This window comes from Martes martes, assembly GCF_963455335.1.
Source record: "Martes martes genome assembly, chromosome: 2".
Lineage (NCBI taxonomy): Eukaryota > Metazoa > Chordata > Mammalia > Carnivora > Mustelidae > Martes > Martes martes.
Window position 1 is genome coordinate 198146897 of NC_137889.1, and position 72089 is coordinate 198218985.

General features: G+C 39.4%; 1 protein-coding gene across 1 annotated transcript; it reads left to right on the forward strand.

Moving 5' to 3' along the window:
- The first annotated feature begins 17859 nt into the window (after positions 1-17859).
- Positions 17860-27907, forward strand: AREG (amphiregulin). Its single transcript, XM_080796846.1, has 6 exons — positions 17860-18137; positions 19168-19416; positions 22012-22213; positions 22924-23079; positions 25598-25709; positions 27654-27907. Exons 1-5 carry the CDS (start codon positions 18077-18079, stop codon positions 25689-25691), a joined length of 762 nt encoding a protein of 253 aa, XP_080652972.1. The 5' UTR covers positions 17860-18076; the 3' UTR covers positions 25692-25709; positions 27654-27907.
- The last annotated feature ends 44182 nt before the right edge of the window (positions 27908-72089 follow it).

Below are 72089 nucleotides of genomic sequence, written 5' to 3' on the forward strand. Positions count from 1 at the left end.
CAACATATCCATGTAACTACCACCTAAAACCAGATGCGAAATGTTCTTATCACCCTAGAAAGTCCCTTAGTCCCCTTTCCAATCAGTTTATCTCTTCCCCTGCTCCTACAGCATCTACTTTCTGAATCATGACCCTCTAGGTTAATTTTGCCTGCTCTTGGACCTCATCTAATTGAAACCTTATAGTATTTAAACTTTTGTGTATGACTGCTTTTACTTAAAATGCTTTAGAGGTTCTGCCATGATATTGTATGTACCCTTCTATCATACAAATACACCACAAATTGTTTATCTCTTCTTCTGTGGATGGACGTTAGTCTGTTTCCAGTGTAGGACCTCCATGAAGATGGCTGCTATGAACAGAGCAGTGGAATTGCTAGGGTGTAAGTTAGATGTGTGTTTACCCCTATTAGAAAGTGCCCAACAGTTCTCCGTAGTAGCTGCACCATTTTACAACTGCATCCCACAGCAGTACAGGAGAGATCTAGTTGGTGTACATTATTGCCAGCACATCGTGTTGTCAGTGTTTTCAATTTTAGCCGTTCTCATGAGCATGAAATGGTATCTCATTGTGGTTTGTGGTTTTAATTTCCATTTCTCTGACAACTAATGGTATTGAAACCTTTTCACTCATTATTGCTCATTCATATATTCTTTGTGCAATGCCTTTTCAATAGTCATTATTTTCTGAGTTGCTCATTTTTGTATTGTTGGTTTGATTGAATTTTTAAATGAATTTTGATACCAATTCTTTGTCAAATATATGTGTCGTAAATATATTATTCTAGTCTGTGGTTTGTCTGTTCATTTTCTCAGTGGTGACTTTTGAGACTCAGAAATTTTGAAAAGGTTGAAAGTTGTTTTTTTTTTTTTCTTTTATGGTTTGGTGTTTTTGTATCCTATCCAAAAAATCCTTGCCTGTGCCAAGGTCTTAGAGATATTTTCACATGTTTTCTTTTAGAACTCTCTTAGATATTGAACTTTCTATCATTGCAGCACTATTCAATACAGTAGACTCTAGGCATTAAACCTATTAAGCACTATTAAGCACTTTAAATGTGCCTAGATGGTTACAGGAGAAAGGAGGTCGGAAGATGGGCAAAATGGGTGAAGGGGAGTGGGAGATCCAGACTTCCAGTTATGGAATGAATAAGTCATGGGAATAAAATACAGCATAGCAAATATAGTCAATGGGATTGTAATAGCATTGTATGGGGACAGATGGTAGATACCTTTGTGGTGAGCACAGGCATAACATATAAACTTGTCAAATCACTATGTTGTATACCTGAAATTAATGAACATCGGGTATCTGCTTTAGCTAAAAAGAGAGAAAGAGAGAGAGGGACACAAAATGTGCCTAGTCTAACTGAGGAAATGATTTTTGGATTTTTAAAAAATTTAAAAAAATTTAAATAGACATAAATATATGTTATATCATATGTCTATACTAGACAGAGCAATTCAAAAAGTTTTCAGATCCTGCATTTTATATTTTATTATATAATAAATTATATATAAATATATAATAAAATATATTTTATTTTAGATCTAGATCTTAATCTTCATGTGTGAAGTAAAAAAGAATCATAGTTCATTTTTATTTCCATATGGATATCTAGTTATTGGAACAAGATTTGTCAAAAAGACTTTTCTTGCCCCCTCAGATTAATTTGGCACCTTGGTGAAAAAAATCAATTGACTATATAAGTGTGGATGAAAAAATTCTTAATAAACTGAATGAAATTTTTTTTAGCACTGTTATGCTCTAGGCTGTGTTCTAAGCCCTATGAAAATAAGGAGTCCTCTATTTAAGTATCAATCAAGATGCTATTACCCCATTCTCATTAAGATCTCAGTGCAATCAGGAATAAATGACAGTCACAGAAATCTGCAATATGGTGGTACATGGTAGGTGAAATACAATTGGCCTGAGATACATGTAGAAAGTTCATACAATCTGGCCAAGGGGGCAAAGTTATGGGAGGTTTCCTTAGAGGAATGAGTGTCTAATTGAAGACTGAAAAAATGTATAGTCAAAGAGTAAGAAAATATGTATTAAGTAAAAGAAGAATAAAGCATCTAAGAAAAAAAATAATGTTTGAGTGCTTACAAGTGGTCTTTGCTTTATTTTAGTTAACTTTCACAATAATCTATTGAGGAACACTAACACCACCATTTTGCAGACAAGTAAATTGAAGCAGTCAAAGGTTAAATAACCTTCCAAGTTTTATTATGTAGTAAGTAAAAATACCAAGATTCTAAAACAGGCTGCCACTCCAGAAGCCAGGCTCTTAACCCCCACTCAATAAGCCTCCTATTATTTGATATTGATTTCTTTATTCTGTAATATTTTATTTTATTTTATTTTTAAAGCCATACTTTGCATTAGATCTCCAGACCATATTCATCTTATAAATGAAAGCTTGTACCCTTTGACCAACGTTTCCCCATTTCCCCCATTCCCTCCAAACTTCAGCAACTACCATTCTACTCTATTTCTGAGTTCAGCTTTTTTAGATTCCACAAATAAATGAAATCATACAGCTTTTGTCTCTTTCTGTCTGACTTATTCTACTTAGCATAATGTACTTCAAGGTCCATCCATGTTGTCATTTGCAAAATGGCAGGATTTTCCTCTTTCTTATGGCTGAATAATATTCCATTGCATGTGTATGTAATATATACGTACACACGGATACATATTACATACTTTCTTTATCCATTTATCTTTCAGTGGACCTTAGGTTGTTTCCATGTCTTGACTATTGTGCCATAGGGAATGCGTGTGGGGGAGATACATCTTTAAAAGAGTGATTTCATTTCTTTTGGATATGTATCTAAGAGTGGGATTGTTGGATCATAAAGTAGCTCTATTTTAGTTTTACGGGAGACCTCCATACCATTTTCAATAGTGACTGCACCAGTTTATACTCCCACCAATGGTGCACAAGGGATCCCTTTTCTCCACATCCTTGCCAACACCTGCCACCTGTTGTGTTTTTGATAATTATCATTCTAATAGGTATGAGATGATATCCCATTGAGGTTTAGATTTGCATTTCCCTGATGATTAGTAATATTCTATATTATTTGAATAAATGTATATATTAAAGAATAATAAAAAATATAAGCCTCCCCCTTTTATTTTAGTAGGCCCCATGCCCAACATGGAACCCAACGTGGGGCTTGAATTCATGACCCTGAGATCAAGACCTGAGCTGAGATCAAAAATTGGATGCTTAACCAACTGAGCTACTTAGGCATTCTGAAACATAATCCCTTCTAATCATTAGATCCTTCTGTCAAGAATCAAGTTACCTTTATTTTTCTTGACTAAAAATGATCTCTGTCACCACTTTAGCCAAAAGTTTAAGCTTCATCTCTAATAATATTAAAGAATTGTAAGTTAGAAGGTTCTACAGAGTTCAGACAATTCTGTGCCCACTGAAGATTGGTCAAGTCTTTTAATCTTGTGGTAAGTAAGTATCATACCTACCGGCTGAATTTGGTCTTTTCTCATTCCCCTTATTCTCACTTAGATATTGTGATAAAAGTTCTGGTTTTGAAGAGTCCTGATGCTCCATCACACAGGCTACTGTAGGGAAGAGAAACCGGTTCACAGAGTACATAATGAGTCCCTGAGTTATCAAGAGCTGGTTGTAATAAACTAAGAATAGCATGTAACTCACTTCCAAGTCGTTGGTGTTAGCTCTACAGTGCTGACAACAGGGAAAGTAAACAGTCAACACAGGGCTGTGACTCAGACACAGTGCACCGTATGTTTATAGAAAGCCAAGTCTGGTTTCTTTGTATCCCACATAGTTCCTCCTTATGCTGAGTTCCTTTTGAAGTCAATTAAAGCTCTGTGATGGAAATTCATTAAGAAACATGTAGAAGAAGACAATTAATGTGACAATAAGTGGTTTAAATAACACTCATTTGGGGGAAAAAATCATTATGCCTAATGAGGAATCTAGCTCAGATAATTTTCTAACATCATGCAAGTGACAATTAGACTAAAGCTAGAGAATGGATACTCAGGTGTTCTCTCTTTTTTAACACGTTCTTTATATAATTACATACAGGTCATAAATACGCTTTTGTTTGATATTTGATAATAAAATTTGAAAATAAAATGGAAATATTTGAAAATAAAAATGGAAAAAATGTATCACACCACAGTTCCCATTTAAAGATACAGCGATACATTTTAATTTTGCCCATTTGCATTTCATTGTCTGCATTATTAAGCTTTCTTATCTATTGCACTAAAATATCGCTTAAAATTAATTACAGCTGGCAAACAAATTCACTTACACTTGAAAATGTGAAAAATTTGTATGAAAATAGAAAGTTGATCTTTTATTTGATTTAAAAACAACATCTAAAACTCATAACTATATGCCATATGAAAAAATCCTAAAAGCTCTCACAGAGATAAATGAAAGGCAGAGAGAAGAGTCATCCTGATGACGCTGGACTTCTCAGCAGTAACACTGAGCGTTAGAAGACAATGAGGCAGTGACTACAATGTTCTGAGTAGAATCATCTGAAACTAGTCTTTGATACACAGCCAACCATCAACCAAATGTAAAAGAAAGTACATTTTAAGGTGTAAGAGAACCCGGACGACTAATAGCTCACATACCCTATGTCAAAAAAGTTTTATGAGGAGATACTCCAGGAACAGAAAACAAAACAAAACAAAAACAACCCAATAAGTGAAGGAACATGAAAGCAAATGACAGGTGGCACAAGAGAGAGTGGCGGGAAATATAACCAGTAAGACTCGGAAGGAAATTCAGTTGAGGGACACTTTGAGATAGACTGTGGGACAGAGATGCCCAGAAGATTCTTCTCTCAGCAGCAGAATTTAAATGATCTCTTTCTCCACAGATGCGATATATTGCTTGATTCTATAATGCTGCAAATGCTACGTGTGATTGTCACTTTTTAAATCATCTATATAAAAGGCCAAGCGATGTTGGAGTTACAAAATGGAGTAAGATTAATGTAAAAAATAACCATTGGAAAGAAACTAGGAAGTGAAAAGTAAAGAAGTGAAGAGGGTAAAGTGAACTTATTTCTATGTGTTTTTTGGAGGGAGTCAGTATTTTCTATGTGAGGTTGATAAATCCAAAGCAGTGTTTCAAATATCTTGTTTAAAGTTGTAAAGGCAAGTGAATGAGAAAAATACAATTGTAACTTGTCAAAGCTTGGGAACCAAGTAAAACTGAGAGGCAGTGTTAATTATATTTCTCCTCCTACACTGGTAAACTAAACCATGTGTAAAACAGATTAAGTCAAGAATAGAGCTACCACAAAGTACCGTCAGAAGAACCAAAAACCAGTGGACACCAGGGATTGCATCTGAGAAACGGCACGGTGGGAAGTGGTAGGCAAGACAGACGGCCCTTCCAGATTCTTTTGTGCACACTTCTACTCTTTATTGATTCAATCATGTCTAATGATTACTTCAAAAATTTAAGAATAAAATAAGTAAAACACCTTGCTTAAAATTCTGTCGTTTAGCCCATAAATTTTATTCATTGACACTCCAAAAAAGAATTTAAGGAGGCTCATCCCAATGAGTGTGGGATTTTATATTCATTAAAGATTTTTTTCTTTCATCAGAAAAGCATTTTGACTCCCCCGCCCCCAAGATAGGCTTTGGACATCTCAAGTATATAAGAAGTTGAAGGGGAAACATCCTTAAAACAAATACCTGGTTATTGTGAGGCGGCTATAAGGTACCAGGTTCATGATTTAGGGGCTGTCAGAGAATGACCCCCTAATTGTCCCACCCCACCGGCAGCCGACCCTCATTGAGGAGAAGGCAGACCCATGTGGGGTGACACACACCAAAGCCTTCCTATGCAGGATATACCAACATCCTTACTATTGTGGACCACTCCCAGTATTATTCTCTACTAACATGAGCCCTTTTCATGTTGAAATCCTGAAGAATGTTCTCTTCAGCTCACACTGTAAAAGTCATTTCTTGATTCCTTCTACAAAACGTTACGGGATAATATTAGAGGCTTCCAACTGTAGGCTCCAAATCCCTGTACCATGCGTCATATGTAAACAGTGCCCAAATTGAGAACTTCTGAATGCACTAAGAGTGCTAGCTACGGGAAGGCCTGTGGAATGACTCATGTGTAATAGCACCACCACAGCAACAGTTCTGGGTAGGGGACAGCCTTTCTCGAAACATGAGGAAGCAAAGCAAGATAATGTCATCAAGGATCACGGGCAGAGGTACACAGCCAAAAGTCTAGGCTTTGGCTTCCTGTCTGTTTCTGTGGCTCGTAACAAAGAAAAAAGGAAACAGAAGAAGAGTATTTGTTGCTCTAAAAATGAGGCATCATGTGTGTCTGAAGAGTTAGATCTATTTCACTGAAACTTGAAAACTGCTGACAGTGGCCCAGCCAGCTCACAGATGGGGCTCTGTTGACAGCTAGTCCCCAGCTCCTGATTAGATGAAGGCCTTCGCAGATGCTGTTCCCCTTGTTGGAACATGACCATTCTCCTCACCCTCACCCCCGCTCCCATGATAAACTTACATACACCATCACCTACTTATCACCTAACCAGTCCAACCCATCCATCCCAGATGTCATTTCTCCCAGGATCTCCTGAATCTGTGCTACATTCCTACATGATGTCAGTCTTTTTTTTTTTTTTTATTTGACAGAGATCACAAGTAGGCAGAGAGGCAGACAGAGAGGGGGAAGTAGGCTCCCCGCCGAGCAGAGAGCCCAATGCGGGGCTCGATCCCAGGACCCTGGGATCATGACCTGAGCCGAAAGCAGAGGCTTTAACCCACTGAGCCACCCAGGTGCCCCCATGATGTCAGTCTTAAGGTACCATGTCATTCCCTTAGTCATTTCCTTAGGCCACCTATTACAGGGCATTGTCATTATCTGCTTCTCATCTGTATCTGTTTCAGTACTCTAAGCTGTTTAAAGGATTGTCTTGTTCATTTTTGGATCCACAGAGCCTATCACAGTGCCTGGGATATAGTAGATAACATATAATAATATGCAATACATAGTAACACTTAGTAGGTGATAGATGTGCAATGGGTGAATGAATAATTTGTAGGTTTAGGACACCATCATGGACATTCTTGAAGGGCAACTTGACTTTCAGAGGTAGTCTGACCAAACTTGCCCAGTGGGGTAGAAATCCAGATGTCAGTTTAGTAATTTACACAAAGAATGGTGGTTGCTGAGGTTCCTGTTTGCAGGACTTTTTCCAGCCTGCAGTGACTTTGGACAACTTAGAAAGGACAATAAATTCTAATCAGGAAGTTGCAAGAGCATTAAGGTGAGATGAGATGAGTGAGATTAATAGATTTATATTTTCACCATTAATGTGCCAGCAACCAGAATAAAAGAGATAGACTCTTTGAGCCCAAGAAGATCTTTTCTGGGAATGTGTTTGGATGGACAGAGCCAACTTCAGCCTTCTTAGATCTCCCTTCTGATTGGCACATTTGTCCTTTGATTTTATGAAAATAGTCATGTCTATGAGCCATTTTGATCTTTTAGACTTATTTCACATATATCTCTGTTCCCTTCACATCGTATATCTGCTCTACTAGTTATTACAAACTCAGAGGTCAATTTATTCCTAGGTTCTTTTACCTTTTGGTACCATCAGCATATGAGTTTATCAAGGAGTCAGTTTCCATTTTAAGAGTGTTTGATAAGTACCTTCTGTATACCCACTGCTGTGCCAGCCATTATATGTAATAGTGATTAAATGCATGGGCTTTGGGTCAAAGCCCATCCTAGGTTTGGATGCCACCTCTATGAAAGAAAGGTGTGACCTCAAGCAAGTTATTTGAACCCTCGATTTCCTCATCTGTTACATGGGGATGATAACATCTGTTTGAAGGATTTTATGAAGGTCAAATGAGGTGAAATCTGTGAAGTGCTTAGAGCACAAACTCTCAATAAATGTTATCTAAATTATATGATCATATAATGATATATAATCGCATATGAAATGTATATGATTAAAGGTACTCATTTCAGTCAGAGGCACCTCTTACTGTAAAGGAAAGGGAAACCCAAATTAAAAGTTTCAGAATTAGTAATAAATTATGAGGTTTTTTTCTTTTTAAGTGTAGAAAAAATTTAATGGATTTCTGTTCTTATCTCAGGTACTCTATACAATACTAAATAATACTGTTTACTGAAAACACCCAACATATATAAAATTGTGTTAGCAATTAAGAGTGATGAACAGCTGAAGAGCATACATCCCTTCCCCTATTCTTGCAAATTGTCCGTGTTGGATATAGTTAATTCTTACTCGAGGTAGAATTTCAAGTAACTATTTCACTTAATTTTGGTAATCATATTAAATTAATCACTACACAGTTTTCTTATGTGAAAAAATCATTTTAAAAGGATACAAGTTCATTCAAATGTTACCTTGGCAACTGTGAAATAAAAGTAGTAACTGGATGTTCTTGATTTGTTTATTAAGCACCTTTCGTTCATTCATTTAACTAACACCAATTGAGCCCTTAGCCTTCTCCAAGCACAGTTCCAGCTGAGAAAGAGAAAAGCAGACCTTGACATCCAGAAGCTGGTCTAGGACTATCACCTTTGACTTGATGTTCTCCTGCTGAACATAAAAAATGTCAGAGAACATCAACATTAGACAAGGCCACTCTGTGGCCACATGGATTATGGTAAAAGCAAGACCATTCCATAATTATTTTTGAGCACAGACAAAATACAAACATTGCCCAAGCCACAGCAGTGACCAAATCTCTTAACTAATATGGGTGACTGCTGATTCACTAATAATTATAGCTTTAGCCTCTCTACTTCTACAAGAGATCGACTAACATACTCAGTTGTAAAATTATGCCCATATCCTCTCAGTATCCAATCTGCCACAAAATGTTGTTCCTTCAACTTTCCCCCAAATTACCTAACAGAAGCCCAAATCCTGTATGTCCTTTTTCACACTTAATCTACAATATCTTCTACTGAGAAACCCACAGCTCCCCATGATGTACATTCTTCCTCACTGCAATTTGTTTAGCTGTGGTCCTGGTGGTCTTTGGCTGGAGGGCGTCGACATAAAAGGGAATATCATAACAAATACAAAAGAGTTTAATGATTTATGAATCATTTAGTATTGGACTCAGCTGTGTATATCAGAAAACCTGAAACAACAGTGGCTTAAAAAAGACAGGAGATTTCTCCCTTACATAAAAGAAATTTGAAGGTAAGAAATACAGGGCGGATGTCAGGGATTTGGACTCTTTCTTTCTCTTCCACAATTCTAGCACATTCCGTCCAGAGTCAGGGTTGGTTCATGGTCCACTATGACTCCTGGAGATGCAGCCAAGGGTCCATAGTCCAGGAAAGCAGTAAAGGGAGAGGGATGATGGGAGTGGTTCCCAACTTCATCAGTTCCCTTCAAGAAGCCTTCCAAGAAAGCCAACACATCACTTCTGCTTGCAGCTCACCAGACCTCACCAGTAGAACTGAGTCACATGGCCAGCATTATCTTCAAGGAAACCTGGGAAATGCTATGTTTTCACTGGGCCCATTGTCAGTCTGAATAATACTACCGGGGTTCCACTAAGGAAAAAGATGAAAACGGATATTAACTAGAGTTTATGATGAAATTATTGGCGTAGTAATTTGGATTGAAAAAATAGCTATCTCTTTTCCTTTGGTGTCATTTGGGTTAGTTTATGGTGAAAAAGAAATTTCATTACAAGCCATGTATTTACACCATAAGTGGCCTGATTCTGGAGGAAATTATGGTGTGACAACATTAGACAGTAGGACATTATCAGACAGCTAATAAAGGAAAAGAAAATAAAAGTGAGGTAAGGATCATTTCACGTAGATTTTAGATATTTAAGAGCAAGAAATGTTTGGTGGGCCTGGATGGCACAGTTGGTTAAGTGTCCAGCTCTTGGTTTCAGCTCAGGTCACGATCTCAGGGTTGTGAGATCGAGCCCCATGTCAGAGTCTGCTTGAGATTTCTCTCCCCCTCTGCCCCTCCCGCTTATCTTTACTTTTCTCTCTCTAAAATAAATAAGTAAATCTTTTAAAAAAACAATAAATGCTCTAGAAATGTCATATTTCTGGAATCAGCAGTGTAAGCTATTTGAAATAAGGCCTTAAAATAACAGAGCTCACTCTTGCTGCCTCATTGTTCCAAATTTTTGAATTTTTTTTTAAAGATTTTATTTATTTATTTGACAGAGAGAGAGATCACAAGTAGACAGAGAGGCAGGCAGAGAGAGAGAGAGGGAAGCAGGCTCCCTGCCGAGCAGAGAGCCTGATGCGGGACTCGAACCCAGGACCCTGAGATCATGACCTGAGCCGAAGGCAGCGGCTTAACCCACTGAGCCACCCAGGCACCCCGCAAATTTTTGAATTCTTAAAGACTTATCAGCCACAGTAAGCAGAAGCTCTCAAGTTATGAAATCAATACTTTAATAAATATCAAATTAAGTCAAATCAATATAATAATTTACTTTTTAAATCTCTGTCCACAAATATGCACTGGAAAACTTTTCACTGTGATCCCTCATACTTTCTTCATTGGTCTCAATATGAATAATAATAATAATAATAATAATCCATACGGTATTTTGAATAGCCATGAAAGGTCAGGTACTGTTCCAAGTGCTTTACACGCATCATTTAAACCTCACAAGAACCCTATGACTTAGTTACTGTTACTATCATCATCTTTATTTTTAGAGATGAGAAACTAGAGCCATAAAGTATTTAATTTATCCTACTTGGTAAGGGGAAGAACTGTACTAAAATCCAGTCATCTCAACCTCACATGCTAAAGCCTTAACCACCTCACTCTACCTTCTCCCACCGCTGGGCGAAGGACAGCACAGACTCGAGGCAATTTACCTGGGTATGAAAGGGGGAGAGGCTGGGAAGCACAGGGTCATGTGATCATTTTCTTTCGAAAGTGACATTCTCTTTGGAAAAACTGATGTAATTGATTACAGAAATCATGTGAAATCAATTTTCTTGGGAAATCATCTTGCCTAGATTGAGGTATTTAACTTAAAAAAAAATAGAAGAAATACCCAATCTTTGTACACAAATTAGGACTCCAGGTAAGCAACTATTTCTTCAACCAAAGACATAAACATTGTTAACACTTTTAATATATTCTCTCAGAATGTTTCTATGCATGTATGTCTTTATATACACATTCATATGTAATATATGCCTAAATAGTTATAGATATATTATTAAGAGTACATACTGTTTTGTTAATGTAATGTTAATGTCTTACCTTAGCATACATTTTAACTGTTAATAATGTATGTTTATAAAACTTTCTTTTCTTTTCTTGTTTTACTCTTAAAAATAAAGGAGTCTTTGGGGTGCCTGGGTGGCTCAGTGGGTTGAGCCTCTGCCTTCAGTTCCGGTCGTGATCCCGGGGTCCTAGGATTGAGCCCCACATCCGCTCTCTGCTCCGCGGGAGGCCTGCTTCCCCTTTTCTCTCTCCTTGCCTCTCTGCCTACTTGTGATTTCTGTCTGTCAAATAAATAAATAAATAAATGCAATCTTTAAAAAAAAATAATGGAGTCTTTAAAAACATAGACTTGCTCTTATATGGTTCTTTTTCCTCATGTAGGCGTGTGCTTATGTGTGTGTAACACTTCAGAAATCTATAAATGTGAAAATAAAGTTAGACATTCAGGTTTTCCCAGGAAAATGCCATTGAGAGTAAGCATTTTGTGCAGATTGAAATACTGTTATAAGGAAAATAAAAATGAAGCATATTTCATAAATTGTTATAGACATATTCTCAAATATCCAAATCAGGCAAATGTGTAAACACAACAATTTGTAAAAGTTCTTATATCCTTCACTTTCAGATGGTTAAAATAACTTTTTAAAGTGCAAGCTGCATGACTTTTCCCAAAGATATAATTTTAGGCAAAATATATCTTTGAAGTTTTTATTTTTTTCTATTTCAATAAATGTAAAAATTTTTGTAAATGCCATTTTTGAGATAGGAACATTTGACCACATTTATATTTCTTTAAAAAATTCTTTAAGAATGTTTTCTATGGTAGTAGTAGCACTCCCTCACCATTACATCGGGATTAGCTCAGGCCAGTTGTACTGTCAAAAAGCCAAGTGTTTCCATATAGTTCCACCTTAGGGTGATGTTTGAGAATCCTGTAGTCACCTAGCAGTTTGATATTAAAAGTATGTTATTGGAATGTCTCAAGACTGTCATCTTGAGACATGACCAAAACTAATGATTTTTTGAATTCCTATGGGAAGAAACAAAGCTAGGAGTGAAATTACCTCTTCATATGGCAAAATTATTTGGGGGTACATAAATATAGGTTTAAGACAAAAAATATTGATTTCAGGGACTCCTGGCTGGCTTAGTTGGAGAGCAGTCTTGATGTTGGGGTTGTGAGTTTGAGCCTCATGTGGGGTAGAGAGATTACTTAAGTAAATAAAACTAAAAATATATAAATATTGATTCCAGGAGGAATACTGAGGGACACTCTTTATGTTTATAAAATTTATAACTGTATTTTAAATTCATCTTTTTCTATGAGTTCTACACGTGTCTGTTCTTTTCCATATGAACTTACAATTTTCTGTTTTTTAATGCTGGCCGTGTAATTTCAGCTCACACATGCAGAGAGCTCTGGGAAGCATGGCTTCCGAAGATCAGTTTCTCTGTGGCTTAACCTATCCCTACCTAGGGCAGACGGTACAGGAGTGGTTTATTCAACTAATTAGTAATTCCTTCATCTATGAAATTTAAAAGTGGCTATTTTTATTGACTTGATACAAAAGCTTATTGTGTTCAAGGGAAAATAGGACAAAATCTATACATACCATAGCCCAGCTTTGCTAAAAATATAGGAATATTTAAAGAGACTATTTAAATTCATAACAAGAATACATTAACTGTGGATCATTGATAATAGGGTCATGTAATTCTTAGAGGTATTCATATGTTGTCAATTCTTAAGTAACAATAGGGCAATTAGGAATATTCAGCAGCTATGAAAAATATTGAATGTACAATAACTCAGAGGATAAATTATAAAATAAAATATAAGAAAATTAAAAAAAGAAAACATTAATAAATATTAAGCACATATAAAACATTTTTAGAAATAGCTAAAAAAATCAAGGATATAATTATTTAATGACTATAATTGGTAGTCCATAAAAATATTTCATAGTACTCTACTTCAACCATCTGACTTCGATTTATTAATTTCTGAAATAAAAAGTGCCAAATATTAATCTGAAATCCCAAATTCATAAAGAATTAATAGAATACTAAAATTTCGCATGCTTCCTAATTCAGTGTATGATGGTTGTTGACATCCTGTTTTCTGATCTTACTACATTCAGACTGGAGGTAGTGAGATTCTACAAATAATTTGTTATAGATTGATTCCATTTATGTGACAAATTGGTTTCTGAAAATAATATTCAAAGTGGATTTTTTCTTTTTCATATATTCAGATGTATTTTTATCACACTAGTTTCATATTTAAAGGAATTGTATTTGAATCACTTTGTAACATGAGTTCCTCAGAGATAAATGTCTTCATTACACTTAGTCATATGCTTCCTGTTGAAATTCATTTCTCCGTCCTTCACATTTTCAGCAAAATTTCCATATACATGAGCATGCAGTCCCACCGGTTTACAATCTCTCTGAATGTAACCTTGGCTTTTTTCACTTATGTATCTCCTAGTGGAGTAGTTCTTTTTTTTTTTTTTTAAGATTTTATTTATTTATTTGAGAGAAGGAGGGAGTGAGAGAGAGCATGGCAGGGAGGGGCAGAGGGAGAGGGAGAAGCAGGCTTCCCGCTGAGGGTCTCCATCACAGGACCCTGAGATCAAAACTTGAGCTGAAGGCAGATGCTTAACTGACTGAGCCACCCAGGCGCCTCTAGAGTAGTTCATAATCAGAGGTGCACATCAGAATTTTCTTGAAAGTTCTCTTAAATTATGCAGGCCTGGACCCCACACCAAACGTACTGAATCAAGAGAGGAGGATGGAGTATACCTTTAGAAAAAGTTCTCAGGTGATTCTAGAGAGCTAGAGAGCTCTGGTCAGCAGGGCTTTGGGGAGGGGGTGGGGGGTCTGAGAAATGACTAGTGGAATGAATTCTTGTGCAATGTCCTGAAGTCCTCGTATTTTTGAGGGTCCATTCAAGCCTCCCTCTTTCTCCTGGTCTATGCCAATATCTATCCTTCGTTTCTATCTATGCATATCTCTGCTTTCCAGAGTTATTATTATGCAAAAAAGATAGCCCTCTACATTTTATCCTGCCCTCTGTTTCCTCTAGATAGAACACGTGAAGTACTTAAGTATAAGAGCTACCTTGAATTTCCTTTTATTGTCTTCCTCTACCACCAACAAGTCCTCTAGATGGCATATTTTATTTCCTTTCTAGCACTTCACTACCTACAATTATTTTATGTATAGTACCCTTGTTTATTATATGTTTCCCCTAAATAGAATGCAAGGTCCTTAAAAGCAAGGACATTATGACTTATTCAAAGTTTTATCCCCAGTGCCTAGAAGAACATCTAGTTCTCAAAATATATTTGATGAGTAAATGAACAACCTAGAGGATTCATTTTTCACGTGTATAAATGCAGTTAGTTGCACGAGACATTGACTTAGTTTCTATTGTGTCAAATTATCTACTGCCTTCATTCCGGTCTGCTACTCTGCACTCTGCTACTACTGCACTCTGCAAAAACCATCATGTTAAGGTTTTAAAAGGCAAGTAATTTTACTAGTGTGTCAAGGGATCCAACAATCAAATTCATGTAAGGCCTGTTTTTGAAGAAAGTAGAAATTACATATCCTTTAGCATGGATAAATTCTAAGGTGAAAAGTAGAAAATGACACCTAAATGGAGCTAGTGTATTTGTTAATATAGGGAATGTAATTTTAGGGTTTTAAGGTCCTAAGTTTAGGGTTTCATGTGTTGACTCATTAAAATGACCATGAAGTAATATTTACTCAGACCTGCCCTCTCTATAAAAACTCAAGATCAATTATGTGAACAAACACATAGTTATTCTTTGGTTCTAGAGCACACCTTCTAGCAGAGTCAAAGTGAATTTGTTTTCACTGTACGTATAAAATATTATCAGGATCCAGATATAAGGCATCAAAGTGAATGGCTGGCCAGGAGCATTTGCCCACAGGGCTGCCCTTAACCCATTAGAAGGTGTGGGAACCTCAATATTTCAAGATAAAGAAGAATAGCTTCTCTACTTGAATTTCTTGAAATTGTTCCTCCTTGTCTCAGCTAAGCATGCAGAATGTAAGGTATCCTACATGGCATGGAGTTGGTTTCCTTCTCATGCACATATTCCAGAATGCTGTGAGTGAGTCATCAAGGGGTGCTGCATTGTGATGTAATTATGGTGACGCCCCATGGTACCCTATGATGAACCATAAAATCTTCAAAATGCTTAGTGTTCATGTGAAGGAGGTACAAAGTCCATGGGCTTGAAAATACTGAGGGGGATTATTTCACTTGCTCTGTGAGTAGCTCCGTTTATAAGAGTCACTTGGTTTTTCGATGTGATTAATACAGTTTAACTATCATAACGCCAAGATTAATAATATGAGTTACCTTTTATTGAGCACTCCACATACGTTAGGATTTGTGTTACTTGTTTATGTATCTTATTTCATTTGATCTGCTTAACAGAGGGTAGGTATCTATTTCTATTTTCAGATGAGGAACCTGAGTCTTTCAAATATTAAGTGATTAAGTACATGGTGGAATTTGTATATGAAAACCCAACTGGTCTGAATTGAAAGCTCATATTATAATGCTGTGTTACATCACACACTGACATAAATTGTCACCCTCTCCGTTTCCAATCGGAAAAAGACTAAGCCATTTCGGTGTCAAGAGGTCCCTTTCACTTCACACAAAGTGAACCATTTCTGATGGCAGATGTGCATGACTTGCCTTCATCTCAATGAAGAAGAAAGAAAAAGGAAAAGGAAAAAACTAGAACAAAAGCGAAGCCTGAGAGGAGAACCATGCAACAGCCTGAACTCTAAACAAAATCTCCGCCATCTTTTGAAATCTGCGTGTGAGCAAGGCTCTGATTCTGTCTGAATCACAATCTTCTCATCCAGCAAAAAAGATGATGATGCAGGTCTCTGCTTCACCCTGGGATGGGCACTGCCATCTTCCTAGTCCTATTGTCCATTCTTGGGCATACTTGGCCAGCAGGTATTCTTTCCATTTAAACTTTCTGCTGGAAAGGACATGGGGGAGGGCAAAATTATACCGCACCCTTATTTTCCATGGAGCACTGAATCCTCCTTAACATCTGATATAACGGAATTACTTTTCTATGTATCTGACCTATGCCGCATGCAGCTCTTGGAGAGAAGGAAGCGGTCATCATTTAATTTCTCTCTTTACCTGTCCCCCACATAAAAAATAAAAGAAGTGGATCTCACAAATATACTCTCGACAAACACTGAATGGGAGAGAAGGCATGAGTCATGATTTATTTCATCCTACTAAACGTACGGTATTATTTAGCCTGCTCACTTTGATATGTCATTAAGAAGTAAGGAGTTTTTAAAAAGTTTCCCAGAATTAGGATAGATGCACTGTGATCCACATTCCTAAAAAGGCTGTTTTACTGGAAGAATTCAGGAAGAGATATGTATCTTCAGGACAAGGAACCAGTTAGAGAAAGAGAACAATGCTTTTTTTTTCTCTTCAAGTCAAGAAAAATCCAGTTCTGGAGTTGTGTCTACATCAAAGTGAGTTGAATTGAGCAGCTCCCTCACTCTTCATTTTAGCTTCTTTGTCTGAATGAATTGCCCTACCAGATTCGAACTGGGCCCACAAAGCTAGACGTTTTATCTTGGGATTTGAGTTGCACAGGCTTGGGTACCAACTCCATTTAAATGCCAATACCCTCCTTAGGATCAAGTATTGTTCTCCCAGAAGCTCTCTTTTCAGAGATCCCTGTAGTCTAAATTCCTTAACAGAGTGGAGAGAGGGTTTAGAGTCAGAAGCACTTGAATTTAAATCGTCTGCCTCCTGCCTTGACCAGCTATGTCAAGTCTTCCTTGGAACATAGTGAAATGATACTTAACCAGCAAGGCTGCTGAGTGAGACGGTGCAGGTAATATTTTAGTGTATAGTTTGGCAATAATACATGGTCAGTAAATCCAAATTTTGATGAGGGCGCTGGGACACAAATAAATGGAGGGGAGGGGATTTGAAATTCTGGCCACTTGCCAGTAGTGGGTAGAAAAGCGCTCGTGGTTGAGATAAGGCCCCATCATAAATAACCCAGTTCCTCATTAGGAGGCGCTCTCTCTTGTCATTTAATGAACTACACTATCCTGGTTAAAGACGTCGGGTTCTCATTCATCGTTAAGTCACTCTTGGTCTTAACGGACTTTTGCATCTTGATATGGAACTTTTCTATGAAGCCCCGTAGTTGGTAGTTTTCAGATCAACCAAGGTATACACGGAGGGCTTTCAGATGGTTGGAAAGAGCGGGACTTGCGGCGGCCAGGGACGAGCCCTCGGCCCGAACGTCCACCGCGGGTCACGGAGCGGCCGTGTTCTCAGCCGGCAGCCAGGGTTTAACTTCCATTTCCTCCCGACGGCTCTCCGCGCTCGGGGGAGGTGGCGCTGCCCTCCGCGCGCGGTTTTGGGGTAGCGACCTCTCCCCGGGCGGCCTCCCGCCTCCACCCACAGCGGCGGCCGTGACGTCACGGACCCGGCTGGGTCCCCGCCCGGCCTATAAAGCGGCAGGTGCGCGCCGCGCCTCCGGAATGTTCGCACACCTTGTGCCTGCGCCCGAGTCGGAGCCGAGAGACCCCGAGGCGAGCGCTAGGGGCTCCTCCAAGCTCCTGAGCCCGGCCGGGCGGCGAGCACCGCCGCGCTCTCCCGCTCGTCCCCTCTCTCTCCCACCACCTCCTTTTCCAGCTGCAGCTCCCGGCCGAGTTGCCCCAGAGACCGCGACGCCGCCGCGCCCAGGGACCAATGAGAGCCCCGCTGCTGCCGCCGGCGCCCGTGGTGCTGTCGCTCCTGCTCCTCGGCTCAGGTAAGGACGTCCCGGCTCGGAGTCTCCCGCCGGCGCTTCTCCCACGGCGGGCACAGCCCTTCCCGAGAGAGGCGTCCGAGGAGCTCCGTCCCGGAGCTTACTACCGGGGAGGAGGAGAGCGCGCAGGTGTCTCCGACGTTCCAGGCCGGGAAGAGGGTGCGGGACAGTCTCCGAAGTTTTGCTTGAGTCCAGCAGCAGGAGACCGCAAAGATCCTGGGATCCAGATCCTTACTTGTGCAGATAGAGAAACCGAGTTCGGGCAGGTGAAGTGACTTCCGCAGATCTTAAGAGTCGTGAAGTCCTGGACCCAGAGCGCTTGCCTCCTGCCTAAATTCTCCATCTCCTCCGTCTAGGGATTCTATCTTGACCTTCCTAGAGGGCCTCACGCACGACGTTCCAGGGAGAAGCCATAGCTCCACGCTGATGCTGTTTTAGTGAGACCTACAAGACAAAGCAGGGGCTTGCAGCTTGAGGCCCCAAATCTCACCTAGGCCCCAGTTTCTTCCCTGTGTAGGAACAAGGATAATGAAATAGTGACAATGAGAGTCATTATTATCAAATATCATTTATATGGTTTTACATTCATATACGTGATCCTTTAAAAAATGTGAACCCATGTTGAGAAAGTCTGATATTTCTCTCCAGAACCTGTCCATCCCAATGGGACATTCTGGCAAACACGAATGCCCCTGGCATGTGAGGTGATGGGAATATCCAGACAATATAAGTTACCTGTTAAGTAATTAGAGTAACGTGCCTATCTGGCAGTGTTATTTGATGTGAAAAGTAGCGTAGATCATCTGTGGAAAAGAAAACCTTGATGAATGCAGCTCTGTAAATTGGAACAGCTGAGTTTGCTTGTTGGCAAAATGTGAAGATGCTTTCATAAGTGACTCAATCCCAAACAATAGCACATGTGCAATAACTGCTTTGATATCAGAAGACAAACATTTCTCCTGAACACAGCTGCCTGGTGAGAAGGCCGCTCGGCTTTACCTTTTCTTTTCTTCCGTTGTTCTTTCTCCCACAGCCCATTATGCTGCTGGATTGGATGTCAATGACACCTACTCTGGGAAAGGGGAACCATTTTCTGGGGACCACAGCGCTGACGGTTTGGAGGTTACCCCGAGAAGTGGGATGTCCTCGGGAAGTGAGATTTCCCCTGTGAGTGAAACGCCTTCTAGCAGGGAGCTGTCCTCGGGGATCGACTATGACTATGCAGAAGAGTATGATAACGAACCGCAAATATCTAGCTATATCGTAGATGATTCAGTCCGAGGTGAGTGGAGGAGAAGGTCAAAACACAGCCTCTAAGATATGTGTTTGCACGAGCAAAGCCAGTCCCTGCATCTTTGGGTGGTTTTCTTGTGTGTATGTCTGTTGCATACCCCGTGGGTAAGCTACAACCTGAGACCAAAGAGCTTTGTGTGGGCACATCTGATATGTCCAGAGCGCTAACAAATGTTTTATGTCTATTAAGTCTACTTCACAAGTGGGGATTGTTATCATTTTACAGATGTGATAACTGAAGTGCAAGGTTGTTTTGCCCCAGGTTCCACAGCCAGCAAGCAGTTGAGCCAGAATGAGAACTCCACTGTTGGACTCCGCATCCTCTGCTCTTTCCCACGGGACCACATGACCCCCACACTGAGCGACAGGCCGGGTGTAGACATCCGCCAGTCCTCAGCTCTTATATCCATTCCCCACCACCATGCTTCTTGAAACACCCGCATTTTAAAACAAATAAGGGAACAGAAAGTAATGGGAAAAGGAGCAGTTGGACTTTAGCCTTTAAGTACCAGGTGCTGAGAAACTGGTGATTCTAAAACAGCAATAACAGAAGCGGCAGCAGCAGAAGCAGCAATAATAGTACAGCCTTCTGGAAATATTAAAGAAAGACAAATATGCATGGATTTCAAATGGCTAAAATCATAATTTAACCCCAAATCCCATGTGTTAGTTAAATAATAGTGACCCATAGTTTTGTACTCTCGTGCTATTAAAGCTTTAAAAAAAAAAAAAAAAAGCTTAAATTTGCTTAAGGTAAAGAGGACCAAAGTAAGATGTAAGTATTGTTCATTACCCTCCTATTACTTTGAAGCTTCAGGGATGATCAGGTCATCAGTAAATCGGCTCTAAATATCCTAGGAACATTCATTATGGAGGCAGGACGTAATGCCCCTTCTCTCCTGACCTAGTTTCCCTGACTTCTCCCCCTCTGGCTCCCAGACCTGAAGAAGGAACGGAAGGTGATAGCACAGGGACAGTGACAGGGTTGAGCAGCAGGTGGGAAAAGCTTCAGGGAGCGTGCTACCTCATACTCTTTGATTAGTAACTTGTGCTTTTATGTAAGGTGGGGAAGAGATCCGCTTATACTTCTTATTTTTGGAGAAAAGATTAGAAACTGTTCTCTCGAAGAGATTTCAAGTTGTTGACATTTGAAAAGGCCAAATCAGTTGTTAGCTGTGAAACTGACTAGTGCATTGTGAAGTAGTGAAACTAGTGGTTGAACTCCTTGGAAAGGCTTCGGAGCCCAGGGGGTTGATGGGTGTTACAGCTCTTCAGCATAGTGACGATTTGTCTGTGTCTGCAATTTGTAATATATCTGATAATGTGCAGTAATATGCATTTAAAATGTTTCTATTGGGGAACTGACTCTAACTCACGGTATTTTTTACCATCAAAGTTTCAATAGAAAAATTGTGTAACTGGTTAAACATTGCTCCTAATTTGACTATTATTAATGTTATAATAACCTGCTGAAATACTCATAATATTTATTTGTTGCTTCCTTAATCACAGGGTTCTATCTTTGATACCCTTCCCTATGTTTCTAATATTTTCTAATTAATGGACCATTATGTAGGACCATTATGACTAATGGTATTATGATACTGTGGTATTTTCCTCTTTGCCCTGGACTCTGTTTACTAAATACTTGCTTAAAGAAGGCTGTTCAGGTATTAGTATAACAAAATGCACAACTCCAATGTAAAAACTCCTTCCTATATTTAGCCTGTGGGTATACTATACCCTGCATAGTTATAACACGGAACCAATGCTTCTGTAGATCTGGAGTTAAGACGAGTGAGTCTCTGAAGCATCACGTACAAATATTTCCAATTCTTATTTTTCAAACAGATTGACCACAAAAAATAGCCCCATGGAACCAATTATAACCCACTGTCATCTGGGAGTTGGAGAAATTGATTAATTCTAATGTGTAATTCTCAGATTTTTCCCACTCTCAAGTAATACACAGTAATGCCCAATTATGGTAGTGATCACAAGACTGAAATGAGTAAGTAAAATCAACAAATATACTATAGTCTCGGTTTAATCTGTGGCATTGACCTATCCAAGAGAAAATACAGCGTGGGAATGACAGGCTTTGAAACCCCAGCACTATCATATTCTAGCCACGTGTCCTTGGACATGTTACTTGTCTTCACTCAACTCCAGTGTCTTCCATATCAGTTGTATAGCAAAACATTCAACTGTGACCTGGCTTTAATCAGATTAATGCTCATTACCAAGAATTTAGCATGTATAAGAAATTCAGGAAATGTGTAAGATATTTCATGGATTTTTTTAGTCAGGTAATAGTATTATCAATAATAATAAGAGTGGTACAAAATTCAAAATACATTTCTAAGCTAATAAAATAACAAGGAGGCTCAGATGGTTAAGTGCCACACCATACAGATATTCTCTTTATCCAATTATTATATATGAATTGTGTTGAATAATCAGAAAAGTATGGTCATTGTCCCCATGAGCTCTCACTGCTAAGACTTCTTTCTCTTATGTCTCCAAAACAATTTTCAAGATGAAGAGAGATTGTTGTCAATAAATCTTCTTTTTTTTTTTTCAGTTGAACAGGTAGTTAAGCCCATGAAAAACAAAACAGAAAGTGAAAAGACTTCAGATAAACCCAAAAGAAAGAAAAAAGGAGGCAAAAGTGGAAAAAATAGAAGAAACAGAAAGAAGAAAAATCCGTGTGATGCAGAATTCCAAAATTTCTGTATTCATGGAGAATGTAAATACATAGAGCACCTGGAAGCTGTAACATGCAAGTAAGTCTTCCTAAATTATATGGAAATCTGTATTTATAACACCATGTCTGAAACTCCTTGATGCAGAAAGTCATTTATTTTTCCCACATATAAACCAAGTGTCTGTAAAATTTTTCTTAAAGGACCAGCTGGAAAATACTTTAGGTTCCTTGATCAGGATTATGTATGTACTTACAGAACCAATTAAAATGTAACCATTTAAAAATGTAAAAATCGTTGGCTTGCACACTGTAAAAAACCTGGCAAATGACCAAATTGACCTATGGGCTATAGTTTGCTGATCCCTGGTATAAATATATTCATGATAACATATTTACAAACCGTTTAAAAAAGAAAGGTCTAAATGTACTCTTCACATAATCCTCCTTCCCCCCCAAAGCCACTAACACATTAAATGATAGTGGAATGTATTAGCTGCATAACAAGTCACTGAACTCATCAGTTGGTCATAAAAGGAGCACAAAGAATGAAAAGGTGTGTCTTCTTGGAATATCACACCCAAACTAATCTCAACTTGTTCTTATACTAATAGATCTTTGGCTTGAGTGCATTGTTTCTCATGATTTTGAAATACAAATAGATGGCATGACTTTTTTTTTTTTTTTTTGAGTGTTACAACTAAATGCCTATTGATGACCTGCAAAGTAAACTTAAAATATATGGAGCGTTTTCAGTTATTACTGTAGTTTTTGAATGTGGGCTGTTTACAGATGCCATCAGGATTACTTTGGCGAACGGTGTGGGGAAAAGTCCATGAAGACTCACAGCATGGTTGACGGTGATTTATCAAAAATCGCTTTAGCCTCCATAGCTGCCTTTGTGTCTGCGGTGAGCTTCACGGCCATTGCTGTTGTCATCACAATCCAGTAAGTACTGCATAACCTACACATTCACGCTAAAATAATGCCAGGTTGACTTCTTTTTTTTTTCAATATTCCTATCCCAATGTCCTATATCCTATTTTAGATGACTTATTCTATCAGTGGCATGTGATCTTTGGTCATATCTTTATACTTCATTGACAAAGATACAGATTCTGGTCAAAAATCATATTACTTTGGCCACCACGGAAACTTAATATGTAAGGCTGTTTTTCAGACACCCTATAGACATTTTTTGAACTTAAAAATCGATGGCTTTCTTTCATGTCGTATCTCCACTCATGGCTACCTGCAAATCCGAGTGTGTTGGTACCGACTCTGAACATCTTTAAGCTTAAGGAAGCCTCCCAGAGGAGGCTAATTAAGGCCTGGTTCACAGCAGGTTGTTAGAGAGTCTGCTTTGGCACTAAATAAATAAGTAAATAAATCACAAAGAGCTTCAAACTAGCAGCCAAGAAAAGCTCTATCCTCTGCTTCTAGTAAAATGCAAAATTCTGAGTTAGATATCACAGCATGGTACTGATTTACCTAGAGCTTATGCCAATTTTATAATTGTCAAAGGTGATATGGGAACTCAATTACTAAAACAAAACAAAACAAAACAAAACAAAATTTTCTTCCATATGGCATGGCGTAGGAAGCAGGGACAATTCCATTACTGTTCTACTCCTGCAATATCTGCCCTGTCCTCACAATAACAGATCACCACACTTCACTTCATGACCAATGAATGTTAGAAGTAGACTGTTCCTGGTAGTAGGCACTGGTGGGTATGTCAAAATGGCATTGTCTGTCAAACAGAAGTCAGTGAATTAAGGAAGTTGGGGGAGGGTGTGAATGGCTCTGTAATGACTCATGTGCTACTCGAGCTTGGGAAAAGCAATAGACTCATTATTCTAATTTTAGGTCTTGGTAAATTACTTTAACAACTGGATTGTGTGCATGATCTACCACTCCTGCCATTCAGGAAACAAGGGGTTATCTTCTGCCATTGTTTACTATTATTTTAAATGCAGACCAGATAATGATAAAAAGGAACATTTAAAAAAAAACTGTTTTATGATGCACATAGAGTTTGATGTGTGGTTTAAATTTGTTTTGCACACTCTGGAAATTATTTTGATCTGTTAATACCTCAAGCCAGATATGCAAATACCTCAAGCCAGACGAATCATGATTGTTCGACATAGAAGGATAGAAGGAAAAAAATAGCCAGTTACGGAAGATGTTTTGAAATAATTATTCAAACTTGGGATCATTCAGGGTGAAATATTTAATTATCCTTCAGAAAGGCATGGAAAAACTTTTTGTCATGTTGGCACTCTTAAAACTAAGCAGTGACTTTTCTCCTTTTCTATCATATTCTTGTGTTTGACACATAAAGTAAACAGCAGTCAAAGCTGCATTTTGCTGTCTTTTTCATAATTGATTTTTTTTCCCTCAAGCATCATGACAAAGATCTTATCATTTTAGGAGTAATGTTTGATAGATAGATTAAAGACCTATTAAAAATATAATTTCTTGTATGACACCAAGACATTTTTAAATGATTGAATTTTACTAGAGAGTAACAATGAATAAAACTAAAAGGACATATTTATTATATATAGAAATAAAGAAAACCCAGCTTGTTTTATAAGCTTGTGTGAAAAAATTCTGATCATTTAAATTAGTTGATACAAATGTAAAGTCCTTTGTGATAAAACTATACCTCTTCTTCCTCCAACTGTACAGGCACCTGGGCTAAGGGTTGAGGAAAAAAGGAAAGAATGAGGTTTTGCCATTTGCAACAACATGAATGAACCTAGAGGGTATTATGCTAAGGGAAATTAGTCAGACAAAGAAATAAACATACCATATGATTTCACTTATATGTGGAATCTGAAAAACAAAACAAATGCATAAATAAACAAACAAAAAGCAGAAATAGACCCATAAATACACAGAGCAAAATGATGTTTGTCAGAGGGGAGAGGGTGGGAGGAGGGGCAAAAAGGGTGAAGGGGAGTGGGAGATACAGGCTTCCAGTTATGGAATGGGCAAGTCATGGGAATAAAAAGCACAGTATAGGGAATATAGTAATGATATTGTAATGGTGTTGTATGGTGACAGATGGTAGCTATGCTTGTGGTGAGTATAGTATAATGTATAGATTTATTGAATCACTATAATATACACCTGAAACTAATGTAACATTGAGTGTGAACTATAAAAACCCACACGTATAAATGTGTTCCTTGCCTTCTGAAAGTTTGTGTCTCAAAGGGTATCTATTTAAATCTCAGTAATCTGGGAATATGTTTATATAAAGTCACCATGAACATCCCTTTAAAAAGAATGGTAGTAATATTTTATAGCAAGCTGTAAGTTTTGATTTGGAATAGAATACAGTGTAATAGCCTATCAGGACTCACAAAAAGGAATTCCCTGTACTCATGAAAACCCCAGTCAGTATATAGATGAATAGAACTTTGATGACCGTGGAATATCTTGTTGTCTGAAGGCTTCGAAAACGATACTTCAGGGAATATGAAGGAGAAGTTGAAGAACGAAAGAAACTTCGACAAGAAAATGGAAATGTGCATGCCATAGCGTAACTGAAGATAATATTACAGGTTTGAGTTTTAAAAGATAACTATAGATGATATCTTATAATTTTAAAAAATATAACATCTGTTATCTCATGTGAAGAAAGTAATAGTTCTTAATTATGAATACACTATGAACATTGGCTACATTGAAGTCTTAATCTTTGAGCATGAGATGGAGTTCAATAGAGAGAAAGGACTACTACAAAGGATGTAAAGATGAGCAGACACAGACCGTCTTCTCAAAGACATTAGCATTTGGTAGACAGAAAATAGTATAAGGAATCAGAATGCTAGGGCAAGTAAAAAATATGTGTCATATAAAAGGAATATGAGGAGTTTTCAGTGAAGGAGAGGAAGTCCTGTGGATCATGTGCAGGGAGCTGGAAAGGATGTCATATATAGGGTGGCATTGGAAGTGAGCCTCCAAGGACTGATGAGATTGGGAACAAGCAGTTATGAAGGAAGAGGAAGATTAATACTGTAAAATGGGCTGGGTCTCTTTAGAAACTTCAGACAAATGGCCTAGTTCAAATGGGTGTTGAGGAGAGAAAGTTGGAATAAAGGTTGAGCTCACATGGTGGGGAGCCAAGTCAGGTGCGTGACTACAACTCTGAGGAAGTGGAGGGAGCACGTTGAACATCCTTTTAAAGAAAGGAAGGGGGTGGGCACCTGGATTACTCAGTTGGTTAAGCATCTGACTCTCGATTTCCATCCACTCACGTGATGATCTCAGGGTTGTGAGATTGAGCCCCTTGTTGGACTCCACACTGGGCATGGAGCCTGCTTTAAATTCTCTCTCTGCACCTTCCCCACCTCCAAAAAAAAGCAAAGTAGGAAGGGAGAAGGGGTAAAAATTTGAGAGATAGTTTGGGTAAGGGATATATTGTAGGTCTTATTTTTAATGTTTTGTTTTTTGTTTTTTGGGGTTTTTTTGTTTTTTGTTTTTTGTTTTTTTGTAAAGAGGCAGAGCTGAGCATATTGTAGGGAAAAGTAAGGAGCTATGGAGAGGAATATTTTATTAATAACTAAAATGGACAGCTAATGAAGCAAACTTCCAGAGGAAAAGGAGAGAACAAGATCAAGGACACATTTAAAGTTGGTCGGAAGAAGGGTCCATTTCCTTAGACGTTCAGGAAGGATGTCCCATCCTTAAGTCATTGATTCACTACCTTCACTGGGTTTAAGAATTGCTTGAGATGCTGGTTATGTATGCACATTCCTAAGCCAAACCCTAAGTCTACTAAATCCACTATCTCCCTTTTTATAGAACACCACAGATGCTTGGAGAAACACTCCATTTAGCATTGGTTAAGTGCAAGTATTTTGTTCTAAGCCTGTTACAGAATTGGCTCAATAACTCCTGAAATGGATAATTATTGATGCAATGCTGTGTTCAGTACTTATTGCAACAACATTTATTATAATTTTGGCTTAATGTGCTAAAGCTAAGACCACCAACATGAAGAAAGGTAGATTTTTGGTTATTTAGTGCAACTGAAATTTCTCAAAGAAGATCTGAGATGATTTTTGTAAAAGGAATATGCTGTGTTGGCACATAGTGGCTGCCATTAGCTGGTAGCTACTATTATTATGCCCTCAGTACTAATTATCCTAAATTAACTGTATATCACAAATACACCGAGCCATTTAATCTTTCTTTTTAATTATGTCCACTGCATAGATTTGGTTAGGAAAACTGCTTCCCATGAGTGTTGTTGTTTTTTATTAAGTAGAATTTGATAAACCAGGTTTCAAAGGCAGCTCTCTACCTAAGTAGGCATCCAGCCAAAGCTGGTGTGAAAGACGGACTCAGGTCGAAGTGGTAGTTTATCTCTGAGAAGCTTTTAGCATTTTTTAGAAGACATTCTAAATTGACAGTAATTCTGATTCCTGATTTTTTTTATATTTTCTTAACGCTATATTGAAATTGAGCTTTATCTCTAATATTTTTATTTTCCTTTTGACTAGGGTATCGGATCGGAGTCACTGCCAGGTCAAAACCACGAGTGATGAGTTGGTTCCTCTTTTTGGTGGATCATAAGAAAACAGAACCTTTTTGTTCTGTTGGTTTTAAACTTTCAATTGTCGCTTTTTATGCTAAGTTCTTATTTCTGTATATAAAGATGCATGGAGATAAAAAAGTATTTTTTCAAGTTGTAAATAATTTATTTAATATTTAATGGAAGTGTATTTATTTTACAGCTTATTAAACTTTTTTAAGCAAAGAGATTGAGAGTTTGAATATTAGTTTTGAGATTGCAAGACTCTAGGGTATCTTTCTCCTAAATCCTAGATGATCATTTTGAAAGAAGTTCCTACCCCTTTTTTTCTGATATTTATGTTGATCTTCAAAACTTATTTCTTTTCCTAGAAAACACTCTTCATGGAAATATAAACTAGAGTAGTTTAGTCCTCCCACAAACACTAATATCTAAACCGGCCTTTCTTATTCCTTGTAGAACTTATTCCAAGTCCTCGTAGTTTGAAAACTTCTAAAGTCAACATGTGGCACTGCCTCTCTGTCACAGTAGACACACATATTATGAAAGAGAGAAAATCCACTGCCCAGCATCATCATCACCACAAACAAGAAAAAGACAAGAATAAGTTTGAAGATTATAAATATGACATTTCAAAAGAACCAGGAAGTGTTTAGAAACTTCTTTCTCTAATATCATGACATGAATGTACAAAGCATCTAAAACCCACTCCTCCTTTTCCTCCCTTTGCTACTATTTTTTTTTTTACATGATTTTAACCAAATCCATGTGCATTTGTGCTGAGTGTTCTTTCAAGAACGTGAATTCCCTGGAATGACCCACTGTTTTGTTCCTAGCTGACCAACTATGTTACCCGCATACAAAGCGAAACAAGCCAAGCTATATAATGTATGGGGAATATTTTTAAGGAAATTAGCTAATATTAAGTATAATTCCAGCAATCATCTCACTGAATTTCCTAAGTGAAAGGTGCCTTAAGGATCAAGAGTTCCATTTCTCTCTGGCATATCATTCTCCAATCCTTGTCTAGTGGTCATCCAACCAACCGATTACTAGTCTCACCTGCACATTATCACATGAGTTTAAGATGTCTAAATGCCCTGGCCTCCCTCCCAGAGCTTCCAATTTAAATGAACTGGTTTGGATCATTGGTATGTGGATTTTTAAAAGGTCTCCAGATATTTCCTACATGCAGCTGGTATTGAGGACCTCTGATCCATCTCTGCTTCAACATCTTCAGTACACACTTTCCTCAACCTCATTCACTAAATCGTTACGGTGGATGATTCCAGTATAGTGCTGGGGATACAAGACAGAAAAGCCCTGACTTGGAGACATTTGCCACCCAGTTGGTGGGAGGGGGTATGTTTTGTCAATGCAGTGTAATAAGTAACTGGGTGAGGTATGTACCAGGGACCCATGGGAGACCAGGGAGCTGTCACCTACCTCGGCCTGAATGAGTCAGGGAGGGCTTTCTAGGGAGATGCTAGCTGAGAAGATCCTTGAAGGATGAGTGGGAATTATGTGGAGATCATGACAGGGGCAAGCAAAATTACCAAGTCATCAAACAGAATGACCCAAAAGAAAAATACATAAAATAGTTCAGTATTACTGAAACAGGAAGTGTGAAGTCAACAGAGGCTGCAAAGGCAGCTGGAATGGTGAGGACAGGGTCACATGGGGCCTTTCATGCATACTGCAGGCCATGAGGAATCATTCCAGCCAGTTGGTCAAGGGTAGAAACATGATCAGATTTGCATCCCAATTAAGTTATGAGGCAACAATGTGGGGGAGGGGTTTGAGCCAAAGCCAAAGGTCAAAAGATTGGCTTGGAAGCATTTGAATGAACACCTAAAGCTGAGAAGGTGAAGGAGGGAAAGAGAAACAACATGTATCTGAAGGTTTGTAATAGATTAAAAATATGAAAGCAAGGCTAATTGTTATAAAACAAGACTGTGGGTAATGAGATAGCAAGGGAACTGAAAAAATTGAAGATGACCAAGTTTCTGGCTTTGGTGGCTAGGTGGGTGGCGATGCAATTTTAAATAGGTAATCTCTATAAGTATATTGAATATGTTAGATAGGAAGCATGTTTTTTTTAGTTATCCTTGACTGAAAAATAGTTCTCTATTTTGTAAAGACATCCTTTCTAATTTGTATTGGATTTATGGGAAAATAAGGACCAGCCCAGCCAATTAGTCAACTGAATCAACCATAGTCCTCATTTCACAACTAAGATTGAGTATATGAGGGGAAAAATCTGCATGTGTGATAATGAGTTCAGCTTTGGATCCGTTGAATTGGAGATGCCAAGAGATATCTACTCAGCAGTTTGATATACAAATCTAAAGGTCAGTGAGTGGAAGAATTATATATTGGGAGTTGTCAAAATATGTATGGTAACTGAAGCCACAGAAGTGGCCAAGATTACCAAAGGAGGCTATAAAGAGTCCAAAGAAAATATATTTATATTGACAAATCTCCCCAGTCATCACTACACAAGTGTGTAGAAAAGCCAGGCAACTATAGCCACTGTGAAGGTTCTAGGCACTTGCCTGCTTATCCCCTGTACTTTTCTAGCTCTTAAAAAGTTTATTAAACCATTATAGTGGAGTAGAAGGAAAGAAAAAAAAACTTACTCTTTCATAATAAAAATAATAATCTTAAATTTCTTGAGGACACAGATACACCATGGATTATTCTAAGTGCTTTGCACATAGTCACTCATCAAATCCTCATATCCTTAAAAAGTAAATGCATTTACAGGTAAGTAAAGTAAGGCTCAGGGCACCTGGCTGACTCAGTTGATGGAGCATGCAACTCTTGATCTTGGGGTTGTGAGTTTGAGCCAATATTGGGTATAAATGATTATAAAAAATAATAAAGGTTCAGAGAGATCAAGTAATTTTTCTATGGCCATACAGCTGGTAAATGATAGAGTCAGACTTTCTGGCTCCAGAGTGGGCCCATTTTAACCACTTTCTCTACTACTTTCTAGTCAGATGTTTGTTTTAGGTTTAAAAAGAGTTATCTGCATATCAATTTAGCATGGTTTAAAATTCCCACTCATAAGAAATCTGGTTTATTTCTTCAAGAGTCAGATGACACTTTTATCTACCTCTGCTGCCTTCACAAAGCATCCTAGTCTATAAACTCCCTCATGATACATAGAATACACACCTTAGAATTAGCCCACTACAGGGGTAAGAAAGCTGGATTTTTTCCATAAATCCATAAATTTTATTCATAAATTTAAAAATCAGTAAAGAGTTGCTTCTGGGGTAGAGAATATTAATTCCCTGGAACTTCTGGCTAGCTTCATGTGTAGGCAAGATGAACTCCATGGTCAGAGGAAGTCCTCAGGCATTGTGATACAGGAGGGTGGTAGGTAGGGCTGATATGCTTAGAAACAGAAATGACTTAGGATTTGTAGGTGGGGTACCATGAGCATCTGCTAAAGTGGCTGGTTTGTTGTTGAACAATTTAACTCTTATTTCTCGGCTATGTTGTTATCCAATAAACAATTATAAATAATTATTAAACTCAACTATGTACAAGGCAAACACAGATTACTAAAAAACAACATTTCATATGTCCTAAGAAAAGTATTTACAAAGTTAACAACAGAAGGGAAATGGCAAAGTCAAAGATTTAAATAGTGCCAACCTAGATAATAATCCCATCAATAATTAATAATTCACTTTGTCAAATGGATCTGAACTTTATGAGGTATGAGTAAAGTAATGACACTGGTTTTCTTCCATGGCTTAGAAATCAATATCATTACTCAGTAGTACCTCATGCAAATACACTCACATTAATTTCCAACCCTTTAAATTACACATGTATACTATGTTTGTTTAATCATTAATAAGTATTTATTGAACATCTACTATAAGTATAATGATGCTTTTCACAGTGCAACCCAAATTTCTTTCCAATCTCTCTGGGTAAACTGAGTATGTCATCAGCTTTTCTGGGTGTGTATGTGTGTGCATGCTGGTGGTGAGGTCATTGGCAGCTTGAGTTATAAAGTTAAAATGCAATACAATTAGAAAACTTTAAAAAGATCACAAAAAACTACTATGTGCCCAGACTCTAACATAATATAAAATATTTTGAGTTAAAAATCATCTTTAAAAAAGTTACAAAATATTTAGAACTGAATAAAAATGTTTTGTCAAAATGTGTGAGGCACAGCTAAAATAGTACTTGGACAACTTGTTGATTTAAAGATATTTGTCAGAAAGCAAGATGGGATTGAAAGGAAAACAACTTAAGCTAAACATTTAACTCAAAATTTAGAAAAAGGCCAATAGAATAAGCCCAAGAAGATTAGAAGGAAGTATTTAAAGGAAGGGAAGGGACAAATGACAAAGATTATTGGAAAACAAAGCCAAAAAGTTATGTTTTTTTGAAATACTAGTAAGATAGGTCTCTGTTAAAATGGATCAAAATAAAAAGACGCATAAAAAATATATATATTTTATACATATATATGTATATGTAATATATAAAAATAAGCATAGATATAAAAATTCAAAAGCATGTTTAAAAAATTACATTATGATGGCACCTGTGTGGCTCAGTTGGTTAAGCATTATCTGACTCTTGGCTTTGGCTCAGGTCCTGATCTCAGGGTTGTGAGATTGAGCCCAGTGTGGAGCCTGCTTAAGATTCTCTCTCTCCGGGAGCCTGGGTGGCTCAGTGGGTTAAGCCTCTGCCTTCAGCTCAGGTCATGATCTCAGGGTCCTGGGATTGAGGCCCACATCAGGCTCTCTGCTCAGTGGGGAGCCTGCTTCCACCTCTCTGTCTACTTGTGACCTCTCTCTCTCTCTCTCTCAAATAAATAAATAAAATCTTTAAAAAAAAAAAAAAGATTCTCTCTCTTCCTCTCCATGTGCCCCTCCTCCCCCACTCATGCATGCTTTCTCTATAAAAATAAACAAACAAATGAATGAATGAATAAATAAATAAACCTATAAAAATTTGCATCATGAACACATAGTTTTTTGTCAGGAATGCAAGGATGGTTCAACACCAGAAAGTCTATCGTTATATTTTAAAAAAGTAAAAAATATTAGAAATCAAAATACAGTTAAAAAGCATTTTTAAAATTTTTTATTTTATTTGAATCCAGTATGGTTAAAACCTTTTTTAAAATTAAAGGCAGAGAAACTGATTTATACTTTAAAATAATTTTAAGGGCACCTGGGTGGCTCAGTGGGTTAAGCCTCTGCCTTCAGCTCAGGTAATGATCTCAGGATCCTGGGATCAAGCCCCACATTGGGATCTCTCCTCAGCAGGGGTTCTGCTTCCCCCTCTCTCTCTGCCTGCTTCTCTGCCTACTTGTGATCTCTCTGTCAAATAAATAAATAAAATCTTTAAAAAAAAATTTAGAACTAGGGATAGGATACTTCCTGAGCTTGATAAAAGCTATATATGAGAAGTAATGACAGAATTTATACTTAGTAACAGATCTATAGATTCTTTCCTTTTAAAATTAGGAATAAGACAAGGATGTCCATCATCACTACCACTAACTACTATTTAACATAGTATAAAAATTCTGACTAAAGTTGTAAGAAAAGGAACAGAAGAAGTATAAGGATTTGTAAAAGAGAAGTAAATCTTTTCTAGTTCACAAATAATATGATAGTCTACCTAGAGTAACCACAAAGTTAATATGCCAATTATTAGAATTTATAAGATAATTTTATGGGATCGCCAGATATAATATAAATTTCCAAAATTAATAGTTTTTTTCTTTAGTGACAAATTAGCTCGATCTTAAAAAATAAAGTAGGACTCACAATTGTTAGCAAACTATATGTGTGTATATACATACGTATGTGTATTTATAAGTACACAGCATTTTAAAATTAGGTATATGTTAAAAGAAAACAAATCTGTCATGGATAGAATATCTTAGACTTTAGAATGTAAAGAGGTTAATTTTCTTCCCAAATAATCTTTAAATTCAACAAATTGTTAATCAAAATTCCAGCTGGGTGTTTTGAGGAACTCCGTACATCATATTCTAAATTTGCATGGGAAAATGATAGTTCATGAAAACCTGCCATTTTGAACAAAGAAAGCAAAAAAGAAGCTTTGTATATAAAGACATATACAATGTAAAGTAGTAAAATAGTGTGGTTCTTGACTGAGTATGGACATGAGTATGAACAAATAGACCAACTTAACAACACAGAGAGCTCAGAGACAACTAATTATAGGATAAAAACCACACTATAAATTAGTAAGGAAAATACTGACTGCTTAGCAAATGTTGTAGGAAAAAAAGGGTCTTTGAATGTGGAGAAAAATAAAATCAGATGATTACTTTACATCGTAGCTGAAGGTGGACCCCACAAAGATGAGAGACCTGAATGTGAAATGCAACCCTATCAAGTGAACACAAAATAATGTGAGAAAATATGCTTGTCACTTAAGGTTTGGAAGGATTTAAGCAAAATCCCACAATTTAAAGACATGAAGAGGAAAACTGCTTTTTTGAGTATGTCAAAATTAGGGAGTTCTGTTAAAAGAAAAATGCCATGGGTGAATTTGACAGATAGTTGACAGAATTATAGAAGAAATGGGCAATGTCTGAAACCGAAAAGAGATTCTAATATGCAAGAAATGACTAAAAATTAACAAGAAATTACAAGACCTTCAACTTAATGGGGGAAAGGATATGAGCAAAGAATTCCCAGAATTTGAAATGTAAGTGACTAATAAGTATGTGATCTGGACTAGTGCTAGCCCATATGTTGCCTTGCTGCAAATCAGCAAAAGCCAGCCTTTTCTGCAGATAGCTCATAGTCATGAGAGGGCATGCAGAGCATGGCTTGGGTCTTAGCTCCCACTCCCGTATTCAAACATCATGGTGCTGACTAGAAAGATATGCTCAAACTTACTTGAAATGATAGAAAAACAAAACATAGGGTATCCCTTGATACCCTCAGATTTGCAAAAATAGATCATGTTGGCAGAAGCTTGCGGAAATAGAGACCCTTAAACATTACTGACTGGAGGTTAGCCTGGAGGTTACCATCATGATGACGGTACTTAATCAAATTAAAGGTAAATATGCCCCATTACCCAAGGCGAACATATCCCTGGGACAGGTAGGCTCACAAAGGGACTTGCCTGAGGATGTTCGTTGCGGTGTTGTTTACAATAGTGGTGAATTAGAGGCAGTCTAGTGTCTATTACTGATACCACAAAGGTCTAACATGCTGAGTACAAATTGGAAAACAGTATCAGCCATCAGAAACAGAGGAGGTGTATTCGTAGTAACATGAATAGATTTTTTTTAAATGTTAAAATTTTAAAAAGTGGTACTGAAGCAAGTAAGAAATAAACCAAGATTGATTCATATTACTTTGTGTTAATTAGCACACATTTTACAAAGGTCACAAATTACTAATATTAAGTAACACTTTAAGTAAATATAAAAAAGAAAGGCCACATAAAACACTTTACAGTGGTCACCTAATGATGAGGGAAGGGTGCTGGGAGCAGAGGGATGGCAAGGAAGGTATTGAGAATTAACTAAATAAAACAACAGGAAGTCTCAGAAGTATGTTTAATTTAAGCTTCTAACTCTACGGTCAAACAAACAAACAAACAAAACAAAACATGACAAGCAGTAGAAAAAAACATGTGCATGAAATGATGACAAGTAAATGAAGTTAATAAATATGAGGTTTAAATTGTGATTAAATTATGGGTGGTGGGGGGGTGTTGTAGACCGTAGAAGACTTCACTGAACTGAAGGTGTCATTCAGCTGATACCTGAAGGCTGAGAGAGACCTGTGTGAGAAGCATGGGACAAGTGGCCAATAAGACAATGATGTGAGAAGGTCCCCCTTGGAGGAGCTGTGGTAAGAACGGAGTGAGGGAGGGAAGGCAGGGCCAGATCTGCCACAAGGTGTTGGAGTTTAGGTTCCTGCAAGAATACGAGGGGAAGCCATGGATTGACTTAAAAGCGGAAAGTCTCAGGGTTTGATCAGCGCACCATGTTGCTGTGTGGAGAATGGACTGGAGGAGGACCAGGAAGAGCCAGAGAGATCCGTGGGGGCGATGGCACTTTCTGGGGGGCGGGGCAGGAGATAAAGGGAGCTTGACTGAAGATGGTGGTGGTGACAGTGGGGAGAACTAGACACTGCTGGGAGAACATGAAAGACAGCCTGCAGGACAGAGAATTTGGAGAAAGTTGTCACTCTAGTTATGGGTCTAAATCTTATCCACAAAAAAATAGAATTACAGTTTTCTCCTGCTCTCCAAAAGTAGAGATGAAAACTTTCATAACCTCAAATAGCATACACCAAAGAAACAAGTACCATTAATTTATATGGAAAAAAATTTTTTAACTAAAACAATTGACAATTTTGTTTTCATATTTCACAATACAAATGAAAATTGCCTTTTTTTTTCAGTCTCGCCACTCCCCTGCCAAAACTATTTTTTCTTTGATAGGAAGAGGGAGCAAGTCTTCCCTGTCTTGCTATGAGAAGACATCTAGAGTCACAGTACCATCATCTCCTGGTAAAGAAGAACAAGCAGTATAAAATGGATATAAAGAGGTTCCTCTCCCTCCTTACATGTCTGGTCAAGTCCTGGCTGGATGGGGCACCCTCATGGGACAGGCAGGAGTCATGGGACGGGTGGGAGGTCTCATCATGGTGGGGAGGGGTGCAGACATCATTGGCATGTGGCCTTCCGTAGATGGCCTCATTCCAGGAGCAGGTCCCACTGGCATGATCCCAGGAAGATAAGGGCCTATCACTGACATCATGGCAGGGACCCCCATTTTAGGTGCTGGCATCATAACAGGGCGAGGAGGTCCGGGGAGATTTCAGGGAGGTGGGATCAATGCCCTGCTAGAGGAGAAGCCAGCAATGGAGTAGGAGGTGTCTTTTCTTCTAAAAGGCAAGGAGGCTGCTCCTGCATCCATTTCTGATAGTAGCCTTTCACGTTCTTTGGGTTTCTCCCCACGGCAGCATGCCTTTCTCACAGATGTGGTGTCATGGGTGAGGCGTGGGTCACAGCAGTCTCAATAAAGCTTAGACATGTTGCACAAAACAAATCAAAAGAAGCCCAGATGTTCACAGATACAGTTAAAAACTATGGTGGCTGGTGGCTGGCTGCTGAGATGCGGAGCCCCATTGGGGGTAGGAGCTTTGGCCGAGCTGCTGAGGGTCGCCCTCCCTCTATAATGGCTCAGTACAAAATAAATCCTGAACGCTGGGGCGCCTGGGTGGCTCAGTGTGTTAAAGCCTCTGCCTTGGTCTCAGGTTGTGATCCCAGGGTTCTGGGATCGAGCCCCGCATCAGGCTCTCTGCTCAGCAGGGAGCCTGTTTCCCCTTCTCTCTGCCTGCCTCTCTGCCTACTTGTGATCTCTGTCTGTCAAATAAATAAATTTAATAAATAAATAAATAAATAAAAATAAATAAATAAATACTGAACGCTGCTTTTCCTTTTTGCCTTTTGCCCTAGTGGGGAAAATCCATTTCCTATTTCTCTTAATTAATGCAAACTGGTACTAAACTAGTTCTTTCTAAATAGCCAAGGGGTATTACTCAAACTTTTGAAAAGCAGGGGCTACCCATACTCAGTTACTCTAGAGAAAATGCAATATTTCTATTGCTCCAATCCCTTAAGGGTTGACTTGATTTAGTGCCAGTAAGGAATACCTGAAAACTAACAGTCCCATTGTTGCCCCTGAATTCTGGATCTCAGCCTATGAAATCATTTAAGCTGAAACTGTATCTGAATCCATGGTGGTAGTAAGTAGTGGTATGTATGTAGTGGTGAAATGTGCCTCATCTTCAGAGGCTGGACTGTGACCATTCATGTTTCTTCCAATGTTAAGTGGCATTCATTCTATGAGAAAAGCGGAAATCTATTTAACCAACTAAAATGTGAGAAAATATTGCTAAAGCTTAACACAGTGAAAACATTAATATTATCATCGGTAGAGTCAGAATGGATAGAATCAAGTCTCAAATACTTTCTTGAAGGCACTGAGCTTGAATTATTTTCTGAAAAATAACTTTAGAGAAGTGTGTAATTATTGTTGAAATTCAAGGAGGAAAAAAATAAATATCACCCCAAATGCCACCAATTGGAAATAACACTTCTAATACTCTGGTGTAAATTCTTCCAAACATTTTATCGACATGTATCTGTTATCTAAGAAAATTTTTTTCATACTTATCATACTGTTTTGAAAATTCTGTTTCATTGAGCAATGTATTTTAAATATTTCTTCTATATCATTAAATAGTATTCTATTATGAACTCTTAATGCTGGAGAGTATCTCGCCATTTAGCCAATCCCTAAACACTTTGTAGATAATTTTGAAAGTGGGACTTGGGGGACACAGGATGGGTAAGACTTTATATACATATTTAAAAATTTATGGCATATGCTGTAAAATTGTATGGATAGGAGGAGAAGGTTGGAAGGATCTATTTTACTGGGCAAAATCCAAAGCCTTAGCAAGTAACAACTAAATATAATTGTTACCTTGTACCAAAGAAGGTTTAAGCACTTTCCAGATATAAATTAACTTATTCCCTATAGCAACCCTCTTAAATATTAACTGCTCATGTCATACAGGAAGGCATGAAGTTTTCGTCACTTGCTCAAGGCCACACGAGTGATGGATCTAGGAATGGAATGCAGGGGTCAGGCTCCAGGCCTACCCTCTTAGCTACCGTGCTGTGCTATCTTAGGCATGGTATCAGAAGGGGTAAAGGCCAGACATTAGCAGCCTCACCTGTGGATAGACCAAAGGTTACACTGACTGAACTGACTGAATTTACTTCTGTAGGGCTCAGTGAAGAGTGGATTTTGGATGACGTATATCCCATCACGTTCCAGGAACCCATATTCCCATACCACATTTGCACAAAGGCAAAAGGACTCCTCCTTAGTATTGGATTATTTCTGCTTCCCCCCCCCTCACTTAATTTTCCCTAAAATAAGATGGATGACTTTACTTGGTGAATTAGTAATCAGTAATGATCTAATGGGCCAGAGTCAGCAAAAAGTGGGGTCACTGCCTTGCCGAGGACCAGCCTTACCCCTACTCTCTTTTTTCTTCTTGAATAACTGTGAGCAAGCAAGCTAAACCATCATTGTTCAGTCCATTCTTCACCATTCTTTACCATGAATTTGTTGGTTCCAACTTGACTACATTTAATCTACTCTCAGTTGGGTAGGGCCCGCAGATAGGAGGCGTCATTGAAACCCCAAAGCTCCAGCCATTCTAGTTGGTTGATTTTTCTTTTTCTTTCTTTTTTTTTTTTTATTGTGGATCTAACCTGGGGATCATTGGGATCACAAAATCCTCTGAAAATAAATGAAAGCTTTCCCCACTCATTTATACTTGTTTTGTTGTTTTCAGTTATAAGAGGCCCACAGATGCCCTGAAGCCCATTCCCTAGCCACTGAAGAGGTTTAGAAACTTTGGAGTAAAAATGCCTTAACAGGTTCTATATACCTTGATTTTTTTTCTTGTTCTTTTTCTTTTTAAAACCCTCTAATGCCCAAAACTTGTTTACTATTCTCAAAGACTCAGCTCCAGTTCTGGGAATTTGTAAGCAAATAACAATACCCTTAATCCTAGCCCTAACCTTCCTGCTGAACTCAGGAATGCTTGGTGGAACCCACGAGACACAGGCTTTCCCATTCACAGGAAGATGGTCAGAGAAAATTTCCAAGACTAGGGATGGCCATTGGAAAAAATAAATGAGTTTAGCAGTTTTGGGTACCATGAAAGTGATGAAGTAGAGGAGGAAATTAAGTGCAGAAAGATTGGCAGGATAAGAATGGTGCTGGCCTCTGGGGCATGAAGAAGCCTTTCCTTCTGGTGTTGAAATGCGCAAAGCACCTTGTTGTGAAAAATACCAGGGATGGGCAAACAATCCAAAGATCAGGAGGTTCGACTGGAATCCCTGCTCAGGCCTAAACAAAGGCCTTTTGAGGCTTTGTATAGATCAGTGAGTTCTTTCTACATCCTTGCCTCTCCTTCCTGATTCATTTGGTGACTATTCTTTCCAGGTAAGGAGAATTCCCAAACTCTTTTTTTCTTCTTTCTTTCTTTTTTTTTTTTTTTTTTTTTTTTTTCTGGAGAGATTCTCGTTTTGTAGGTTGAAAATTGGGTAGAAATCATGTTTCACTGTCAAGAAAGTCACTGGAAATATGCCCAGGATGAACTTAGGAATAATCATGCCATATATACAAATATGATATTTCTTAAGAAGCATTTACATGGTAAGAGTTCAGGATATATATATATATATATATATATATATATATATATACATGCCTCCTACATTCATATGTTCATGTATATGATGTGTACATTCATACACATCCCCATTCATAGTAATATATACTTATTTCATTGTAGAAATATTAATAAGTGTGTTATGGAATAAAGCACTCTGACATACTTAATGTACATTTGTGATCCCTACCCATGAAAGAAGAGGAGGCATGAGCAAGGGCCTCATCCCAGGGCACTGGTTCCTAATCACTTTATCATCCCATCTAGATAAACATAGATCCCTTAATCTAGAGATCCTAGTGCTGGGTTATTAAGTATTTAACTAATTGATTGATTCTAAGTTTCCATGAATGACCTGAAATTGATGACCTATTAAGTTTCAGGCACTTTTCTTAGTCAAAGGTCCGTTGCACCTGATTTGGCAGCTTGCCCGTTGGACTCCCCCAAGGATTATTTCAAGCACATGACTCATTCCATGGATGCTTTTAGAGCCAATAACCTCAGTACTAAGGACAAGGACTAGAGATGTGGCTCATTAAGTTGACTTCAACTAAGAGTGAACAGGGAGAATTTTAATTGGCCAATGTTTGATTGGAGATAAATTATAGACAAGGGAAACAAAATACCTAATTCAATCTCAATCAACTTGAATCTGTGTCACTCATGTCCCCAGAGGACTTCACAGAGAACATGTAGCTGATTGGGCTGGACCACCGCAGGCCCAGCACTCAGGTACTCGAACGGCACACTGTCCTGTCATGAGCGCTCACTACAAAGGCAAGTGTGGTGAGAAGGGGCTTTGAGGAACTTGTGCCTGTTCCTGATTAGACCTGGACTTGCTGCATGGTTTTGTATTTCTCCCTTCTACATGTCATGTTCCCTGATTTATAAATGTTCGGGCCCCTCCACTGAGAGAAGATAATGCTTGTATGGTATGTGCTGAAATAGCTAGTTTGTACAGGCTTACCCTTGATGCCCCTGTTAATCGCTGTCTTGGAGATGTAGAGATCCCACTCACCCTCTATATTCCCATCATGCAGATAGTGCAGAAGAACATGTGGTTCAGTGTTCAAGGTCAGGGGCTCTAGGGCTGGCCAAACCAGAGTGTTTCCCTTGTAGCAAAGACCGTCTGGGTGACAGGCCTTGATCTCCTTAAACACTGACCATGCAAGGAGGGCAAGGGCTACAGAGAGTGGCTAGACTGAGTTGCTACACTATGAAAGCTTGTTGCAAATAGATCCCAGCAACAGATGCTTTGTCCAGTAGTCTGCTCCTGGACTCCCTGGAGGTAAGTTCTCCCAACAAACCTATGTCTTGATGGCTGTCTCCAGGTCTTTTCTTGGGCCTCTCCCAACCATCAGCCACCCTCAGATTAGAGTTTTCTGGAATTCTGCTACACAGCGAAATTGTTAAAATACTGTGAACTTCACAGGAAGGAATGCTGGAAAGAACATGGAACCAAAGGCAGGGAACTAGGGCCTGGTAAACAGGCTTTCTGTCCTCTCCTTAGCTGTAGGGCCTTAGGAAGGTCCTGTAACACGTAGCCTAGGCCTCAGCTGAAAATGAGGCCCTTAGAAGAGATGTTCATGAGCTCTCTTTTAATACTGAAATGGTTATTTAGGCACATGTTGAGCTTAATTGTTACTGCTCAGAAAAAAAGCCTTATAAAAATTTTAGAAAATGTAGCTAGCCTTCCCAGTTAGTTGGGGATCCGAGTTCCTCTATCTTCTTCCAATAGACAATTTTTGAAAGTTACTTAAGTGAGAATTTTTTTAAAGATATATTTTAAATATTTTATTTACTTGAGAGACAGAGAGAGAGACAAGCTAGGGGAAGGGGCAGAGGGAGAGGGAGAAGCCAACTCCCCACTGAATGGGATACTCAACCTGGGGCTCAATCCCAGGACTCCAGGATCATGACCTGAACTGAAGGTAGATGCCTAACCAACTGAGCCACTCAGGTACCCCCTTTTTAAAAAAAGATTTTATTTATTTATTTGAGAGAGACAAAGAGAGTGTGAGCAGTGGGAGGGGCAGAGGGAGAAGGAGAGACTCTCAAGCAGACGGAGCTCAATGTGGAGCCTGAGGTAGGGCTTATCTCACAATCCTAAGATCATGACCTGGGCTGAAATCAAGAGTCAGACACTTAACTGAGTGAGCCACCCAGAAGCCCCAAGAATTCTTTATTTTAGCTGAGCTGGGACTGTGATTCCCCTCCGGTATTTTGAAGGGTGCCTAGGAACTCATGGTACACAGTCAATACATTTTATTTTAATATATGAGTAAATGAATAAATGAGGGCTTTTTAACCCATGTAGAGGGAATGAATGGCATCTTGACAATGTAGAATATCCTACAATAAGGTAAAATACGTTATAATGAAAGCCTGGATTCAAAGCGAAATATAGTGAGATGAGCACTTGATTTGCCATCAGATACCCTAACTGTGAGGCCTGAGTGGTCTTTGACAAGGCATGTGGACTTTCTAAGCCTCAGTTTTCTCATTTGCAAATGGAAATAAATAATAATATCCATCTTATTTGCCCCCACAGGGTTCCGGTAAGAATCAAATGCTACCGTCAAGCAAAGAGAGTCAAGTATCATATGGTTTCACTTATTTGTGGAGCATAACAAATAATATGGAGGACAAGGGTAGATGGAGAAGAGAAGGGAGTTGAGGGAAATTGGAAGGGGAGGTGAACCATGAGAGACTATGGACTCTGAAAAACAACCTGAGGGTTTTGAAGGGGCGGGGGGTGGGAGGTTGGGGGAACCAGGTGGTGGGTATTAGGGAGGGCAGGGATTGCATGGAGCACTGGGTGTGGTGCAAAAACAATGAATACTGTTACGCTGAAAAGAAATAAAAAATTGAAAAAAAAAGAATCAAATGCCACCTGAAAATGCTTTATAAACAATAGTGTTATAAAAACACTTGATATCATAATACCGGAACAGTACAGTTATTGGTGATAATGGGTTAATGACCATTACATTTCCTTCAATATTGGCTACTAAGTTTCATTAGTAAGCTTTAACTTTAACTCACAAATTAAGAAAAAAAGTTTCCTACAGAAATTTATCTATTGTTTTCAAATACAATATAAATGGTCACTTTCTTTGATGTACATTTTAATCTAATGAGTAACGTATATGTCCGTATTATGGCGACATCAATATCTGAGCATACTGCACTTCCTAAAGGCTCCTTAGGGGCCTTCAAAATACATATCCTTAGTTCCTTATCTGTGACGGCCAAATCTACAAATCTCCCAAAACCAACTTTGCTTGTTTTTATTTATTTATCCCAGTTAGTGAGACCTTTCATTTCATTGCAGATGTATCAGCGTGTGATTTCTCCTGTTGCCCATTTGATGGAGATATTATGAAATATACGGACTATGTAAGGTATTACCTTTCTAAAACCAGAAAAACTGAATTTCATAGCACATTTAGTTTCAAAGATTTGTGAAAAGAGATTTTGAGCCTATGCTATCAGAAGAAGTGAAATGAAAGCATAGCAACAATAGCAGCTCAGGCACATGGGATATGAATCTTCTCCTTGGAAATGTACCAGAACGTAACCACTACGGTCTGCGCTGGCCTGCTGGGAAGTGCTATTCTTAAACTGATGGTACTTGATCTTCCCACTGAAATTGTCCCTTATAGACAGCATCACTTTCCTTTGAAAATCCTCAGGGATGGCAAATCTTCCTGCTCTTCTATGGATTACATTCTTGAATCCAACCCAGATCACGAAAAAGCAAATCTGGGGGAAATGGCGGACATGCAATCTGGGCAATAGGTAGTCATTTTTGTTGTTATTGTTATAAAAAATAAATCTGGATATAGGAATATTGACAAGATGGGAAACCAATAAAATAGGCCGTAATTAAGTATTTTCATAACTCCCAAGGTCTCTCAGATGGTTTATAATTGCTATTTTATAGGACTAAGTGACTATTAGATCTTCTTGATAAATTCTGCATAAGCAATAAGATCACAGAAAAATAAACATAAAACATTGTTACCTGGATATGATAACTTTTGTATTCTAGAATAGCAGAGTCTTCATAGAAGACTTTTTTTTTTTCTGAAAATTTGCTTCTAGGCAAATTTTGTAGAATAGGCAAAAATTATAGAAGAATAAACTCTTCTACAATTTAAGAATAATAAAAATCATTAATACCATTTTACATTTTTATTATTATCTCATAAAATGAATGGAAAAATAGATCAAAGCCAAAAACTTATCTAAGTAAAAGATGCATACATTATTAGACTGCCAAAGTGACAAATGTTTTATATTGGTCAATTATTATTACTATTTAAAGTTTATTTATTTTTTAGTAATCTCTATACCCAGTGTGGTGCTTGAACTTGCTACTCCAAATCAAGAGTTGCTAGCCCTTCCAAATGAGCCAGCCAGGCTCCCAAGTCAGATAATTCTTGTGATCAACTAGCATATTGCCTTTATTTGGGAAGAGAAAAAACAAAATTAACAAGTAGCTTCAAAACTATGTGATTTCATTCATATGTAGAATTTAAGAAACAAAACAAACAAAGGGAAAAAGAGAGAGAGAGAAACCAAGAAAAGGACTCTGAACTCTAGGGAACAAAGGGGTGGTCACCAGAAGGGAGGTGGGTGGGGGGATGGGTGAAATAGGAGATGGGAATTAAGGAATCCACTCCCACCGTGATGAGCATTGGGTGTATATGGAAGTGTTGAATTATTATACTGTACAACTGAAACTAATATTGCACTGCATGTTAACTAACTGGCATTTAAATAAAAACTTTAAAAGAAACTATTTAAAAGAAGCATAACTATGGATTTTGAGATATGTTTTTACTTTCTGGGAACAAAATTTCACATAGCATATAAGCCCCTGTTAGATTTTGGTAGCTTCAAACTCATTATATGTTTTCCTTTAAAGTAAAAGCAAGAAATACTTTAACCAGGTAATGAAAAATGAATCAAAATCATATTTATAGGAAGTCTGCCTTCTCAGTTGGAAACAAATTGTCTTTTCTTATGCATGATGTTCCAGAAGAACTCCTTTTGGAATGTAATGCAGCTGAGCTCTCTGGAAATCACTGCAGACAATCAACACACCTCCACTGGGAGGGATAGAGAGAGAGAGAGGGGAGGGGGGAAAGCCGGGAGATCTAGGGAGACATTTCAGGGAAAGGCCCTGTTTGAACTTGTTCTGGGAGGGCCCAGCTGATCAGTTAGATTACCTTTCCAAACAAAACAAAAGCTCTTTAGGGTAGAGCTGCAGTCCCTGGGTAAAGCTTCCTATTTAAAGAGAGAGATTGCCTGTGGCATTGGGACACACCCAACCAAGTCCTCCGACTACTGGTTTCAAGGCTTGAGGAGGTAACAAAAAAAAAAAAAAAAAAAAATGGGACTGAGGCAATGGGATTTCATCAAAACTGTAGAACTAGCAGCTAGAGCAGAGGTAGAACAAATCATAGAAGGTGGGGGTGGGAGAGGGAAAGGGGGAGGAAAGATCAACTAGGAAAGAGGGGTGGGTTAAGAGGAAAAATCTGGCCAACCTGAACCAAAGTAGTCCAGAGAAATCATTCAGTTCCAATTCTTTTGCAGGTTCATTGACCTCCCAGGCTTCTATTTTCTCCAATTGTCCTCGCTATTTTCCCTTGAATAGCAACAGAAGAGTATGCATGAGCTTTTTACAGGGATGATTTCCCCCCAAATAATAGTTTTATTGTCAGCTAAATCTAAGTTATAATCTCACATCTGATCCCGTTTCAGCTAAATGTCCTAGCTTAGCCCAGTAGAGTTCCTCACTTGAAAACTGGGAAAATGATGGGCACCATTCGGGCTGGTTTTGATTAAATTCCATGAACACAGCAGACATTCAACAAATATTAGTGAACTCACTGAAACCCTAAGCCAATGGACTGGCTGAACAGGTTTGAATTGTTGTTACTAGCCATGTGATGGTGGACAAGATAGACCACTTGGTTAAACATCAGTTTCCACAGCTAGAAAATGGGAAAGTTATAGGATGGTTAATTGCCTACTTTGTGTGGTTGTCTGGAGGGTTAAATGGAAAGGAAAAAAAAAAAAAAGAATTATTATATTCCTGGACCTGACATGGTAAGAAATCATTAAATGTTAGCCCTTATTAGCACCTTTTCACTATAAATGGCTGCTGATGAAGTATTCTCACTAGGGACTCAGTGCCTACCCTTTGAACAGTGTAATAAATAGGGTCAGCCAAGTAGCACATTGCCTCACTGTATGACATCAAATGACATGTAAACAGTGATAACAAACTGAGGACAGAAGGTGAGTCAGAAATGCTCACGTTTCATTGTACTTACTGCCTAAAAGCAGACGAAACTGAAAACCAGAACCCACACTTCATCTGACTGTTCCGGCATCAAGACAAGTGGCTTTCGATTTAAATGGTCCCCAAGTCCCTCATTGATTTAGAAATCAAACGCCAATGATAGAAGTGATTTAAATGGTGATGTGCACTGAGGAGAGTTAGAGAACAAGAGTTTTCTTCTGTTGAGAGGAATTGGCCAGGTACATGATTTAACAAAACCTGGCTCTCAGACACAGACCAGCGCTATGACTTGGGAAACAGCCCACGGGTGCTGAGTCCAGCCCCACTCACCCTCAAATCGAGCCCATTTCTGTGTGATCTATAATGAGAGACATATACCCTCAGATGGTATATTCCAGCAGATAGCAGAGCTCACCTACTGATAACAGTTCTTCCCTTTCTTTATGCAGAAGATAAAAATGGCTTCCCAATCTTTTGTGTGCCATGCAGACTGTTCTAAGGATGGGCTGAGGGGAGCTGTCAGCAGAGACGACAATGATCCTTCTTTTGGCAGAAAGCGCAATTTAATAGAATGAGAATAATGAATAGGTTTCCAGCTCCTTCTAGACGCCCGGCCATGTTCTAAGTTTTACCTGCGTTAGCCTATTTAATCCTTACACGGAATCTTTGAAATAAATACTATTATTGTAGTAAACTGAGACCAAGGAGGTCCAAAAAGGCTTAGAAATTTCACCAAGATGACTCAGCACTAAAATTTGAATTTATATTCCGAGTTCAATGGAACAGAGCTATCAAGTAAAAAGAAAAAAATAGTGTTTAAAACATTCAGCTAAGAGCATGATCTCACACAACACATACACTCTACTACTATATCTTGTCCTGTTAGATCAGGCATAGCAACATATTAATTGAAAATACCGGGCGATGGCTTTAAACACATCACAGTGTGAAATGGTCTTGAGTGTATCTTTAGTGCATAGATGCAAACAAGCAATAATCTATAGGTAATGACAGAACTGGACTGAATTGAATTATAACAAAGCCAGCTGATGTCAGATATGACAGCTTTCTTCTTTGCCCACGGCTTAGAATAATAAAAACAGCCACATTGGTGGTGAATAAACTATCTTCCAGGCACTTTTCAAGTGTTCGAGTTGTATTAACTTATTTAATGGCTGTCACACTCCTGTGAGTGGTATTATTCGCCTTCTACAGACCAGAAAGATCCGGCGGTAGTGAGCTTAAGTAATTGAAGCAAGATGCCACCCCAGTAGTAAGCGGCAGTCTCATTCCAGGACGTGTATCTTGAGCAACTACATGCTGCCACATCTGAGAAATGAATCAAAGCGCCAGGTCTGGGCACCATGGTGGAGGGGAGTTTGGTTCACAAGGATATTCTCAAAGATTACAGAGTGCTCAACAGAAAAAGTGCCTTCTTAGAAAAAACCTCGCTGATTGCAGAGCGGAGACAGAACTGCCTCTATGACCACGTTCTAGACAGTTTCCTTCAAAGTGTGGCCCCTTGGACTATCCAGTTGTATTGGGACTTTGGATCCTGTGTGGATATGGCCATCCTGGTTTCCCCACCAAGTCCGCACGACGGCTTGCCCTTGTTAACAGTAGATTGGCAGCTTCTGCGCAATCCCTGGGGTGGGCTGTGGCATTTCTCCTTAAAGGTCTGTGCTGCTGGGAAGGTTCCATGGCCTTTCCCAGCCTTTCTGTTGCTCAGCATGTCCCCGCCCTAAGGGACACCCCTGTGCAAATTACCAACATTGATGGACTCTCAGGGCACGTGAGAAACCAATCGAATGCAACAAAACGCCGTGTTACACAAGTAATTTAAGGAATTGAAGGAATTAAGACAGTCTTTTTCCAGGCATGGCTTTTGACTCCCTTTCTGGCATGCCCACCCCCCTCTTGTGTATCACCAACCTTTCAACCCTCATCTTTTCTTCTTTAGTGCACTCCCCTAGCTAGATAGACACAGCTCGAGTACTTCCTTTCAGGTTCCCTAGGTCATTTATGAAGTGGGGACACAACTTCCTCTCTGAGCCACAGATACATTCCTTTGCTCCACAGACCACGCTGTTCTGCTCAGAGGTCTGTCAGATCTTTCAGGAACAGAGCCCTACTGACTGAGGCGTGCCGGCACTCAGAAGGGAGAAAGAATCAGCCGAAACTCAGTTGCCCTGAGGGGACTGGACAAGGTAAATATTGACTCTGCAAGGAGCAGGTTCTAGGGAAGCTCGCCATCTAGCTTCGGGTCTGGTTTCACTATCCCGTCCACGAATCTGTTGGGAGAAGACGGGCTGGATGGAACAAATTTGAGACATGATATTGTTCTCAGGCCTAGATGAGATTTGGGCCAATCATCCAGGGAGGTGTCAGTCTGAGATGACAACGGGAACGGGAGACCCAGAGAATCGGGTTTCAGAGCCCCCCTGCCCCCCACCTTGCCCCGGCTTCCCATTGGCATCAGAGAAATAGATAACGGGACAGAAGATCAATGACATAATAATATGGTTACAGAGAAAGGCAGCTTCCTGGTCAGGCCCGGATTAACCCTCCAGCTTAATGAAGGACAGAAGAAACAAATCCATCCCCCACTTTCTCAGAGAAGAGGAGCAAGCTGTCTTTGACCCAAAGCCTCAGTGGGGCTGAGTCCACATCCAGAGCAAAACAGGAAGGAATCCAGCACCGGACCCTCCCACCATTCACACCGTCACTCTAAAGAAAACCTCCCAGCAGCCTGCCCTCTCTTCCATATATACGTACTCAGGGTTGCACAGTCCCGCTGTGAAACCAAGCCAGACATTGCTGAGTCCAGCTTCATACATCTAGCATTCTCTCCTCATTTCCTTGTCCTTGGTTCAAAGCGTTCCAGGGGAACTTATTCCCTTCACTCTAGATTTGGGTCTATTTATTTTATTTTATCATTAGTATTTTTTCAGAACATGGGCCATCTCTGAACTGCTTGATCTTCTTCTCCAGGACCTCTCTGTTTCTTCAGAGTTGGCTTTTTCTCCCCAGGCTGCCCCGCTTACATCAGACTAGCCCTGTTTTCTCCTTGGTTGGCAAGGGGCGGGGGCGGTTAGAGCATCACTCTCTCTTTTGTGATAACTCTTCCTTACACCTCCAGGCTGAGATGGCATTGAACCCAGAACTTCCCAAACAGAAGGATTCACCTTGATTCCTAGAACTCGGTGTTCCCTATGTCTGTTCATCGCTTACTCTATCTACACTTCTTTTCTCCTTTCTATGCTGCATAGCAAATCAGAATCATACTGGATGTATTCAAATAAGACTTCTTAGATTGGGTCCCCCATTTTTCAACCTGCCTGCTTTTGTGGAGCCCCAATTATCTTTTGCTCAAATAGTCACAAAACCATCCAATAAATGTCCCACACCTTCACCATTTACTAGTCTTCCCCACAATTAATCTTTCATAGAACTTCCTGGTTACTATTACTGGAAAAAAGTCACTGATCACATCATTTCCTGAAGAGACAATCCTAAGTTTTTAAGTTGAGGCCAACATTCTTATCCTCAGCTACCTCTATGTGGTCTGGATAATCTGGATTCTGGAATCGAAACACTGCTCCTTACCCAGTGCTCAAGCAGGCCCAGAAGTTCTTCTTTTTAGGTGATGGTTTTCCAAGATACGTGTGGGCTGGAACAGTAACAGCAGATGAATGTGACAAATTAGCCTTGGATTTTCTATGCAGCAACTTCGCAAGCTGTTTTACCAGGATGGCAATTTTAATGAGAGATCCAGAATGTTCTGGGCACCCTCCTGCCTCCCTCCCCCTCCAGGAAGTACCTCGATTGTGGATGTTTATCAGCCCTGATGGACTGTTCCCACATCATCAGGCAATCAGTCATGAAAAGGAACCAGAAAGTTTTTTTCTCTAGCCTACCACTACCTTTTTAACCCTCAGTCATATCAACGATATGGAAAGTGATAAGCTGCAGGAAATGCATTTGCAAAGCGGGAAGGGATGGGTGCAGATGTGGAAAGAAAAGACCCTATGATCTGTACAGTTTTATGTAGGTAGTTAAGACACCCTTAAATCTGGGCAACTTGACAGCTTAGGTTGATCTCTTTGCCTTGCCAACTAAAATGCTCTGTAATTCTTCTTAAGTTGTTGACAGGTTGTTAAAGCAGGGCAACATGCCCTCATCTAACCTGCCTTGGCGTGAGTCTTTGCTCATGGCCCTGAATCCCTGGCCTTGCTAGAGGAAGGTGTGGCTTTGGGAGAGTGTACCAAGTTCATAGTCTTGAAGTCTTAGTGTAAGAGACATCAAAGGGGTTGTGCTCCTCTACATGAGCACAATGAGCAGGGCCTGGCCCTGGTAGGTGAGGTATGCCCAGGCTGTAAAAGAAGGATTTGAGAGACAGAGTGACAGAGAGAGGGGCAGGTCAGAGTCTATATTTGGGCATATTTACTTAGGTTTGTACAGTGAAGGCCAACCTCACTGAGAGCCATCCAACTCATCAGGCTCTGCTGTGGTCCAGTCGTCATTTGATTCAAGGATGTCATATAGTTTTGGTTTGATGAGCTTTGTTGATGAAGTGGTGTTGGGTTTGCTGCAATAAGTTTGGAGCTGATGTAATAACCTTTTGAACATAAACATGATAGCAAGGAAGAGAAAAAACAAGATCATTTCTTTTCATTCAACAAAACAAAACAGAACCACATTTCAAATCCCTTTGCAGTTGGAATAAAAAACACGTAGATAAAAGCCTTTTCTAAATCTTTACCCTTTATGAAGAGTAAAGTCACAGAAGTCAATTTCATAAGAGTCAGAGCACAGAAGGCATATATAACCCAAATATTCTCCAGCCCCAGATGAAGCAGAATTAATACCAGTAGTTACCAGGGGTAGCTACATAATTTGTGGATCCTGGTGCAAAGTGAAAATGAGGGGCTGCTTATTCAAAAAGCAGGAATAAAGTAACATTAAAGGAACTAAAATATAAAGCTTTTTCATTCTTCAGCACTTTTTTTTTAACCTATAATGGTTTAAATGCCCAATGTAAAGAAAACTTAAAATTCTGTAATTTTAGCTTGAATTTTACCACTCATTTCTATATTGTGCAATGTGATTTTTTTTTAAAAGCAAATGTCACAGTACTTCGCTTGTTTGCAAAATAAATGACATTATGCAATTCTTCCGTTCTAGATCACACACGCATATGAGTTCTTCCCTTCCAGAATAGTGGAAACACTGGACAAAACTCAACAGTTTTTATTTCACTTCTTGATATATGCACATTGTGCCAACACTCTACTTTTGGCCAACTAATGGGTAAAGAGGGACAAAGACAATGAACTGTAGGTGGCCATATTTTTCCTTTCCCTTCCATTTCATTATTTTTAGGGTAAGTGATTGTCTAATACAAGGAACTAAGGCAAGAAAAAAAAAGGAGGTTGTACATTGTGTGGGACTCTCAGGGACTTTAAGTTCTCCTAATTATTAGCAGGCCTAGTTCCAATTATTAAAAAAAATTTAAAGACAAGAGTTACAGTGAAAGAAACACAGTGATGGGAAAGGTATCACCAATCACGATGCTCTGCTGAGTTAGTATTAAGGAGAACCGGAGAATTTCAGAGGAGAGAGAAAACAGAGAGTGGGAAAGGTCAACCCCATTGGTCCCATCATCCTCATCAAATTTTAAATAAAAAAAAGTAAGAGTCTCTTAGGTGGGAGATTCTGAATCATGGCTGGCATCTAGAGAACTAAAAATGGACAGAAAAACCAAGATTAGGGCCAATGTGGTGAAAAATTAGGACAGAAAGATAGTCCTGGATCTGAGTGCAAGACCGAACTAAAGCATTTCAACTATTGCTATAGCCATTGTTATTATTAATAAGAAAATAACAAGAGCTACCTTTTGGTACCTGCTCCATGCTAGGAACTGTGAATTAATCACAGTTATGAATTAATTAACTCCTTTCATCTTCATGACAAGACATGAGTTAGGTGCCATTAATCAGATTCATTTTTACAGAAGAGGAAATTATGTTAAATAACTTGCCCATGACCTCATAGCTAGCAAATGGAAATGCCAGAGTGTTTAATGAGAGATAGCTGAGTCTCCCCATGATGAGCAGGCCCCGTGGATGGGGCGGTCTCGTGGCAGCTGTCAAGTGAAAGGCAATACAGAAATATACACATCAGGGGCTCCTGGGTGGCTCAGTCGGTTAAGCGTCTGACTCTTGATATCAGCTCAGGTCATGATCTCAGGGTCCTGGGATCGAGCCCAGTACTGGGCTTTGTGCTAGGTATAGAGTCTGCTTGACAGTCTCTCTCCCTTCCTCACCCCACTCATGTGCACATGCACATACAGGCTCTCCCTCACTCTTTCTCTCAAAAAAAAAAAAAAAGAAAGAAAGAAAGAAATATATACATGCAAAATTTTAAAAACATGGACTAGAGAGCGATGGAAATGGAAAAGGAAAAGAAAGACATTAGAAATAATGGAGTAGAAAAATCGAAAGGTTTGCAGGCTGGGTATGTCATTGGCTAAAAGACAGCTAAGAATCAAAGACGGTCAGTTTATACCAGCTATATACTAATCCAATCCTGTCACACTTTGTGTGGATTAACCAACAATTTAGCGAAGTAAAGGATGTATCTTGAAGCATCGGCACTTCCTGTGTATCTTATATTTGCTCATGTATTCGTGAGCATTTACTAAGTGCTACACAAGGTACTGAAACAACCAACACTTCAAAGAACAGTATTTTATTGACCACTTAAACCCCCCTAGATACCAGGGTTACAAAGACGAGTAAGATAAAGTCCCTACTCTCAAAAGCCTGCAGACTATCGTAGAAGAAATAAGATAGACATAAATAGGAAAGGGGGGGAAAAAAAAAAGAACATAGCCACCATCCCCCAACGTGATAGTATCAAAATCTCAAAGAACCAATAAGTAATATGAAATAAAAATTAAGATAATGTCAGAAAATATAGGTGTTATGAAGCAAACCAGTTACAAAGCAGAGTGATGAGTTTGAGAGTGACTAGGGAGTATACATTTAGATAGGAATGGTCAGGGTCGGGGTACCTGGGTGACCCAGTCGGTTAGGCCTCTGACTCTTGGTTTCAGCTCAGGTCATGGTCTTCGGGTCATGAGATTAAGCCCCACATCAGGCTCCACACTCAGCACAGAGTCTGCTTGTCCCTCTGTCTCTGTTCCTCCCCCCCCCACACACTCTCTTGTTCTGTCAAATAAGTAAATAAAAAAAAAAAATCTTAAAAAAAAGAAAAAAGAATGGTCAGGGTCATGGGAGGACTACAGCTGAGCTGCAATTTGAATGCCTTAAAGGCAGCCGTGTGGCGGATGACTTCGGTGCCAAAGGCCCCCAAATGAAAGGCGCAGGGTGTGTGGGAGAAACAGCAAGACCATCTGGCTGGAGGGTGGTGAGGGAGCGGGAAAGCTGGATGTGCTAACTTGGAGGCTTGGACAATGGCCAGGTCACGCGAAGCTAAAAGACCCAGTTTCTCTGCCCAAGCAACTCCCAGCCGAGTGCAGGAGACAGACTCATCAATAGATGTTAACTGCGCTGACAGCAAGCAGCCTGCACAGGTGATAAGCGAGTACAGAAGATCAGCTGCACCTCCTGGGACTTGCCGGGCTCCGTGATGTTTCCCCTGCCCAGACCATCACCACGCCCACGACATGCACAGTGCCCTCCAGCAGCGTGGTTCCAAGGCCACCACCGCTCCCCCACTTTATCCAAATGTCCCTCTGAACTGGCAAGCAAGGAATTGGGCTTGCTGCCTGTAAACCACTTTGAGCCCTTGGGAAGAGAGGCCCTCAGTAAACAAGGCCCGGGATTATCTCACTGATTCATGAGATCAAAGCACTTTACAAACATTAACTAATTGAGCGAATCACCTTGCAGAATATCAGTGTTGTTATGAGTCTCTGTTGAAGCTCTGTATTCTTCCTAAAATGCCTGCCTACTCTTGGAAGGTGTGACTCTCACAATGATTTCAATGGGCAGAAAGGCTTTATTGGTCCCTCCTACTCTACTCCCCCAAAAAACCGATCTCAGGTCTGGGAGTGGGGGATATTGGTGAGGAGGGCACTTGACAGAAGCGTTTGGTTCCTTACCTCATAGCAGATCTGAGAACATTTACTAAATGAAACTAGGACTCTAGTGTCCAACTCTATGTGGTCCCATCCCCTCTGCATGCTCTGTGAACTCAGTGACCCCTTTCATCTTGGCCAATCATCTCATAAATAGATTTTGTCACAAGAGAGCCTGGGAAAGAAAGCATAGATCCCCCATGCTTCAGAATCATTGGTTGGTGTGTTGAAAATGCAGGTTCCTAGATTTCTCGCAAGAGCTCTTGCTGCAGAATTTCAGGAATCTACATTTTAATAAGCTTTCTAGTTGCTTCTTCTGCATGTGCAACTGAGAACTACCTCAGAAAAATCAACTCAAATCTCAGGTCAGTTTGTTTCCATTCAGTACATACTTATTAAGAACCAAGGGCACTAAGCCAGAGGCTACTGAGGAGGAAGAAAAGGAGGACCCACTTCCAGCTCAGGACATACACATCCCAGAAGGAAGAAAGAAAGAGACTAAGAACATAGGTGATTTGAATACAACACCAAGCAAGATAAAGATATGCAGAACATAATGGTGAGTCAGAGTAAGCAGAGATGGCACCCGATGGGACTCCAAGGAATGGAGAGTATAGCCCATCCAGTTGGACTTGGAGGGATGACAAAGATTTCAACTGATCATATCGTAGTGGTCAGGAGCACGGGCTTTGAAGGACAAAGTCCTTGGATCTTGGTTTTGGTTCTGCTAGCTCACCATGTGATCTTGGGCGAGTCACCTAACGTGTCTGTGTTAATTTATTCATCTACAAAATGGAGTGGCTGGCAAGATAACTTGAGGTTCTTTCTACTCAAAAACTTTGCGTCCCTGGGCTGGGGGATATACAGGTAGGCATTACAGCTTCTCAGATGACTGGGTAAAGCCCGAGGTATGGATCGCTGTTGGTAGTGAGAGCCGGGTGCCAGGTGGGGAGGTGTCTTGAAGCCAGCACCCCCTTCGGCTGGGCTCCCAGACGGGTTTGTTGAGAAGGAGAAGGCTGCCTGTGTAGCGTATGTCACTGCAGGTTCAAAGTTCTTACTAAATACTCATCATAAGGACAGACTACAGACTCCTGTGGCTGCTGCCGCCTTGTGATCTGTTCTAGAAATAAACAGATCTTCTCACAAGAGAGAACTCTTAGGCTCCATAACTGATATGGAACAAAGAGGAAAACAAAGACTGGGAAGAAATACCCTGAGTGGGACCTTTGTCCTGGAAATACATGGATCTCAAGGGAGACAGGGCTCAGGTTTGCCGGGGATTTGCCCTGGCAGTTCCTTCTCCCAAGTCCATTTACTCCCCAGATCATGGTGATAAATACTTTTCTTCCTGCTTTCATTTTAAGGACAGAGGCTTTGCAGGGCATGGTGGGGGAATTTGTCCAGTAAATATCAGGCTGATGGAGTCTTCTGGTGCCATTTGTGGGACCTTCTGGAGAATGACCGCTGTTCTTGGACAAGCAATACCTAAGTGCTTCATCTATTCCCATATGACTGCTCCTTTATAAGAGCAGAGAGGAGGAGTTAAGTCTTGTGGGTTTCTCAAGGTACAGAGTGTGATTCAAAAGACCTGGAACAACTTTAGACATTTCTGTGTTCATGATTTAAAATGCCTTGAGGCTAGTGGCATGCACGTAAACGTTGAATTGTCTAGGGGAGCCTCAATTTATAGTGTTTGCTGATTTGTGCGGTATAAATAGTCCCTATCACAGCCCATTTCAGTAACAGGAGGTCACTAAGCTCAGAGGCAAGGAGAGAGGCACACAGTCAGCTTTGGCAAGGGAGTCCCACCCGGCCCTAGTGCATCACTGTTGAAAGATATTTCTACCATCCTCTCCTGCACAAAACCCGGCTAGCCACTTAGCTGAAAGACTGAGTTTCTGAGGAAGAGCAAACCTGAATTACTTCAAGATACTCAGTGACCTCTGAAGTACTAAGACCATACTTGCTGAGTCCAGTCATTCTAAATCAAGAGCCACTTGGCCAAGGTCAAAGGTCACAGCTGGAACCTAGCCACCAGTCACGGGAGCTCTTCTTCAGAAACTCCGTCCCTGCTTGGTTCTGGTCACTGTTAGCGTGAGTAATCACTGTTCTTATCCTACTCTAAAATGATTCAGAGGAGTTGAGTTGGGTCATACGGTTGGGGAGAAGGGGAGCCAGCTGCGTCTTTATTCAGCGTTGCGAGGGTGATTGTCTCACGGAAGACTCAGCTATCATCCACATGGATGGAGGTTCTTCAGCGTGAACTCCAAAAGGGTTATGAGATATAGAAATCTGGCTCTGTACTTATTCAAATGTGGTATCAGGGATTTCAGTATTTGGATAATGTTATGTATCAATTCTCTCTGGATATATTTTCTTCTTTTCTTTTTATATTTCAAAGCAAAGTAATAAATGATCATGGACATAAAAATACAGTAAGACAGCCATCTATAAAGTAAAAGTGATATTCTTTTCCTTCCCACCCCCAATTACACCCCTCAGAACTAACCATTACTAATAATTTGGCATGTTATCATTCCAGGTTAATTCCTATTCACATTTAAACACAGGTGTAGGGCTTTTGTTTCTGTTTTTAATGTTTGTTTGATAGCGTACAAATGAGAACGTAATGTATATAGTTTAAAACTTGTTTTCTCGATTAACAATGTAATGGGTGTCTTTTCGATTGGCTCATTCAGCTGTATATAGCTCATTTTAATGCTTAAAACTCCAAGAAGTAGCTCAGAAGTGGTGCTATTTAGATCGCTTCATTATTCCCCCTGCTACAAACATGCTGAAGTAGGCTGTTTGTTCAAGTGAAGGTAATTGGCTACATTGGGTGATTCCCTGGAAGACAGACTGCTTGAGTTCAAATCCTGGCCTGCTACCTGTTATCTGTGTGATGTTAAGCAAGGTATTTATCCTCCAAATTTCATAATCTGCAAATTGAGGTTGAAAATAGTAGCATCTAATAGTGTTGTAAAGATTAAGCAGATTAAAATGCATGCTTAAAACAATACCCACACACAAAAAGCCCTCAATAAATGTTAGCTTCTATTATTTGTATCAGTACGCACTCACAGTAGCTTCTCAGTTTTCTAGATAACTAGAAGTCAGTCAAGATGCAAACAATCAGCTCTACAAAGTTTTTAACTGGCTCCAGGACTCCCCTCTGTTGGGGATTCCCAAAGCCATACCTGAAATCTTCATACTTGAGGGGAACCTGGGTGACTCATTTGGTTAAGCGTCCAACTCTTGGTTTTGGCTCAGATCATGATCTCATGAGTCAGGGGATCGAGCCCCACATCCTAGGGTTCAATGCTCAGTGGGGAGTCTGCTTGAAGATTCTCCTCTTCTGCTCCTTCCCCCTATTCCAGATGTGCCTGTGTGCTCTCCCTCTCTCTAAAATAAACAAATACATCTTTAAAAAAAAATAAAGCATTCACACTTCACATTTTGATAAACAATGTCATGTTGTTCGAAACTGTCAAGGTTGTACCATTTTGAATTCTAATAACAATGTAAATTTGTGCCTTTTGCTAACACCAGAGATTATCAATCTTTTAAAACATTACCAGTTTGTCAAGAGCAAGAGAGGAATGTCCACTCTCACCATTACTGTTTAACATAGTACTAAACATCTTAGCCTCAGCAATAAGACAACAAAAAGAAATAAAGGGCATCCAAATTGGCAAGAAAGAAGTCAAACTTTCACTACTTGCAGATGACGTGATGCTTTATGTAGGAAACCTGAAAGACTCCACCTAAAAATTGCTAGAACTAATTAATGAATTCAGCAAAGTTGCAGGATATAAAATTAATGTGCAGAAATCTGTTACATTTCTATACACCTATAATGAAGTGGCAGAAAATCAAGGAATCAATTCCATTTGCAATTGCCCCCCAAACAATACAAAACCTAAAAATAAACCTAATGAAAGAGGTAAAGGATCTGTACTCTGAAAACTATAGAACACTTATGAAAGAAATTGAAGAGAACACAAAGAAATGGAAAAGCATTCCATGCTCATGGATTGGAAGAACAAACATCATTAAAATGTCTATACTAGGGGCACCTGGGTGGCTCCGTGGGTTAAAGCCTCTGCCTTCGGCTCAGGTCATGATCCCAGGGTCCTGGGATCGAGCCCCACATCGGGCTCTCTGCTCAGCAGGGAGCCTGCTTCCTCCTCTCTCTCTGCCTGCCTCTCTGCCTACTTGTGATTTCAGTCTGTCAAATAAATAAATAAAATCTTAAAAAAAAAGTCTATACTACACAAAGCAATCTACACATTTGATGCAATCCCTATCAAAATACCACCAGCATTCTTCACAGAGCTAGAACAAAGAATCCTAGAATTTGTATGGAACCACATAACACCCCAAATAGCCAAAGGAATGTTGAAAAAGAAAAACAAAACTAAAGGCATCATAAATCTAAATTTCAAGCTATATTACAAAACTGTAGTCATCAAGACAGTATGGCACTGACACAAAAATAGACACACAGATCAGTGGAACAGAATAGAGAATCCAGAACTGGACCCTTAACTATATGGTCAGCTAATCTTTGACAAAGCAGGAAAGAATATCCAATGGAAAAAAGACAATCTCTTCAATAGATTGCGTTGGGAAAACTGGATAGCGACATACAAAAGAATGAAACTGGACCACTTTCTTACACCATACACAAAAATAAAATCAAAATGGATAAAAGACCTGAATGTGAGACAGGAAACCATCAAAATCCTAGAGAACACAGACAGCAACCTCTTTGACCTTGCCATAGCAAATTGTTACTAGACACATTGCCAGAGGCAAGGGAAACAAAGGCAAAAATGAACTATTGGGACTTCATCAAGATAAAAAGCATCTGCACTGTGAAGGAAACACTCAACAAAAGTAAAAGGAAGCCTATGGAATGGGAGATAATATTTGCAAATGACATATCAGATAAAAGGTTAATATCCAGAATCTCTAAAGAGCTTACCAAACTCAACACCCAAAACAGACAATTCAGTTAAGAAATGGGCAGAAGACATAAATAGACATTTTTTCAACGAAGACATCCAGATGGATAATAGACATGTGCAAAAATGCTCAACATCATTCATCATCAGGGAAATACAAATCAAAACCGCAATGAGATACCACCTCACACCTGTCAGAATGGGCTAAAATTAACAGCTCAAGAAACAATAGGAGAAAGGGGAGCCCTCTTATACTGTTGGTGGCAATGTAAACTGGTGTGGCCATTCTGGAAGATAGTATGGAAGTTCCTCAAAAAGTTAAAAATAGAACTACCCTACAACCCAGCAATTTCACTACTAGCTATTTACCCAAAGGATACAGATTCAAAGCAGTACATGCACTCCAGTGTTAGTAGCAGCATTATCAACAATAGTCAAACTATGAAGAGAGCCCAAATGTCCATGAACTGATGAATGGATAAATAAGATGTCATTCATATATATATATATATATATACACACACACACACACACACACACACATATACACACACACATATATATTTATATATACACACATACATACACTTATATGTATACATATACATACATACATATATGTGTATGTATATATATGAAACGTGTGTGTGTGTATGTATACACACACACACTATGGAATATTACTCAGCCATCATAAAGAATGAAATCTTGCCATTTGCAATGATGTGGTTGGAGCTAGAGTATATTATGCTCAGTGGAAGAAATCAGAGAAAGACAAATACCATATGATCTCACTCATATGTGGAATTTATGAAAGAAAGCAGATGGACATATGGGAAGGGGGTGCAAAAAAGGGAGAGAGGGAAATAAACCATAAAAGACTCAACTATAGAGAACAAACTGAGGGGTTCTGGAAGGAGGTGGGTGGAAGGATGGGCTAGATGAGTGATGGGTTTTATTTATTTATTTATTTATTTATTTGTATTTTGGGGAGGGGGTGATGGGTTTTAAAGAGCACTGGGTGTATGTAAGTAAAGAATCACTGAATTCTACTCTAGAAACCACTATTGCACTATTGAGTATTGTTAATGAAGTAAAATTTAAATAAAATAAATAATAGTAATAATTGTAAAGATTTTTTTTATACCAGTTTGTCATAACACATATTATGAGGCTCAATTAGTCCAAAGAACAAATTCTGTAGGAACTGCAGGTCCTGAAAAGATTCATGAAGAAAGGGCCAGGGGAAGTAGAGATAAGAATCTCTTATGTCCTTTTTACTGAGGACAGAAATCTTCTGTACTGAGAGGGCATATTGTGGCTAATGCACATTTAGGTTTCTCCAGTTGATGTTTTCAGGTGAGACACCTTTCCCCCCATTCTTATCTAGAGTCCATGTGCTCTGTCTAGAGACACAGACAAGTCACAGGTGGTTTGGGATGATTTTGCAAGCACGTCTGTATCATGTATCTGCAGGTAGAGACCATAACACTAAGAGTGCCTCAGATAGAAGCAACATGGCATCACCTCTCTCTCCAAAGAACAGAACATTCTCCCAGGCACTCTTTGCTAAGGCGGGTTGGCCAGGTTATAATTGTCACTCATCGTACCTCCCACATGTGTAAATTTCCACTTCTTTTTGTAAAGCGGCATTTGAAGCATGGGGAGTAAAACAAGAACCATTATTTCTGAGCATCGAACTTAGCTGTTATAAACTATGTTCATGGACCGAATCCCATGAGGCAGTGCTGCATTCAAATGCTTTTGGAAGTCCGGCCTCACCCAAGAAGGCACACCGCGCTCTGCTGAGATCAAGGTATACTTTGCAAGGGTAATGTGATCTTTTGCCAAACAGTATAACCTCCTTTGTCATAGTAATGTGGCAATCTCATTGTGGATAATATGGAGCCCTCATTAACACATCAGAAATCACCAGACTGTGGTTCAGAACAATATACCGAGAAATCAGCTATTGTTGTAGTCATAGAATAGAAAGGGAGAAGGTGAAATTTTAGACATCTGCTCAAATAAAGTGATGTGTTTTCCTGGATCCATCACATAATTACACATGCTGTTAGAGATTGGAATGGAGCTCTCCGAGATGTGTACATTTGCAAATAAACCATAATCCCATCTGTGAAGCAAGCATGTCCAGCTGAAGGGGAGATCTTGTAATTATCCCAAATCAATGTAGACAATCCACAGGATACAGCAATGGACAAAAATAAATACACTCTCTTTGTGGCTTAGATTATCTGTTAAATACTAGAAAGACTAGTTGGTTAACAAATAGGCACTTTTACACCAGTAGCTTCTCTACAAAACTGATGACATTGAACATGTAATCAGAGTAACTCTCCATTTTATACCTTCCAGAACACAAAAAGAAGAACACTGTGCTTTGCTTCCCACATCTTCCCCAGATTATTAATAATTGGATTCAGTGTCTATTAAAAGTCATTGACTAGTTCATAGGCATACAAGGATTGTCCATATTTTTAAACATGATTTGTTCAATGGGAATTAAAAGAGAAGAGCAAATGAATCATTTAAAATTAAAGGAATGTTCTCGCTGGTTTGGAAAAATGCATGTCCTTGGAGATGACAGGAGAGTATATTTATTGACAGAACGGTTTAAAGTCAGATTTTAGGTAAAAACACGGAGATTCCTATTTTTAGGAAAAGTTTGAGGAACGTCTTTTTATAGCACAAGGCATCCAATTAGCCCCTCCGTTCTCTTTCAGGCTGTATCTGTTTTTCATCCAAAGTCTCCTTTGAAGTCAACTATGGCTCAGCACAAATAAAAGACAAAGTACGGGGGGATAAGAATCTAGATCGAGATGAGCAGCAGACTCTGCCCCAGCCTCAGGTGTCAGGCAACCAGAAGGAGCTAGAGATCTACCAAAACTCAACAACAAAAATGTAGGGAATGCCTGAGAAGAAACAGAGGCTGAGCAGGGATTTCCTCAATGGTATAAGGTGTCTTATAATGATAAACACATCTCGTTGCTATTTAAAAATGTTATCTTTCTCTGGAGTCACTAAGCATTTAGAGAACAGAGACTAGATTCCTTTCAAGCTTGTAGGCGCAAGATTCCAAGTCAGCACCCACGGGAGAAGCTTACGTTTCTACCAAACACATGGAAATCTCCAGGCTCTTGTGTGCGGAATAACCTGGGCCTTTGAACTCCCAGGCTCCCTAAAAAAACAACTGAAAGAAACACCCAAGTGAATCCAGCTATTTCCTTTATCTTGCAAGGGTATCTGAAAAGCGAATCCAAACAGCCTTCTAATTTCTCCACCCATACCTGCCTGCGATTATAATCTGTTGTACTTATGTGTAACTATGGCTCACGAGTGGGCACTGAGCTTTGAATCCACGGAGAACTCAACCTTGGGAAACGCGAACCGATTCACAGATTCAGTTTTAGTGCTCTCCCAGGGCGTTTGAGCACAATGCTGAGTGCTGGGGATGGACAACTGCACGAGGTACTCTCTTGTTACAGGTCTACCGGGGAGAAACAGAGATTCAAATACTTAAAATTCAGTGTAAGTTGCGGTAAGAAGTGCTAGTTAATACCAATGATTATGAGCTATGAGGTTAAAAATAATGATCAGTGACCACTGGAAAAATGTTCCGCCTTCCTTTTCTTTCTTTCTTTTTTTTTTAAAAAAGATTTTATTTATTTATTTGTTAGAGAGAGAGAGACAGCGAGAGAGGGAATATAAGCAGGGGGAATAGAAGAGGGAGAAGTAGGCTTCTCGCCAAGCAAGGACCCTAATGCGGGACTCCGTCCCAGGACCCTGGGACCATGACCTGAGCCAAAGGCAGACGCTTAACCAACTGAGCCACACGGGTGCCCCCCACCTTCCTTTTCTAAAGACAAAGCCCCCAGTTTTTGTGGTTTTTGAATAGTTTTAAAGGCTCCCTGCATTTATGCAAACTGATTAACCTTTGGGCAGATATGCTTCCTCACTTGCAAATCAAGTAATTTTAATAATAAACTCTGATTGTTAGAGATGCACACTAGGTTAAGGTGTAAGGACAAAGGGTTGAGACCTAGCAGCATTCTCAGGGAAATGCTGGGTACAGCCCACTCTGTTGGACTGAGTTTACCATGTGGGTTAGCCACAAATATTGGAAATAGGAAGGTATTTCCAATGCAGGGCCCAAAGAACACTGCTCTAGTCCTGTGAGAGAGTTAGCCGTGGGTCCTTACTTGCTCTTCGAAGGCCTGCTTTCCGCGTCACCCCCTGAGATGAACAATAGCTGCTTTTCCTTGCTGCTCCAGGCCTGTGGCTCTCCAGGGGCTGCGGGAGGGAGGCCTGGCAAACGATCTGGGTAAAATATGTCCCTGGAGTTGTCCAGTGATTCTCAACCTGGATAAAAGTCAAAGCACACGCACATCTCTCTTGGTGCCTTTGGGAACAAAGAAATAACACATGAAATAAAGGCCTTTATGGTGTTTCTGTTCGAAGCAGTAAACATATCTTTTATAAAACATTTGTATTCTTTGCTATTAAAACCACAATATTGTGGCACCTGGGTGGCTCAGTGGGTTAAGCCTCTGTCTTTGGCTCGGGTCATGATCCCAGGGTCCTGGGATCGAGCCCCGCATCGGGCTCTCCGCTCAGTGGGGAGCCTGCTTCCCCTTCTCTCTCTGCCTGCCTCTCTGCCTACTTGTGGTCTCTCTCTCTGTCAAATAAACAAATAAAATCTTTTTTAAAAAATTAAAAAAAATAAAACCACAATATTACATATTCTTGAATTTTTCTCACTTTGTCTCTGCATTTCAGTCTCTGTTTTAATGGAAACCGGTAGATGATATCCACAGTTTGGCAAACACTCACTGAGGACCTACTATGTGGCAGGGACATGTCAGCTATAGTTAATTGGGAAAGGTCTTAAGTGGCTTGAGACTAAGGAGGACTCTGTCAACCTGTGCGGGATCAGTAGTTTGGGGCTTGGGAAGGGGTAATGCCAGTGTATTTGGAGAGATTATTCTTTTGTTTGGAGTAGGTTTTTTTTCACTCTAGTCATGGTGTAATTGGCAAAGTTGAGACAAGTTTCTTACCTTAAAACAGTTTATAGTCAAGCACTCTAAAAACATGTTTGCTCCCTTATTCATCTGTTCATTTATTTTTTCTCCCATAAAAGATTTCATATTTATCTATTATAAAATAAATGAAATGTAAACTATTAAAAGAAGGGAGAAGAAAATTCATTTTGCACAAAAAAACAGAAGACACACAGTTTTCCCAGGAAAAATATATAATCTAGTTGAACATCAACTAGATCATTCATATGTGTGTGTGTGTGTGTGTGTGTGTGTGTGTGTGTATATATATATATATGAAACAAGTGGAGAAAATATCCATGAGTTCTAAGAAATATCGAACTAAAGAGCAATTGATGTGGGGCAGATTTTTTTTTATTGTTTAATAAGAGTGTTATCCGGCCCATAAGAGCTCGTTCAATGTTCACACTTCTCGTGTAGGACAGAAGTATCAAGGTGATGAACATTACACAATTATAAAGATAAAAGCCCACAGGTATACTGATAAGTTGTATGTATTATCATAAGTATCCTATGAAATGAGTTATTGATCATTTTTATTCTTCTTTTTGTTTGTGCTTTATGAACACATTGTTCTTTACCTGCTGTCCTTGGTCTTCACATTTCTCACTAATGTAAACAAAAAACATTCATTGTTAATGCACATGTTGATAAATGTCAACTGTTGTGCCCAAACCACCAGAGGATTATGCGAAGAGGGCCCCAATCCAGCTGGTGTTCAGTGTTCTATGGGCAGCCAAGCTTCTCTACAGTTTATTCTCATTGGGTTACATTAAGTCCACTTCTTAAATTATTTTCCATGGCGTTCTTGACAAAGAGTGGAAAAATGCGGAACTGTGAAAAGACAGCTCTTCCAAACCTCGGTCTGACTTTGTCCCTAGTTCTCTACAGATGCAATAAACGAAATTCTGCCCTTACTATCTAATACCTAGATCCCTCAGTTTATACACACTTTAGGATCTTGAATACGCAATGCTTTTTAAATAAAGGTCCATGGGAAAGAAAGCCTGTAAATAGCATTTTCGGCTTACATGTGTGCTTTTTATTGAATATTGAAGTTCTGTCAGCGACGCCTGGGTAGCTCAGTCGGTTAAGTGCTTTTGGCTCAGGTCATGATCCCAGGGTCCAGGGACTGAGTCCCACATCGGGTTCCCTGCTCAGTGAGGAGACTGCTTCTCTCTCTCCCTCTGCCTGCCGCTTTGTCTGCTTGTGTCTCTCTCTGTGTCAAATAAATAAATAAAATCTTTAAAAAAAAAATAAAGTTCTGCGACAGTTTATCTTTTACAAATTCTACTTGCCACGTTTGTCAATCAGTATTTGTATTAATTAAGACACTGTAATACATTTTGGTTGGTTTCCTGAAATGACCAAGCATTGGCATCTGATTTGTTTTCCTTCCAAAACTAGACATATGGTATTTTTTGCGGGAAAAAAAATGTAGTATTAAAAAAAAAGCTTAGATAGCAGGAATGCATAGTGAAAATTCCTGGAAAACTAGATATGACTGAGTGGTATATATGAATTGAAGGACAAACAAGTATTCCTTCTCTAGGAAATGTTTATTTCTGAGAGTGGACTTTAAAACTGCATCTAGATCTGTGCATCAGAAGCCGAGACGTGCATGAATGTAGAGCTTCTGCCTCTGCCAGATCATTTGGGTTACAACCACTTCCACTAACCTGAAATTAAACAAGGATTTTTAAAACCATGTCTATATAGCCAGGCAAGATTGGAATTGGGGAGTCTTCATCTTTTTTTTCTTGCTGGTCCTGACGGAGCTTCTCTTTTTTACTTTACTTCCTGGCTATCTTCCAAGAAAGCATGTTCTTAGGTCCCTGGGTGGCTCGGTTTCTTAGTCGTCTGCCTTTGGCTCAGGTCATGATCCCGGGGTCCTGGAATTGAGCCCTACATTGGGCTCCCTGCTCAGTGGGGAGCCTGCTTCTCTCTCTCCCTCTGCCTGCCCTTCTACCTGCTTGTTCTCTGTTTCTATCTCTGTCAAATAAATAAATAAAATCTTTAAAAAAAGAGAGAAAGAAAAAACAAAGCATGTTCATGTTGCTCTTTCTTTGCTAGATTTAGTTTGGAGTCACATTTGCATGGAGCAGTCACTGAGTTTATCGTTGTACTGCTCAACATATGACGCCGTATCCAGCCAGTCGCTCAGCCAGTCCGTCATTTATTCATTATTTGTCCATTTATTCCACAAACATTTATTGAGGTAATTAGATTTCCCAGCATTGAACTAAATGCTAACAAATCAATTATCAAAGGATCCCATTTCAGCCATTTAAAAACTTTGTAACCCAAAGGATAACTACATTAAAAAACTAAAAGAGAACAGTAGAATCTGGTAATTACATAAGAATCAATGTTCTTACATAGTTTTATGATTTCCAAGCAATCTTAAGTACATCACACCTCTGTAATCCTATCTCCGAAAGTCAAACAGTTCTTGGGATTGTGCTAGAATCTGTCTCTAAATATATCCCTATATTACTATTCTAACTGAAAGAATTCAAGAACTTAGATTTGTAGGATGTTAACACATACAGAGTTTACCAGAAGGCCCCCCTAAAAATTACTTTGACTTGAGCACATACATTGGCTTAAAATAAAGATGTCCTCCTCCCAGATTTCCGTTTTTTGACATCTAGAGTTGGACACTCATCAGGAATCCTTCTACTAAATAGGGAAAAAGGTTAAACTCATTTTCATTTGACTCTGGTATAAATAAAATGTTTATTATCTGCTTAAAGTTTGTCTCGATCTGTTCCATTTGGTAAAGTAGTTGTAGGACTTGGTGTAGTGGGGTTGCAGTCTTCCATGCCCTACAGCTCTGTCTGGGAAAGCATGAAATTAGGGTCCTGGCTGTGCTTGAGGTCAGCAGAGTGAGAACAAGTGGTGTGAGAGGGATCGCAGCTGTGGCATAAAGCAAACAGGATACACAGCTTTGGGAAATAGGAGACAGACAGCCAGGCAGACAGATCGAGGTAGAGAGACATAGAGATTGAGAAATAGGGCTGAGTCCATTTAGGAATATCTGAGTTGAAGTCCTTGGCAGGTAAGGTACCAGAAAAATATGGAGTCAATATGGGTATCTTCTTTGTTCAACCTGAAACTATTTCTTTCTCCTCATCTCTCATGCTCTTCCTCCTTCTTCTTCTAAACAGAGGTGCTCTACTCATCCTTTCTTTCCTTCACTTTTCCTCACTTCCTTTCCCTTTCAGACCATCCCCCATGATAAGCCTGTCTAGTCTCATTGCTTCAAGGACCCAATTCTTATGGATTGTTACCCAATCTCTACCTCCAGCACATACCTCCCTCCTTGGAGATAGCCCTGCGTTTTTCTGACTCCTCCATCTGGATCCCTCCAGCCCTTCCAAGTCAGTGTGTCCAAAACTATCTTGAGAGAGTTTGCGCAATACATGTTGCATTATTTCTACAGGTGTGGATGTCTTCTCTTCCCTAAAACCATCAACTCCTTGTAAGATCTGAATCCTGTCCAGCATTGGGTTCCCTTCAATACCAGGCTTAATGCTCTGCATTTTGATGATAAATGAGTTACTACAAATTCAATGTGCCCCTGAAAGATATGTTAGAGGATAGAAATCAAGTGTTTGCTTCACATGGAAATGTTTGCCATAGGAATTAGGACTTAAGAGATCCCTTCATGAAAATTATTTACTAAATTCTACTCTTAATAATAATAGCCAGTGTTTGTTTTGCTAGTTTCTCTGTGCAAAATATCCCTGCAACCCTAATATAATTGTGTTCATTTTATACATGTAAAAACTGTGGTTCAGAAATGCCAAGTAGCTTGCTACAATCACTGAGGTGCAGACTTATTTTGCAGGAGTCCTGACTGTTAGAAAGCTCTTCGCATCTCCGTTACCCTAGGATGCATACTCAGCCATTCTCACCAAGCTTCTGTTCTGAGAGACTAAAGTTCAATTAAAGTTGAACCATTTTTGTTTTGTTTCCAGGAACCATGTTTTGTTTCCAGGAATGAATATCTGTGTTCTTCTTCAGCATACAACGAACTCAACCACTGTATTCTGTCCTCGGAGTTTATAATTTCCGTACCTACCAGTGGTCATTTCTCCTATAATTCAAATGGTACCCTATGATATTTCACATAAACTTACAATCAATGGCATCTTAAAAGGCAATTAGAAAATTTCGGTGAGGTTTTCCTTTGCAGAGTTACTCTTAACACTCACACAAAGAGCTTTGCACTGATGACCTGCAAAATCTAGATGAGGAGTCTGCGGATTGTTCATCATTTGTGGTTTAGAAGAAATACAGCCCACAACATCCCACGTGTTTGGGCGAGAAAACGCATTAGACTCTTCCCAGCTGCACTGTTTACGTGGCCCTCCTGAGAGGCTGACTGAAATTAATCGGAAAGTCACAAGTGTTGATAAACACTTCATGAAGGGGAACAAACATGAAATTAGGCGACTCCAGGAGAATAGTCATTGATCTCTTTGAGGTAAGCTTCTAGAGTAGTGCTGTGCTGTCTAGTCGACACACAGCTATCGCCACATAAGTAATTTTAAATGTAGTAGTAGTCACTATAAAAAGTACAAAGAAACAGATGGAATTATTTTGGATAATGAAATTTATTTACCTCAATATGTCTAAATTACCATTGAACATGTAATCAATATAAAATTATTAATGAGATATTGTACTTTTTTTTATATTGGATATTGGAAATCGGGTGTGTATTTCCTACTTCCCATGCATGTCAATTTCGACCAGCCACATTCCAAGTGTTCCACAGCCACACGCGGCTAGTGGCTAATTTCAAAACCACTAGACGTAAAAGAATAGATAGACTAGATTCTCTTCTGGTTTCATGCCCAGAAGAATGCTCGCCTTTTGTCTCTAGGCTTTGCTCCAACCATTCTCCTCTTCGGCTTTGGGATCTCTGTGGGATTGAACCACTTTCCAGGAGTCATGTAATCAGTAGCTTCCTTCAGGGACCAAGTCACATGAAAATTTGATCCAACTGATGATCACATCCATGTTGGGCCCAGTTTCACATATTTATGAAAGTAATGAATATTACGATAGGCTTCCTGACAGTAGTTTTTTAAATGCTAGAAGAACTGGAAAATTTCTATGGGATTTTCTTTCGAGAAAATCTTGTCAGAATTACTCTGACAAAACCAAAAACCTTGCCCCAGCACTACCTGAAGATTGTGGTTGGTCAAAACTTGACAAAGGCATCATTACATTCTAAGCAAGTGAATAATTTTCTTGCAACAAAATGAGTTGTGAGTTTAGTCTATTCATCACCTATAAAGCTAACATGTTTTTTGTATGCAGAGGAGTGACTCATTACCACCCTCCACATAATAATTGCACACTCTAAAAGCATTATTAGCTTGCATTATGTGTTTCACACCTATATAATCATTGATATAAAAAGCAAAGGGTCTCAACAGTACAAAGTCTAAAATTCTTATGTGACTCCTATTTTCTCTTGTAGAAAAAAGTAGAGACACTATTTCTCCTATAATTATTCTGAAGCATCAGAAAGGCACAGAGAAGAAATGATCCATTAGTAGTCTGTGTCTAGTAAACAAAAGACTATAAAGGGCATTTGCACCATGTAGAAAAGCGGATGGCATTTGCTGTCCTACCCAGACCAGTCTTAAAGGACTATTTGCATCAAAGACTTCCCAGGGCTGAATAGGAAGGGCCTCACACAGCCACAGAGGACTCGGACACAAAGCATACAACTCTCCAGAGATTCCAGGGCCAATGGAGGTTTAAGAGGTTCATTTATCATCCAATGAGATGGATTAAAAATGGCAAGAAATTTTAATGTTTTTGCTCCATATGAGGTACTGGTGGTCCATTTCAAAGCCTGGAAATTGGCTAAACCATGTTTCTCCTCTTCCTTTCCAACCCGGTAGTCACTCCTTTATTCCATTCTTTATATCTGTACCACCCCTACTGTTTTGTGGGAACCCATGAAGCATGCTGTTCTCATCCTCTTTTTTCTCTCCTCCTCTCCTTATCATTATTCTTTTTTTTTAATTTTTTTTCCTTAACATTATTCTTAAATAGCCATGGTGTCTTGAGCATTTACTCTGTAAAAAACCCAGTACTAGCCATTGTTCCATGCAGCACCTCATTTAAGCCATATAATATTTGGTGGTGAACATTTATTTACACTCCAGCTGAGGGAGGAGGAAGCGAAGACTCTGAGCAGAACCTCTGCAAAGTCACACAGCTTCGGAAGTGGCAGATTTGGGACATAAACCCAGTGTTGTTTAGCCCTAGAGCCTCGGTTGGCTTTTTTACTACATAACCTTTCACTACCTTTTACTATATCATTACAACTTCTGTCCTACATCACCAGGATTCTCTCCCTCCACTCAATCAGTGCTTTTCAAATACATGAATATAAACGATGAAGGAACCCTACAAACACATATAGTTGCTCACCTGGTCTCCTTGGAGCTTCTTTGGGACAGCACAGACAGTACGGAGACTAACAGGGCTCTCGGCCCCAGTCCCAATAGGATGTGTTGGATGGCAAGGAACATGAACTCTTAGTGTGTTCAGTTCATCCAGACCCTGGGTCCTGAAGCATCAGGAGGGGGCAGTGATATTCTTTCAACCAATGAGGACTGTTAGAACCAGGATGACACAGACTTTGTCTAATCCTTCAGCTGTAGGACCTTGACCTTTCTACAGGTCCTAAGTAGGAATGAACCATGACTGTAGAATGTTGCTGCTAAACAATTTTTAACAGCCTAATGCTATTATGCTATTTTAGCAACTGCCCAAAAAAGACAGTGACCTAGCCTGGCAACCACTTTTCCTATCTCTTCCGCTTCTCCTCTTCAACTGCTCCCATCATCATCCACTTATTCTCCTTCCAGTCCTCTGCTGGGAGTTCTGTCCCCGCAGAAACCCTCCATCCATCTATCAATCCCTGCCAATGTGACTAAAGTTATACCAACGCTTCTAGCCATTCAACCTTATCACTGTCTACCCTTACCTCCTGAGCAATGCCTCTGCTCACTTTCCCTTCTTGTCTGTAATATTTTACATTCCATGTGTGGTCCTCTTCACTGGATGAGATAATATTTTGGGGAAGGTATGAGACAATTCACTGCAGTGCATCAAGGCCTTAGAAGGTGAGAAGGAAGTCTCCTCTGGGGGTGCTGAGGCCCATCTCCTCTCCCTGCCAGTTCTGGAAGAATTAACTCTCTTTATGCTCATCATTTCATTGGTTGTTGGTCATGGCACGCCAAAGAGTACCTACAACAGACAATGGGAAACGACGCACTTACCTTCTCTTGCAGGCACTTCTACTTTTCTAGTCCCGCTTTCTGCTGTGCCCCAAGTCCTGCTGCAGGGACTGATGACCCCGAGGGACCCGTGTTTTCTCAGAAATGCTATATGCCATTGTAGCTTTCAGGCATCTGTGCATGCAGCTATTTATTCCTGAAGTGCTACCCTTCCTCTTGGTTTATTTGATTAATTTATTTTCATGCTTCAAGACTCATCTCAGGTGCCCTCTCTACCAGGTAGCTTTCCCTGGGTTAAGTGAGCCTGCGAAGTTAACCAATATGCATTCATGTGTAGGTGCTAATTAACCTGAAATTACC

Coding starts and splice junctions, on each gene's coding strand:
- AREG (XM_080796846.1), top strand. CDS start 18,077: ATGAGAGCCCCGCTGCTGCCGCCGGCGCCCGTGGTGCTGTCGCTCCTG. Junction 18,138..19,167: donor GCTCCTGCTCCTCGGCTCAG/GTAAGGACGTCC, acceptor TTTCTCCCACAG/CCCATTATGCTGCTGGATTG. Junction 23,080..25,597: donor GCTGTTGTCATCACAATCCA/GTAAGTACTGCA, acceptor TGTTGTCTGAAG/GCTTCGAAAACGATACTTCA.